The 58,524-nt window shown below is 42.7% G+C and overlaps 1 protein-coding gene and 1 pseudogene across 1 annotated transcript; one reads left to right on the top strand and one right to left on the bottom strand.

The window, feature by feature from the left end:
• Nucleotides 1–14,665: 14,665 nt before the first annotated feature.
• Nucleotides 14,666–35,964, bottom strand: LOC6503260 (annotated as a pseudogene).
• Nucleotides 35,965–47,308: 11,344 nt separating this feature from the next.
• Nucleotides 47,309–48,700, top strand: LOC123257061. Its single transcript, XM_044714487.1, has 3 exons — nucleotides 47,309–47,824; nucleotides 47,910–48,156; nucleotides 48,633–48,700. Exons 1-3 carry the CDS (start codon nucleotides 47,309–47,311, stop codon nucleotides 48,698–48,700), a joined length of 831 nt encoding a protein of 276 aa, XP_044570422.1.
• Nucleotides 48,701–58,524: the final 9,824 nt, after the last annotated feature.

The raw sequence follows: 58,524 nt of genomic DNA, 5'->3' as shown, positions 1-58,524 counted from the left end.
CTGTTGAGCAGCACCTGGTCTGTACAATGTGCGTACATTCCAAGTGCATACTCTCAAATCATTGTCCTTTTTACGTGTGCCATGGTCGTCAACTTTAGATTGGTTCCGTTCCGAGGCTTCATCTGCTACATTCACTGAAGATTTGTTTTCCGTGGGTGGATTTCAAGTCCTACGCCACAACCTAGTTTGAAGAGCTAGGACTCTCGTCGCGCGCTTTAGTTTGTCAGACAACGGGTGTTGAGTGACAATCCAGGGAGAACCACGTGGAGGTAGTGCGTCGGCTTGGGGAGAGCAGTGATAAGGATCATGCTGGCATTCACCAAGTTGAGTGCAATCAGACACTTTACCTTATATAATCTCCCCCATTCTCCCCAATATAATGAAGATAACTGAAACTAAAACTTGCTTGCATCAAACTTTACAATAAACTTTTCTTCTATTAGGCCGGTAGCTTCTGAAACACTGAGACGGTTGGTTTAATTCCTATTACGCCGCTTGTATTTATATATATATGCATTTTTACTTTAAATATATAACATTATATTTGTTTGGTCATTGATATTTTTCAATGCCGTTCCAAATAATAACACACAAAGAGATAAAGCAGATAAAGATCTGCTAAAGATAAAGCAGTCGTGGCCGAGCGGCTGAGAAGAGTCGGCTTTGTACCAACAATAGCGGTAAGATTAATGAAGCTAAGAGTAGTTATTCTATTTTAATGATAAATCTATTCAGTAGCTGCTGCCTGATTCGTCGCGTTATCACAGTAAACGATTTGCGTACATCCTCGGCGCCCAACGAAATGCCAATAAAAAGGAATCAGTTCAAAAATCAGACACTACTTCTAAATGAACTGCCTTGGACGCAAAACAAACAAAAAGGGCAATGTACCACTTGCAGGGTTGCCTACTACGAATTTTTAATATCGTCTCAATAGGGGCACAGAAATACATGCCACATATACAGAAAGAGCGTAGATCACGGTTTCGATCTAGGGGTAAATCTCCCATGATTTGAGCCATCAGATGAGGCTTGCATTTGAAACAGCGTATGCTTGTACTATCTGACTGCAGACTTACTGCAAGCTTTACTTACTGCTTTACTATCCAAACACGCTGTCGCAAGAGCCTACCAGTGCTCGTGGACCCACATGAAAATTCGACTCGTGCAAGTATCGGACTTAGCTCTAAACAAATTAATAGCGCTTCGTGAACAATACTGGAAGCTAGCTAGTCTCTCCCGACCCGCCACAAAGAAAAGGTAAGCCCAGCCTGAGAAGCTTCTAGGACCAATGGATTTAGCTTCTGTAGACTTGGGCTAACAAACATGACTTTTTGAAAATATGAGATTAAAAACTTCTTTTTAATTGAAAAAAATCATGTTTAACTAACTATAATAAATTCAATAAAATTATTTCGAGTTTTCCCTTAAATCCAAAATTAATACATCTTCTGATTTTAATAAGAAAAAATAAATATTCCATAGGAAAATGTTTGGGGAAGATTTGAAATTTGGATGAGTATTCCAAAGATATGGTAACTGCTAAATATCATTTTTTTACTTTACTGGGTATACATACATTTCCAAAATTATATGCACTAAAAACAATGAAGGTCAACGCAATTACATGGGCTTTCTAATTCAACATATGGTAATATTTGATCAATTTCTTCCCTTAGGTGTACCGCGGAAACTGTGGGTGATGGAACCTATTTGGTGCCAATAAACAAACCCCCTCAATGTCTCGCCTGGTAGTATATGTGGTCTTGGTGCCAAGCGCTGGTTCGGCTAACGGTTTCCTCAGTTTGAACTCACGGCTCCGGGGCCTACGCTGCTCTGTCTCTACTGCTGCTGTCACTGCCCCGGTTGTTATTGCCGCCGTCGATCTGCTGCCGCAGCGTCCTGGTTGTCGATGCTTCCCTTGCTCGTTTGATGCCGTCGTCGCTGCTCCTGGCTCACTGATTTTGCGCCCTTCGCTGTGGTCGGAACCTGATCCGTGTTGGTCGCCAATTGGCATACCTCCCAGGCTTCCAAGGGGCCTGGTAGCCGGATGAGAGCACGAAGGGCCTTCCTACCCCTCAGGACACACACCCGGTTGCGTACGCCACTAGTCGCCAAAAACCGGCATGCATACGACCTGCAGAATTTGTTGCCGACCAGAGGTTGGCCCCTTTATTACCCCAGGGCATCACAGCAAGCCTAGATCAGGAGTCTTCTGACTTGACCATGGTGTCCCTGTTTCTATTTGTGCCTGAGATCCCGTGCGCGGGGATATCCGAACAAAGTCCTGTGACCTGCACAATAACAATACGAATCGGAGGTCCAAGCGGGGCAAACGGGAGGGAGCAACAAAGAAATCCCGCCAATAGAAATGCAGTGGGGATTTGGGGAAAGTTAAGGGCGTGAACAGAGGAACGAAGGATTAACGGCAGGAAGAGAGATTTGCAAGGATTAACGGGTGCCTCAGGCACTATGTAAGGAGGGCCCCTGGAGCAAATCGGGACCGAGGGTTCTACGGAAGCCTGAAGAGTTGAGTGAAAGAGCCCCGTGAGTAAGTCTGACATTCAAGCGGGCAAGTTTCCTTGGAGGAATTAGGAGTATAGGCTGAAGGACCCCCGTAGGTAAGTCCGACAGTCTAAAGTGCGGGATTTAAAGCGAGTGCGCAAGGATCCGCGATCAGTAGCTTAAGGACCCCCTGTGGGTAAGTCCGGCGGCATTAAGCGTATCATCCAAGGAGTAGAAATCAAGAAGCAAGTGGGAAAAGGATCAAGGGTCCGCGTCGGAACTGAAGCCCAAGGGTAAATCGAGTCGGGTTGGGTTATTTTCGGACACGACAGGTGTCATACGACAGGAGAGCAGCGACGTCAGGATGCAGCGACGACAACAACAGCGACAGCACAGGCCCCGCCACTGCAGCATGTGAGTCCAAACGGAGGGAACCGTGAGCCGTTTCGGCGCCACCAAGACCACACGCCCTGCTGGGACTGCTGGGACCAACCCAGAACAGTGATCGGGGATCGACGGGAGGACGAGCGGTCGGTCGGCTGGGCCAAGCAGCCGGTGAGATTCACCCTTTGTAACTTTATCGAAATAAATATTTATAAAACGAAGCACCCTGTGTTATTTCTGGTATTACGTCGAATACATAAATTCGATGGAACGATCCCCCAAGCTCTGTGAGGTAGCCGCGGCATTTGTTGCGTGCAAAAGTTAGCAAAAACAGTTCGTTACACCTGGCACCCAAACTACGTCATTGCTTTAGAGTCTAGAAGTAACTCAGCATCAAGATGGGGAGAAAGAATTGGATATGCGCGCATCGCAAGGAGGAGTTGTGCGAAGTGTGCAGAGAGCTCGGTCTCCCAGCAAAAGGAACAGTAGAGAACATGAGCGCACTTGTTGCAAGGTGGGTCGATGAGAAAAAGGACGACGAAGTGATGGCGGTCACGCGTGGATTCGAGGAGAAATACACGCAGAGGTCCACGCCGAGACATAGAGCGGTGAGTGAGTCGGAGTAGCTCATTCAAAGTCTGGCGGTGCCAGAAATGAAATGCATAAGGAGCATGGAACCACAAGTGCGGAAGCCTGTCCCGGTGCAGGTTGACTGTTTCGACGAACAGGAGATCCTCTCGAATTCGTGGACTAAGTAGCATGATCCGCTAAAACTTACGGGTTGGAAATAAAGACAATCCTGCGGGCGATGCCAGAACTACTCCAGGGCAGAGCGCAAAGATGGTTCATAATGAACGATGAGGCATGGCCCACATGGAAGGAGTTTAGAAGGACCTTCGAGGATTTTTTTCTGCCGAAAGGGTATTTTCGGCATACGAGGAACATATGGTGGACCTCCAGCCCCTAATGAAGCCGTTAGGAAAGTCCACGAAGGAGGTGATTGAAAGGCTAGTGGAGAACTGCATGCCGCGTATGAAAATGTTTATGAGGCCATACGCATGCGCATCGCTCGAAGAGGTTGGCCGAAAGAGGAACTGCACCAGAAACCACCGGAGCAACAGAGCCCCCGAGGACAGTGTTGGGGGCAGAGATGGCAGCCAGAGGATCGACACCAAATGCGGCAGCAACAGCAGCCGAGTCAACAATGAACGGTAGGCCCAAGGCAGCAGCAGCCGAATCAACAATGGGCAGCAACCGAAAGTCAGAGACAGCCGAATCTGCAGTGGGCAGCGACGCCCAAACAGGGACAGATTGAGAACCCAGCGCAGGCATGCAACAAGTGCGGAGGCATGGGTCATTATGCCAGTGGGTGCAGGAAACCCAGAATTTTGTTCTGCAGGATGTGTGGCGCAATAGGGGTGAGGAGCACAGAATGCTGCCAAAGAGTGGGAAACGCCCAGCGATCTCAGCCGTAGAGAGGAAGGCAGAGATTGCGAGGTACTGCCTCTCAGAACTAGTTGGAGGTTGAAGGCATGATTGACACCGGGGCAACGGCTAGTTTCATCTCAGAAAAACTAGCGAAGAACCCGGGAATCGCCGGAGAGCGGAGAACAATAAGGAGACTGATAAAGTTGGCCAACGGGAGCCACACGAAGACACAAATGGTAATACAGACAACAGTAAGCTTTGGCAACAAGGAGAAAAATTTGAATATGTTAGTGTTGCTAGGCTTGGGAGACAGCGCGGTGCTTGGATGGGATTTCCTCGCAGAATTCGGAACAACAATAAACTGAACAGGCCACCAAGTCACGATCCCGAGAAGAGAAAGATGGAGCGGATGCCTGGAGGATAGGCTGTCCATAGGTATAACTGGATCCTGGAGGAGCTAGTGGCGTTCACAAACCAGAAGGGTTGTTCGATCATAACACAGCATTGGATCACGATGAAGGACGACATCCCAATAAAGCAAAGGTATTATCCAAAGAACCCCAAAATACAATGGGAGATCAATGAAAAGGTAGAAGAGCTGCTGGAAAAGGGATGCATCGAGCCTTCAAATAGCTCTTACACCTCACCCATCGTCATGGTAAAGAAAAAGACGGCCCAATGGAGAATGTGCGTGGACTTCCGACAAATACACGCAAAATCAATAAAGTAAAGCGATGCCACGGATAAACTTCATACTGGAACAATTGAGGGAAGCAAAATTTTTCAGCAACGTCGACTTTAAAGATGGCTATTGGCAAATCCCACTAAAGGAAGGGAAAGCAGCAGAAAGTACACGGCCTTTACGGTACCACGGAAAGGTCTGAAAGTGATGCCGTTCGGGTTACACTCAGCCTCGGCAACGTTTCAAAGGGCATTAGACCAGGTCATAGGCCAGGATATGGCTCCGCACGCATTTGCGTATCAGGATGACATCATCGTGATCGGACGCATAAGGGAGGAGCATATGGCGAATTTGAAGGAAGTATTCCGTACTAACTGGTTTAGCGATCTGGCTAGAGGATTTTGGTGCGTGGAGAGTTTCTTTTTGTATTTTTCCTGGAGTTGAGAAATTTCGACTTTGACGAGAGGTATACCTAGGTCTCTATGGATTTCTTTATTGCGAATATACCATGGAGCTCCTGTGATGGTTCTGAGCACTTTAGACTGTGCCCTTTGGATAAAGTCTATATTGCTACTACTTGCATTGCCCCAAAGTTCGGAGCCATACTTCCAGATAGGCTTTATGACTGAATTGTAGAATAGTACTTTATATTCCAGTCGAAGTGGGGAACGAGGGTTGATAAGCCTCTGCATTTATGTCTTAATTGGTCCCGTTTCGCTTCAATATGTTTTTTCCATGTAAGACGCCTGTCCAGGTGGACGCCGAGATATGTGACCTCATTCACAGAGGGGACTATGGTATTGTTTAGAGTTGGAGCGGGGCAGTTTTGTCTGTTGAGAGTAAAGGTAATGTGTTTAGATATTTCACCGTTTATCTTTATACGCCAGTCCGCCATCCACTTTTCTATTAGTGCAAGGTGAGGGGAGAGGCTTCTGGATGCCTCCAGCGGGCATTTAGATCTTTTTAGTATGGCTGTATCATCGGCAAATGTTGACATAGTTAGATGCTGGTCTGTTGGGATATCTGCTGTATATAGAAGATATAGGGTGGGGCCGAGGACGCTTCCTTGGGGTACGCCCGCCTTAATTTCGAACTCTTCTGTTGTAAAGTTTTTTTGTTTTACAGTGAACACTCGATTAAGCAGGTATGTATTTTCGCTGTTCATAGGCGGTTCAAATTTCAGATGTGATACGGTTCACCTGCTCGATGGTGCCATGCTTTTCTCGGAAGCCGAATTGATGTTCAGGGATTATATTATTCGAAGTCATATGAGGCGTGATACGGAGCAGTAGAAGTTTCTCAAAAAGCTTGGATATGCATGAAAGTAGACTTATTGGTCTATTTGAAGAGGCCAAAGCTTAATCCATAATCATTTTCGGCGCAATGAGGTCATACCCTGGAGACTAATTTGGCTTGAGGTGCTCTTTAATGACCTTAGTGATTTCAGTTGTTTGAAATTCTATAGCTGGAATTGGATCTGGAATTGGTAGCTCTGGAAGAATGAAAAGAGAGGCTGCTTGATTTGGAGTAAAAACTTTACAAAGGTGACTAGCGAAGATGCTTGCTTTTTCTTCATCGCTGCGCGCCCAAGATCCAGCTGGTTTTCAAATGAGCATATCTGCTTCTATGGGCGGCTTTAAGTTAGGATGGGCTTTCCATAGAGGACACCTGGTACTTTTTGGGGAAAGGTGTTCTATGTATGATTTTTGAGCAAGTTCTCTACTCCGTAGGACCTTTGTGAGCCTTCGTGTCGCTGTTTCTAGCCTTTCCTTTGAAGAAGGGGATCTGTGTGCCTGCTATTCACGGCGGAGCTGCCGCTTTTCCCGGACTAGATTTTCTATATAGGAATTTGTGGCGGAGTATGGAGGTTTTTCTGTGGTCACAGGAGTCGAGAGCTTTGCTGCGGTCATCATGTCTTCCAGGTGGTTGCTTATGTACTTTTTGTACCTAAGCCAGTTTGTCCTTTTTGATGTGAGATAAATTTGTTTATTTTGTAATTCGGCATGTTGAAATAGGTGATGAAGGACAACTAAATGGTCAGCCGATAAGTCATCCAAAGGTTCGGCTCGAATGATGCTTCGTGGAATTTTTCAAGTGATCGCAAAGTCAATTAGGTCTGGCTTCTTCCGTGGGTCCGCTGGCCAGTATGTAGGCTTTCCCGGTGATAGAAAGTCTAGTTTATTTCCTGGCTGTATCAAAGCGTTGTATAGTTGTCTACCCTTTGGGTTGGTTAGGCGGGAACCCCAGTGAGGGTGCTTGGCATTGTAGTCGCCGCCTGCTATAAAGCAATCGCCTAGTGTATCAAAGAATTGCATAAACTCCATATCAGATATGCAGAAACGTGGTGGGCAGTATATTGCAGATATATTTGTAGCAACTCGTTGGAGGGAATGGTGTTTTATGCGCTGCTTTATGAGGATCCCAGTTCCTCCATGAGCCTTCCCATCTGGATGATTTGTTGCATAAAATATATATCCCGTCAGATAGAAGTTGTTTTTGTTCGTTAGATGGGTTTCGGAGAGGAGCATAATATCGATATTATTATCATCAAGAAATGTCTTAAGTTCATTTTTGCGCTTTGAAATGCCGTTAGCATTCCATAGACAGATTCTCAAATAAGCCATCTAATTGGATTTTTGTTTGACTAAAAGCTCCATTTGTCGCTTTTGGTTTCGCATGAGCTCCTGCATATTATTTTGCATTGTGACCATTAGACTTATAAGTGTGGACAACATTCCTTCGACACCCTTTATTTCGGGGGTTGCAGATTCTTGGCCTCCTCTTTCCCTCGTAGTACCCGTAGGCGGAGGTGGATATCCTATAGATTCAGGTTCCAGTGGTGCTTAACCTACGCTATTTAATAGTCCTGGCCATAGTAGAGCGCTAGAGAAAGAATCTCCAGGTGTAGTCAAAAATGCCGTGGTGGTTTGGTGGTTAGTGTGAGTGGCAAACGGACGTTGTTGTAAGGGTTTTTTTTGTATTCATACGATTTTTTAGCTCTTTATAAACTGGGCATCCCCTGTAATTGGCAGTGTGATTTCCACCGCAGTTGCCACATTTCTTAGAGTTATGGTCGGTTTTATTTATGGCAATGTCATGGAGGCTGCCACAAGCCACACAGACTGCACGCAAGGTGTAGTACGACTTTGAGTCTCCATATTTTTGGCAGTTTGAACACTGTAGAGGTTGGTTGCGCTTATGAGGTTCCTCTACCGTGATTCTTCTATGCAGAAGATACTGTAGTTTGTATATGGGACGAATCATATTTTTAGGAGTTGTTTTCGTTTCAGGTTGCAGCTCAACTTTGAACATAGGCTGGGGGACTTTTTGTCTGTTGATAATATTAATGGCTCCCTTAACTTTAAAACCTGTGATTAAAAGGGCTTCGATGATTTCTTTTGTTGGTACCGACGATTCAATACCCTTTATGACCACTTTATGACCATTTTTTCTGGTTGTCGTATAGGTATTTCGTGGCTAAGCGATGATTTTCCTCCGTGTAGACTTGGAGCTTGGTCTCCCGTATATTGCCCTTTGTCAGTGGCATTATATGAAAATTGTTATTTCCAATTAGCTTAGCGAGACAGTTTACCATATCGCTGCAGTTTGCTTGGCTTTGCGAACTTCCGTATTCTCTTCATTATTACGGTCTTCGCTTAATATAGAATATTTGTTTTCAGACAGAGAATTAATCGGTTCGTCTTGATTGTTGACTTTCATTGCTTTTGCAGCGTTAGCATTTTTTTTCGGCTGGGGACTGAGCTTTTGTTTAACTTGGATATATCGGTCAATGCCCGTTTGGATTGTTGCTGAAAGACAGCTACCGATGTTGCTGTTGTGGTTGATGTACACGATGTGGTAATCGATGTAGTAGTGCTCGTTGTAGGCAAATATAACGGAGTTGATAGACCAGAGGGCGATAGTGCTGGGGAGGTGCAATGCGCACTCCAGGTTAATGCACTGCTTGTGCCTGGGAGAGCGGGAGAGCATGATCTTGCACGCGACGAATGAGAAATAGGCATTGGGAGATCGTCTACGCTCTGTTTCTGGGACAGAGAGCATACTTTCGTTCCTGTTGTTGTTGTTTATGTTAGGTACTGCAGGCAGAGGGGCCGCTCTTATTTCTTTAAATGAATGTGCACAAGCTGTTGGTTTAATTTGTCGTGATGGCATTTCAATTTTTGAATTTAATAAATTTTGTGTTAGTTATTGGACACGTCCACTCTCTCTGACGACTGGATTAACTGGATCAAGACACTTATGAGGGCGAGCGAGTGGTGGCCTACGCCAGTCGAACGCTGATAGGCGCAGAGAAAAAGTGCGAGACATGCATGCGGTTTAAACCAAGTCAGATGCAGGCCGCAGGGAAAATGCTGACACAGATCCCAGAGGAGCCATGGGCGACGGTTTGTGCGGACTTCGTGGGACTGTTGTTGAGGTTCAAGCATGGAAACACCATGCTGTTGGTGCGGAAAGCTACAACTGAGATGCTGCAGAAGGCAATTCGCGAAAGGAATTTCTCGAGATACGGGGTGCCAAAGGTGATGGTGACAGACAATGGTGTCCAGTTCGCCAGTGGGAGTTTCAAGAAATTTCTCGAGGAGCTCGAGTTAGTCATCAATTTACCGCACCGTACACGCCGCAGGAAAACCCTACAGAAAGGGCAAACAGGACGGTTAAGACGATGATCGCCCAGTTTGCAGGGAATGATCAAAGGACATGGGACGAACCCTGGCCAGAGTTAATGCTGGAAGTGAACTCAAGCGTGTCAGACTCCACGGAATACGCGCTATGCTTCGTAACCCAAGGCAGAGATCCAAGAATGCCAAAAGCATTGTGTAGCACTCCACGGAATACGCGCTATGCTTCGTAACCCAAGGCAGAGATCCAAGAATGCCAAAAGCATTGTATGATAAGGAGGCATTGGGGACGGGAGCATCACAAGTCACGCCCTCGGAGAATGCAGCGAAGCTACAAGAAGTGTTGGTGCGAGCTGGTGCAAAGAAACATGGAGCGCGCGGCGCTGGAGCAAGCTCGGCACTACAACCTGAGGAACCTGAGGAAAAATTGGCGATACAGTGTGGGCAAGGGAGCACCATTTGTCCAAAGCGCCCGAAGGTTTCGCGGCGAAGTTAGCGCCAAAGTACGACGGACCGTTCACAGTGGCGAACTTTGTGTCGCCAGTGATTCCTGTGCTACGTCACGCTGGTACACAAAAAAAAAAAAACAGTAAAAATGAAAACAAAGTATATATAAAAAAAAATTAATAATAATATATATAGTAGGGAAATATAGCTATTAGAAGGAAGAAGAATAAAAAATATATACAAGGAAAAAAAAATTAAAAAACATACAAACAAATTTTTAACAAGAAAAAAAAGAAAAAAAAAAAATGAAAACAGAAGTAAGGATAGATGTATACTAGGGAAATATAATTATTAGAAATGAAAAAATTTATACAAAGAAAAAATATAAAAAATTTAAAACACCAAAAAAATAGAAAAGGATAAGATGTATTTTACAAATACGACGAGTAGGCGGGGATATCCGAACAAAGTCTGGTGACCTGCACAATAACAATACGAATCGGAGGTCCAAGCGGAGCAAACGGGAGGGAGCAACAAAGAAAGCCCGCCAATAGAAATGCGGTGGGGATTTGGGGAAAGTTAACGGCGGGAACAAAGGAACGAAGGATTAACGGCAGGAAGAGAGATTTGCAAGGATTAACGGGCGCCTCAGGCACTATGTAAGGAGGGCCCCTGGAGCGAATCGGGACCGAGTCTTCTAGGGAATCTGGAGGAGTTGAGTGAAAGTTGACTTACCGTGGGTAAGTCTGACATTCAAGCGGGCAAGTTTCCTTGGAGGAATTAGGAGTATAGGCTGAAGGACCCCCGTGGGTAAGTCCGACAGTCTGAAGTGCGGGATTTAAAGCGAGTGCGCAAGGATTCGCGATCAGTAGCTTAAGGACCACCTGTGGGTAAGTCCGGCGGCAGTAAACGAATCAGCCAAGGAGTAGAAATCAAGAAGCAAGTGGGAAATGGATCAAGGATCCGCGGCGGAACTGAAGCCCAAAGGTAAATCGAGTCAGGTTGGGTTTTTCCCGGACACGACAGGTATCCTGGTGTCATAGCGATAGCGACGGACCGGCCTGGCGTACGGCTTGTCGATTCCTAACCGTTAAGACCAGGTGTGATCCTGTAAAGTGAGGGGCAGCCATCTCGGTAACTCAAGCCCAACAGTGAAACCAAATAGGGACATCCCGGTAAAGTCAATAGAATCCTGATCAAGGCTCTGGGACGTACGCACAGCGTATCACCTGGAGTTAAAGGAGACGGGACGCCAAAACGTCTGGTCTGCCATAGATCCGGCGGAGCTTAGGCACGCAGGTGTTTAGAGGCGAGTGGCGAACGCAACCGGGGGAGTGTCCTGTGGGGTAGGTAGGCCCTTCGTGCCCTGATCCGGCCAAGAAGCGCATCCTGTCCGACGTATGCCTGGGAGGTGAGCCTATCGGTCTGCTAACACGGATTAGGTGCTGGCCACGGCGAAAGGGCATTCCCAGTGAGCCAAGGATACCGAAGGTTTACGGCACCCGCAAAGGAGAAGGAACATCAGCGACAGGATCAGCGACAGATGCAGTAACAGAAGCAGCAAGAGGAGCAGCAATAGGATCAGCATCCGGAGCAGCGGGGACCACGGGAGCAGCAACAGGAGCGGCGCCAACGACAGGAGCAGCGGCGACGACAAGAGAGCAGCGACGAAGGAAGAGCAGCGACGACAACAACAGCGAAAGCACAGGCCCAGCAGCTGAACCACATGAGTCCAAACGGAGGGAACCGTGAGCCGTTCCGGCGCCAGGCACCAAGACCACACGACCTGCTGGGCGCAAGCTTTGGGAGGGCGTGTGTATTGGCACCAACCCTGAGCGGGGATCGGGGATCGACGGGAGGACGAGCGGTCGGTCGGCTAATAAAGGGGATATTTGTTAAACGAAGCACCCTGTGTTATTTCTGGGCTCGGGCAATCACGTCGAATACATAAATTCGGTGGAACGATCCCCCAAATCTGTGAGCTAGCCGCGGCATTTGTTGCGTGCAAAAGTTAGCAAAAACAGTTCGTTACAACATGTTATCATGAATTAATTCTTCGGGGAGAGTACCACGTGACAGGATGTCTGCCGGCTTCAAAGACATAGGAAAATATCGCCGTTCCATCGTTCTGATCAATTCCTGGATTGTCGAAACCCAATAAGCGACGAATACAGAACAGCGCCAGAGCAGAATCGCACCAGCAGAAATACTTCCCATCGTAAACCTTCAACTGAGTTACTTCCCACATAAACCGATCTAGTAACTCTGCTCCAGATAACTCCAGTTTCGGCACCATAACACTTTTTAAAGTTTCGACTCGGGACATTGCAGCAGTATTACTCTAGGTGGAGTTAATGACTCTCTGACCTTGCACCCTTTGATACGACATAAATGCAAGCACCATAAGTCTCGATGCTAGCGTCACAAAATCCATGAATCTCCAATTCAGGCTGTGATGATAGTGACCACCTAGAGTATTCAGCACGCTGCGCCATTGTGAAGCTGAAACAAGTCATCTCCTTATCGGGATATCTTCTGCGCTGTAGATAGCTGTCCTGAGGGAAATTCTGACCAGGTGATGGCCAGTTTGGAGGCATTATAGGACCGAGTCGCCTAGCCTCGCCAAGGCGTCTGTCAGGGGGCATTGACAGAAATCTGGGTCATGCAACACTTCATCCACCCACCGCAAAATATACATACTGAGGATAGTGAATTAGTGATGGAAATAGACGATCTACTGTTATTCGCAACTCTTCGGGATGAGGTCCGCAGCGCTGCCACCTTCCAATAGATTCAGGCCTAGATTCTCGTTCACATGAGCCTCCTTTCTAAAAAAGATGCAGCGTGACGTTATAATATTTCCTCGGAGGTTTCCAACGAACGAACTGCCTCTAAAGATCAGTCCCAAAGACAAGAACGAAACCACTGCAGCTTTTCCACCTGCAGCTTTTTCGCCTTTCGTTCGACTGTCGTCGCATGCAGACGTGTTTTTTTATTGTGCTCCGCGAAAAAATATTCAATAAAATCATAAAAGTGCAGTGACTGGTCTAAGAAATCTACAATAACGCGAAAAGACGCTTTTTGCGATGAAATCGCTAATGGTTATATCGATTAATTAATTAATTAATTAATATAAAACACAACTCTTAAAACTCAAACTAAATCAACCTCGACTGCAATGAGCTTAAACGACGTTTGCACACAACGTCAACGTGAGCAAGACGAGAGACGGCTCGACGAGAGATGGGAGGTGAGCCTATCGGTCTGCTAACACGGATTAGGTGCTGGCCACGGCGAAAGGGCATTCCCAGTGAGCCAAGGATACCGAAGGTTTACGGCACCCGCAAAGGAGAAGCAACATCAGCGACAGGATCAGCGACAGATGCAGTAACAGAAGCAGCAAGAGGAGCAGCAATAGGATCAGCATCCGGAGCAGCGGGGACCACGGGAGCAGCAACAGGAGCGGCGCCAACGACAGGAGCAGCGGCGACGACAAGAGAGCAGCGACGAAGGAAGAGCAGCGACGACAACAACAGCGACAGCACAGGCCCAGCAGCTGAACCACATGAGTCCAAACGGAGGGAACCGTGAGCCGTTTCGGCGCCAGGCACCAAGACCACACGACCTGCTGGGCGCAAGCTTTGGGAGGGCGTGTGTATTGGCACCAACCCTGAGCGGGGATCGGGGATCGACGGGAGGACGAGCGGTCGGTCGGCTAATAAAGGGGATATTTTTTAAACGAAGCACCCTGTGTTATTTCTGGGCTCGGGCAATCACGTCGAATACATAAATTCGGTGGAACGATCCCCCAAATCTGTGAGCTAGCCGCGGCATTTGTTGCGTGCAAAAGTTAGCAAAAACAGTTCGTTACAACATGTTATCATGAATTAATTCTTCGGGGAGAGTACCACGAGACAGGATGTCTGCCGGCTTCAAAGACATAGGAAAATATCGCCGTTCCATCGTTCTGATCAATTCCTGGATTGTCGAAACCCAATAAGCGACGAATACAGAACAGCGCCAGAGCAGAATCGCACCAGCAGAAATACTTCCCATCGTAAACCTTCAACTCAGTTACTTCCCACATAAACCGATCTAGTAACTCTGCTCCAGATAACTCCAGTTTCGGCACCATAACACTTTTTAAAGTTTCGACTCGGGACATTGCAGCAGTATTACTCTAGGTGGAGTTAATGACTCTCTGACCTTGCACCCTTTGATACGACATAAATGCAAGCACCATAAGTCTCGATGCTAGCGTCACAAAATCCATGAATCTCCAATTCAGGCTGTGATGATAGTGACCACCTAGAGTATTCAGCACGCTGCGCCATTGTGAAGCTGAAACAAGTCATCTCCTTATCGGGATATCTTCTGCGCTGTAGATAGCTGTCCTGAGGGAAATTCTGACCAGGTGATGGCCAGTTTGGAGGCATTATAGGACCGAGTCGCCTAGCCTCGCCAAGGCGTCTGTCAGGGGGCATTGACAGAAATCTGGGTCATGCAACACTTCATCCACCCACCGCAAAATATACATACTGAGGATAGTGAATTAGTGATGGAAATAGACGATCTACTGTTATTCGCAACTCTTCGGGATGAGGTCCGCAGCGCTGCCACCTTCCAATAGATTCAGGCCTAGATTCTCGTTCACATGAGCCTCCTTTCTAAAAAAGATGCAGCGTGACGTTATAATATTTCCTCGGAGGTTTCCAACGAACGAACTGCCTCTAAAGATCAGTCCCAAAGACAAGAACGAAACCACTGCAGCTTTTCCACCTGCAGCTTTTTCGCCTTTCGTTCGACTGTCGTCGCATGCAGACGTGTTTTTTTATTGTGCTCCGCGAAAAAATATTCAATAAAATCATAAAAGTGCAGTGACTGGTCTAAGAAATCTACTATAACGCGAAAAGACGCTTTTTGCGATGAAATCGCTAATGGTTATATCGATTAATTAATTAATTAATTAATATAAAACACAACTCTTAAAACTCAAACTAAATCAACCTCGACTGCAATGAGCTTAAACGACGTTTGCACACAACGTCAACGTGAGCAAGACGAGAGACGGCTCTCAGTACAAAGAAACAACGCGTACTTCTCTTTTAAGGGGGCATGCGCACTTGTAATTTTAAAAAAATCGAATTTTTTTTTTTTACATTTTCTTAAAGTATATACATTTAGAAATGTGTCCACAAAATTTTGAAATGATCCGGTGAAAATACACTGAGCTACACATGTTGAAAGGGAGGGGCCTCCGGTAAGTGTAATGGTGAGTTGAAACTTTAAACACGTTTTTCTCAAAACTACGTTTTTGAAGTCGGTGACCACTCTTACTCGAAAACTAGTGACCCGATTGTCTTGAAATTTAGCATGCTCTTTTATTACATAATAATCTAGTACTTAATCGAAGGATTTTTTTTTTTATGCAAAACTTTTTTTTTTACAGCTGAAAAACTACCGATTTTTTTGACGAAAAACGATTTTTCAACTTTGAAAGGTCGCCATTTTGTCAAATATTTTTTTTTTTTAATATCCTTCGATTAAGTACTAGATTTACTTTTAATAAATGTAAATCCGTTTCATTTTTTGATTTCAGACTATCCATTTTTTCACAGTGTTGGTCACCGCAACTCGCCTTTTTCGGATGGACCTCACTTCGACGGGGCATAACTTTGAAACCCCTAAATATTTTCTACTTTTTTTTTTTTCAAATTTAAGTTAAAATAATGTACTTTCACATAATAAAACGATATTTCAAAAAAATTCAATAGTTTACGAGAAAAAAATTCGGAAAAAATGCCAATTTTTTGGCCCTCCAAGTGCGCATGCCCCCTTAAAGCAACCGAAAACCATGCAAGCTCTGATCAAGCGCGGTCAATTACCCCCAACTTGACCGAATTCTTAAACGTAGAGAGCGAGAGAGCGCGTTCCTGCTCCCCCTCGATACCATCGATGTCTCTGCAGCCAAAGAGTGCAGTAACTAGCACCTCAATTTCTTTGACAACGTCAACAGTAACAACAACAACAACCGCAACTGTATCGACAGCGCGTTTAACGACGTCATCAGCTAGCAGCGCAAATAGTAATACGTCCGCGCTGCCCGAAAACCAAAACAAAAACAATGACTATATTAAGCCGGCTGTGCAGACTGGCATGGATCACTACATCCAAATCAAAAGGAAGCTGAGCCCCCTGAATTCCAAACGCAAAATAACCCGTAGCAATGCTAGCCTAGCAGCAAAAAAAACGCCTATTAACTCAAACCGATTTAAAATCTTGGCAGACGCCGATGAGGTTGAGGCGGTCGAATCCACTGAAGTTGAGAAAAGGAAGCCAAAACCTCCGCCTATCTATATACGCGAAAAAAGTTCCAATGTCCTTGTCAACAAAATTATTGAGCTTATTGGTAAGGATAACTTCCACATAATACCCCTTGTAAAGGGCAACATTCAAGAAACAAAAGTTCAAATGAAGTTTGAAGATAACTACAGAGTATTATCAAAATATCTTACCGAGAATAAAAAGAACTTTTACACGTATCAGCTAAAAAGCAGCAAGGGCCTGCAAGTCGTACTTAAGGGCATAGAGCCCGAAGTAACGCCTGCAGAGATAAAAAACAGGAGAAACAGGAGGAGGGTTTTAGCGCCAAGACAGTCTTTAATATCCTTAACAGGCAGTCACTCTTTAAGGTTGAGCTCGAACCAGAAACCAAGCTCCTGAAGAAATACGAAGTGCACCCAATATACAATCTTTAGTACCTGCTGCACCGCAGAATTACAGTTGAGGAACCGCACAAACGCAATGGCAGAGTACAATGTGCGAACTGCCAGGAATATGGCCATACAAGGTCATACTGTAAACTGCGCCCGGTGTGTGTGCGAGAGCTTCATGACTCCGCACACTGCCCAGCGAGCAAAGATGACAGCAACTCGAAAAAGTGCGGCAACTGCGGTGGCAATCAGACTGCTATGCGACAAGGATGCCCAGTCTGTAAGGAGCTGAAAAGTCGCATCCACCAGAAAGGAATAGCTGCCCGCACCCAAAATGGACAGTTCACGGCGTCCAGATCAAACCCTGAAGTCTTCTTCTCGACTGCAGCCAGATCCTCACTAGGACCCATTAACTCTGACAAAAATGTGACATACGCAAGCGCCTTAAAATCAGGACTGGCGACACCTGCCTCAAGAAGCTCATACCAAGAACCGAACACGGCTCAGCAACATCAACCAACAGAGCAGCCAAAAAGCAACTTTGAAGCTATGATATGCAGCCTACAACAAAGCCTGACGGAATTTATGTCGTTTATGCGCACAACTATGCAAGATTTAATGCGAAACCAAAATCTATTGATTCAAATGCTGGTTTCACAACAATCCAAATAATGGCTTTCCTACGGATATCTACGTGGAACGCTAACGGCGTTTCGCAACATAAACTTGAGTTAGCTCAATTCCTACTCGACAATCATATCGATGTAATGCTGCTTTCGGAAACACACCTTACAAACAAATACAATTTTCAACTACGAGGATATTCATTCTACGGAACAAATCATCCAGATGGTAAAGCACATGGGACTGGAATTCTAATCAGAAGCCGCATAAAGCACCATTATCAAAACAAATTTGCTAAAAACTACCTACAGGCCACATCTATAAATATACAACTAAATACTGGCAACCAACTTACACTAGCCGCCGTATACTGCCCCCCTCGCTTCAATATAGCTGAAGATGAGTTTATGCAGTTTTTCAACACACTTGGAGACCACTTCATAGCAGCAGGAGACTACAATGCCAAGCACACACACTGGGGATCCCGTCTCGTGACTCCAAAAGGGAAGCAGCTCTATAATGCAATTATCAAAGCCAAGAACAAGCTCGACTATGTTTCTTCTGGCACACCAACATACTGGCCGGCAGACCCAAGGAAACTACCATATTTAATAGACTTTGCGATTACCAAAAACATCCCTAAAAATCTGATAAGCGCCAATTGCCTATCGGATCATTCATCTGATCACTCGCCTGTCTTGTTTATTCTACTGCGACATCCAGGAACATTAGAACAACCATTAAAATTGACCACACAGAAAACCAATTGGGTTAAGTACAGAAAATATATCAGCTCACACATTGAGCTAAGTCCTCATCTCCACGATGAAGCCAACGTAGACAGCTTTGTTAATTCACTTGAGTCTGTACTCGTCTCTGCAGCTCGAGCCTCAACATCGCAAACTATAAATACACAAAGCAATAAAAAGACAAATCTACAAATCGAACAGCTCGTCCTCGAAAAGCGGCGTTTACGTCGCGAGTGGCAATTCCACAGATCGCCATCTGCCAAGCAAAGCTTTAGACATGCCTCACGTCAACTTACTAAAGCCCTACAGCAAGAAGAAGCTTATGTCCACCGCCGCTATATAGAGCAATTGTCAACTTCTAGTACAAAACACTCACTATGGAGAGCTCACCCAACTCTAAGCTCACCGAAAGAAACCGTGATGCCTATTAGAAATCCCACAGGCTGGGCTGGGCGCGCAGCGATGCAGACAGAGCCAGCACGTTTGCCAATCACCTTAAAAATATCTTCCAACCAAATCCGGCCACTAGTGCCTTTACTTTGCCGACTTTACCATATGAGCCTCAGCTTCAACATGAACCAATCGAGTTTCGCCCAAACGAAATCGCTAATATCATCAAAAAGAGAATTGAGAAAGGCATTCTGACTCGAATAAACACATACCTAAGGATCCAGGAAGGAATCCCGTCACATCAGTTTGGGTTTCGTGAAAAGCACGGAACAATTGAGCAGGTCAACCGGATAACAGCAGAAATTCGGAATGCATTCGAAAAACGCGAGTACTGTACCGCAATATTTCTAGATGTCTCTCAAGCATTTGATAGAGTCTGGCTAGAAGGTCTAATGTACAAGATCAAGACAATGCTCCCTTGCAAAACCCACAAGCTTCTAGAGTCTTACCCTTACGACAGAAAATTTGCTGTGAGGCGCAACACCGATATATCTGCGAATTCACTGTTGGAGCTGGAGTTCCTCAAGGAAGTGTACTCGGACCAACATTATATGTTCTCTACACAGCAGACATCCCGACAAGCACACGACTAACAACATCTACGTTTGCTGATGATACAGCTATTCTTAGCCGCTCAAAATGCCCGATGCAAGCAACTGCGCAGCTAGCTCTTCATCTGGTGGATGTTGAAAAATGGCTATCAGACTGGCGAATTAAAGTAAACGAACAAAAATGCAAGCACGTTACGTTCACCTTGAATAGGCAAAACTGCCCGCCCCTTACGCTAAACAACACCCTACTCCCGCAAGCAAACGAGGTAACATATCTAGGAGTACACCTCGATAGAAGACTCACATGGCGTCGGCACATAGAAGCTAAAAGAACCCACCTAAAGCTAAAAGCCAGCAGCCTTCATTGGCTTATCAACGCTCGGTCTCCCCTTTGCCTTGAATATAAAGTCCTGCTGTATAACTCGGTACTTAAACCTATATGGATGTACGGCTCCCAGCTATGGGGGAATACCAGCAACAGCAATATTGACATAGTCCAGCGAGCTCAGTCGAAGATCTTGAGAACAATCACCGGGGCACCGTGGTACGTTCGCAACGAAAACATACATCGCGACTTAAACATTCTTCCAGTCAAAGATGTGATCGCAGAACAGAAGGAAAAGTACTTTAGCAAGCTATTGTCGCACCCTAACCACCTGGCGAGAGGTCTAACAAGGTTGAGCAACCAATCACGACTTCGTCGCAATGACCTACCCACCCAGCGACCGTCTTGAGGAACGTGCAACCAGAATGCAGTCTTAGTCTACTGTTAGTTAAATGTTAATGTTAAGATTTGAAAACTTATTGTTAGTCTCAAAATTAAGAGAAGATCCAATAAATAAAAGCAAAGTTTAATAAAAAAAAAAAAAGCTTTTCCACCTTACTTTTATGAGGATTGTACCCCACGATTGTTAAGAAAACCGAGTGAAACTCAGCCCACTCCGAATAAACTCCGCTGAATGTAGGAAAAGGAAGATGAGGCAAGGCTTGAAAGCTCCGACTGAGCGCTGCGTCTGCTTGAATAGTGAAAACTCCGCTGGCACGGGTCTCCTGCTCGATTTCGGCATGCATCGTGGACGGTCTTAAAGTCCTCGTACATGGCGACCAACTGGCCATGACTCACGTCGAGCATGGCATCAAATCCTGGAGGATAACCTTTGCGTTGCATTTTAAAATAACACTCTGAGCTGAAGTGGGTGCTCCTGTCACGGTGCCGCTGAAGTGCAACGCCACTGTAATTGAACTACGATCCATCACAATAAGAAACCGCAAAAAATAATTTAGGCGTTAATTATAATTGCGCGTGTCGAACAAGATTTATCCCACTGTGCGCTCAGAACCGTACACCAAGTTGTGGAATGTATATATATATAAATGCTTATGAGTGGCGAATTCACTTGCAAGTGCAACGTATGTATGTATGTTATAAATAGCGGACCGGATACGAAAAGACGGTCATATTGTATGCTTATTTTATGTATTTAATTACATAAAAGTAAAACAACCTATTTATAAATACAAAATGCTTGTTTTTCAGACACGGATGCACATATGTATATGTTTGAACCCTGGGCAAAACTGAACCAAATATATTCGCACTGGTTCTATTTTATGTTCGTGAAATTGTTTATTTTATTAGTTATATTCCGTTGGGGTCATCAATGTTTGGTCATTGATATTTCTCAATGCCGTTCCAAAAATAACACACAAATTATTTAAAAACGTTATAATGTTATTTATTTTGAGTATTTATGAAAAAGGAGCTAAACTAATGCTAAACATAAAAAAGTCGTGGACGAGCGGCCGAGAAGAGTCGGCTTGCGACCAACAATGTCAATAAGATAAATGAAAATAAGAGTAGTTATTCTATTTCAATGATAAATCTATTCAGTAGCTGCTGCCTGACCCAACAATATTATAGTTATATTTATGCCCTTGCAGAAACTATTATAATTTTGTTCAAAAGTGTGCATCGCAGTGAAGGAGAAATCTCCGACCCCACAAAGTATATATATTCATGATCAGGATTGTCTGTTTCTACGCAAACTAAGTCTCTCAGTTTTAAAACTATCGAAACTTTGCACTCATCCTTTTTTATGTTTTTTATGTTTATAAGTAGGAACGGCAGGGATCGGATGACTATATCTTATAGCTGCCATATAGCAGATTAATCGGAAATGCCATAAGTTTCGAGATTTTTAAGTTTAAAACAATGTGACATGGTACAGATTTCATTTTGGGCAAAGTAATTCGATCTGTGAAATTTCATAAGGATCGGCCAAGTATATCCTATAGCTGCCATTCAACTGAAGGATCATATCCCATACACTACCTTACAAAAATTTTTATTAGACTATGATTTGATGGTGAAATTCTCGTAAGGATCGGCCAACTCGTATACAGTTGTATATATCAACTTCGGCTCCGCCCGGTTATATAATATTTATTATATTATTAGTTTGTTGTATTCAAATATTTTAAAGAATACTAAGGTCTTTTTTTTTTAATTTGACATACAAGTTCGAATTTAAGCTTTTAAATTAATTTCATTTTCAAAGCCAAAACGCATCGAAAAAGTACCAAAAATGGTTACAGAGATTAACTTTCGCGGTTCCCACTGCATACGTACAGCCCACCTCCCGTCCAACCGACCGAGGGACGCTGCCGCGTAACGTACGGCTCGAATCGCGGGAATAGATCCGAGATAGATAAGCGAGGATTTGGAGAAAGATATTACGAGGAAGAGTGTTGCACAGATAAGGCGGTTAATATAAACGATTTAAGATTGTTAGTAGGGCAAAGTGACAAGATGTGGTAGAGACCATTGTAGTCTGAACATAATACCCTGAACGGATCGTGTTGGGCATATGTCGAACTACAATGGCTGAGGAGCAGAGGACGAAAGTTTCTGGTCCTTCTACTAGGAATGTTAAAATTTAAGCGTGTTAGTAAATGCTGGCTGTCTATATTTCCATAAATAAGATTATATAAAAACATGACACCCAGCATCGTTCTACGATTTGTTAATGATGGTAAGTTGATTAGTAAAAGTCTACTATGATAAGAGGGGAGGTAAAGATTTGCATCCCAATTAAGTCCCCTAAGCGCAAAAGTAAGGACGTTTTTTTGTACAGATTCAATGTGATCTTGGTGTACTCCATATTGAGGACTCCAGACACACGATCCATACTCAAGAATCGGACGGACCAGTTGTGTATATAACGTTTTAGTTATGTACGGGTCATTAAATTCTTTTGACCATCTTTTAATAAAACCAAGCACACCCATAGCTTTATTAACCATGGTAGATACATGGTCGGTAAATTTAAGTTTCAAATCTAATAGGACACCTAGATCGTTAACCTGAGTTAATCGTTCTAAGGCGTTCCCATAGAGAAAGTACATAGCCTGGTGAGGACTAGATCGGTAAAAAGATATAAGTTTACATTTCGATCCATTAAGCTTTAGGTTATTTGCTAAGCACCAATTTTGAAGTTTATCCAAATCGGATTGAAGTCTAGACTGGGCGCTAGTGAATTTATACTGAAGGCATAGCTTAACGTCATCAGCGTACATAAGTACAAGTGAATTAGTTAAGGCAAGGGGCAAGTCGTTAATAAACAGAGTAAAAAGTAGGGGTCCAAGATGGCTTCCTTGGGGCACCCCCGATGTGGCGCGGACTATACGCGAGGTAACATCTTTAAAGAAAACACGTTGGGTTCTCCCTGATAAGTAGCTCGAAATCCACATAAGAAGATTAGATGGGAATCCCAAAAGACTGAGTTTACTTATAAGAAGCGAATGGTTAACAGAGTCAAATGCTTTACTGAAGTCAGTGTATATGACGTCTGTTTGTAAGCCATTCCGGAAGCCATCCGTGATAAAAGATGTTAGCTCCAATAAGTTGGTAGTGGTGGAGCGGCGCTTCATGAAGCCATGCTGGCACGGAGTTATTATTGAACTACATAGGTGTTGCAAATGTGGAGTGATAAGTTTTTCAAAAAGCTTTGGAATTGCTGACAATTTAGAGATGCCTCTATAATTAGCAGCGTCGGATTTTTTCCCTTTTTTATGCAGCGGAATAATGAAGGATTCCTTCCACATAAGGGGAAAGATCGAAGTTTCCAGCGATAGAATAAAGAGTTTAACAAGCGGTTTGCACAGTGCCTCGGCGCAGTACTTCAGAACACAGCCTGGTACTCCATCAGGGCCTGGCGAATATACGGGCTTAACCTTAAGAAGATCCGATAACACACCACTTTGATCGAAAGATGGGCAAAATATAAGGTTGGCTGATTGTGTAAGGCTGAGCTAAACTGCTGCTAGGTGAATAGGTAGTTTGAAAAAACTGTGCAAAGAGATCGGCCATTGCCTGATCGGTGTTCGCATAAGAGTTCTCAAACGTAAGCAGTGGGGGAAAAGATACATGTTTTCGCTTAGTGTTTACAAAGTTATAAAACTGCTTCGGATCCTCAGTAAACTGAATCCTGCAGCGGCGAATATAACTCCTATAACATTTTGCGTTATGCACGGTGAAATTGGACCGAGCTACTAAGTATCTTGAATAACTAACTGTACAGCCAGATAATCTATGTTTGTCTAAAAGTCTACTCATATTATTCTTTAAATGTATAAGGTGCCTTGTATACCAAGGCGGATTCGTTGAAGCGGACGGATATTTCCACGGCACGCAAGCGTCGAAGAATATGTTCAAAGTGTAATAAAATTTTTGTAATGCGATGTTTATATCCTCGCATGCCAGTAAATCAGACCAATTAAATTCCAAAATTAACTTTTTTAATTTCGTAAAGTCAGCTTTACGAAAGAAACGAACTTTCTGAGATTTAACTGTAGACTTAAGGTCAAAAAAGAAATTATTTTCGATTGAAACCTCAAGAGTGGGATGATATGGATCCTCAGGGTTAGAAAGGGGCAAAGTTCTGGAAAGAGTAATTCCATCAGGATCAGAAACGAAACATAAGTCCAACAGCCGACCTAAAGAATTTCTAACGTGGTTAATTTGCCCGAGTGACATGTCGAACATGCCCTTAGGGAAGTCATGGTGGGAGTTAAGCTGCAAAGACGGTGAATTATTAACATTTGACCACATAAGTTCTGGGATATTAAAGTCACCCAGAGCTATCAGCTGGTCACCATCAGTCAGACGATCGAAAACCAAACGAATAGCGGACAAATGTTGCCAGTATGTTGGCGGTTCGGACGAAGGTGGTATGTACGAACAGGTAACATACAAAGATTGATCGGACAAAGTGATTTTGATGCAAAGAAATTCAATGTCACCAAACTCTTGTGATTTTACCTCTTCAGAAGCGAATTTGGAGTCTACAGAAATTAGCACTCCTCCTCCCCTTCGCAAAGTTCTATCACATCTAAAAGTGGTGTACCTACTAGGAAAAACTTCGGAGCTTAAGATCTCCGGCTTTAACCAAGTTTCTGTAAATACTATAATGTGAGATGCAAAAAAAGAACTATCAGAATACAGTTTGGGAAGTTTACTACGTAACCCTCTTGTATTCTGATAGGTAAGTGTTAATGAAGACATTAGTTTTTTGAGATTGAGGAAGATGAGGTGGAAGATTGATCAGTGGCCTTAACATGTGGGAGTTTTACACCCACAGGTTTGGTTATCTTTTTTTTCACCGTACTTGGTTGATGTTCTTGGACGAAAATGTTCTCTGGCCAAAAGCTGGCGGAACAGATCGTCTTGAACATCTGCAAGGGTACACGTATTTTGAAAGATGACGTGTGCCTGGTGTAAGAATATTTGAATTTTGTAATATCCACCACCTTTATGTCGGCTTTTGCTTTGGCTTTGATGTAAGCCGAGATATCAATCTCCGAAGTATCAGGGGCAAGCCGGGAAACAAAAATGTGTTTCGATGGTGGGATCACCTGCAAGGGTTTTGGTGCCGCCGTAACTAATACTGCGGCATCAGTGCGTACCGGGGGTCCGGACGGTTTATTACCCTGTTTGGTGACTGTTACATGAGTTTCAATTATTGGGTCTGGGATCACTTGAAGCGATGCCACAGAGGACATATCGGACAATTGCTCATTGATTCCGAGACATTCGGAAGCCGAATTTTTCTCAGGTCCGGCCCTTGGGGTGGCCAGAGATATAAGCGGCTGCATAGTTGTCGGCTGAGCAGGCTGAAGATTATTCGACCCGAGCACATCACTAAAAGCGGATTTCTTACGCTTTGGACACTCATTTAGTAGTTGAAGGCTACTAAACTGTGTATCAAGCGCACAGAGTTGGTCATTGATTTTTCGAAAACCACTAATCAACTCCTTGAAACCGCTTTTAGTCTGCCTCATGAACGATCTCATTTCGTCCTGAACAGCACGACAACCATCACAGCAAAAGTGGAGACCAGACCTACGCGAGATTGCATCCGAAACTGAGGCCGTGAACCCGGCACACTTAGCGTGTAAAACGTTTTCACAGAGCCAGCAATGGAAGGTAGGCTGGGAAGACGAGATTGTCTTATTGCAAGACTTTAATGCACAGACCAATTTAAAATCCATAATTATTAAAAATTTAAATAATTAATTTATTAAAATTATTTAAAATTAAATAATTAATTTATTAAAAATTATTAAAAATTAAATAATTAATTTATTAAAAATTATTAAAAATTAAATAATTAATTTATTAAAAATTATTGAAAAAATTAATAATTAATTTAAAAATATTATTTGATTTTATTAATGAGGAACCTTGAACCACTGTACCAAGGAAACGAGAAGGGGAGATTAAAGAGAGCAGTTAGTGAAAGTTAGTAAGATTTAAAGAAATAGAGATAAGAATCTCTATTGAGCAAGAGTAGAAGCAAAAGAATAGCAACAACACCGTAGGAGATGAAGAAGCAGAGCAGGCCTATGTTTGGAAAGTAAATTAAATAAATAACACTAGTTTACACCAAAAATGAACCTCCATAAAAAAGTGTTTTTTATAGTAATTTGGGGTCGGAGAACACGAAAATGACATCCGTTTATTTTTCTTAAGAACCGTTTTTGAGATATTTTTGAAAATCGTGTTTTTGAGGTCCTTTTTCAGTTTTTTGGTAATATCTCATGAAAAAAACTGTTTACAAACAAAAAAAGGATATTGATTGACAGGTATTGAAGTAACGTTTACGTGGATATATAATATGTGCAGATTGAATCAAATCTCTGTAATGCACAAGCGAACAAAGTACAAAAATAGTGTCATTTTCGACCAATTTTGAAAATTTCAATTTTTCAATTGGTCGAAAATGACACTATTTTTGTACTTTGTTCGCTTGGATATATAATATGTGCAGATTGAATCAAATCTCTGTAATGCACAAGCGAACAAAGTACAAAAATAGTGTCATTTTCGACCAATTTTGAAAATTTCAATTTTTCAATTGGTCGAAAATGACACTATTTTTGTACTTTGTTCGCTTGTGCATTACAGAGATTTGATTCAATCTGCACATATTATATATCCACGTAAACGTTACTTCAATACCTGTCAATCAATATCCTTTTTTTGTTTGTAAACAGTTTTTTTCATGAGATATTACCAAAAAACCGAAAAAGGACCTCAAAAACACGATTTTCAAAAATATCTCAAAAACGGTTCTTAAGAAAAATAAACGGATGTCATTTTCGTGTTCTCCGACCCCAAATTACTATAAAACAATCATCAATTTTAAGGTTCACTCGATTACATTTAAATTTGTAAACTAGTGTAATTACACTGTGCGATAAAAAAAAAAAAACGAAATACACTTGTGAAACGAGATAGTGTAGGTTGTTAATCTGGTCGAAGAGAACTCAAAAATATTTTTTTTATATTTTTGGAACCCTCCAATTTTTATTTATTTAAAAAAAACCGTTTTTCGGGACTTTTTTGCGCTTAAAAATTCCTGAACGCGTTTTTTTTTCAACCGATTTCAAAATTTTCGGTGTTTTTCAATAGTTAAATGTTGTAGCTTTTGAAAATAAAATATATCTTCGATTTTGTTGAACAAAAAGGACAAAATTTTTACACCTGAAACTGAAGTTTTCGACTTTTATTCGTGTTTTTCGGATTTTGATGCCAGTTTTTCGGTACAACTTACAAAAATTTGGTCATTTTTGATACATATCAATGTTGTCTCATTTATTCTGAAAAAAACGAGACAAATTTCATCAAAAAATTATGAAAATTGGTGAAGTTATAACGCTTTTCCTAAAAAGAGCCAATTCAACCTAGCGTGCGCTCCGGAATACCTGTGTGTATAAGACAGGAATATGCTCTTCTTCTTATAGTGCTCCCATGGTTTTATTGACTTTTTTTGGGAAAAGCGTTATAACTTCAACAATTTTTATTATTTTTTAATGAAATTTGTATCGTTTTATTCAGTATTAAAGAGACAATATTAATATGTGGCAAAAATGACAGAATTTTTGTCAGAAGAAAGCAATATACTCTTATTTTTATACACATTGTTCCTCCGAAGCGCTCGCTAGGTGGAGTTGACTTTTTTTGGGAAAAGCGTTATAACTTCACCAATTTTCATAATTTTTTGATGAAATTTGTCTCGTTTTTTTCAGAATAAATGAGACAACATTGATATGTATCAAAAATGACCAAATTTTTGTAAGTTGTACCGAAAAACTGGCATCAAAATCCGAAAAAACACGAATAAAAGTCGAAAACTTCAGTTTCAGGTGTAAAAATTTTGTCCTTTTTGTTCAACAAAATCGAAGATATATTTTATTTTCAAAAGCTACAACATTTAACTATTGAAAAACACCGAAAATTTTGAAATCGGTTGAAAAAAACGCGTTCAGGAATTTTTAAGCGCAAAAAAGTCCCGAAAAACGGTTTTTTTTAAATAAATAAAAATTGGAGGGTTCCAAAAATATAAAAAAAATATTTTTGAGTTCTCTTCGACCAGATTAACAACCTACACTATCTCGTTTCACAAGTGTTTTTTCACTGTCGCACCGTGTTATTTTACCTCCAAATATATCACTGCACACGCGAAGCGATACGGATCTAAAAAATTGCAATTTGTTTTTATATCAGTAAAGAAATAAACACCGATTGTTTATAGAAAGCTTATTGCAAATTTTACAAAAACGTAGTGCGCACAAAAAAAAACACGTCCGTCCGCTTTAAGATAAAGAGTGGAAGCTTTTGTCTGCTAACAGATTCACATTTACAATTTTGCGGTTGTTTTGAATTTCTGTTACATTTCTTTCACATTACACATTATACACATTAACACGTTATACACATTCGTTCAGAAGATACTCAACAAATTCCATTATTGCAACTCTTCCCAATTGAATTGTGGGAGGTTATACTGCGGTAAGATATCTTTATTAGGATTCTCCTTTTTTCTATAACTTGTACTCCCACCAGAATAAAACATACATACACGCATATACACTGTTGGCTTGTGTACTAATGGCTGATCGCCCTATCGCCGCCGTATGTTAAAGGCAACTCTCACCCGAGTGACGACATCCTGGAAATTTAGAACAGCGGTACCAACTGCCCAATACAGGTGGTGATTTGACGTCTTTGGTTCCCACGGGCCGCCAAAACCGGGAGAGCGTGGAGGAATAAGCCGCTGCTCGATAGTTCAATAACTCGATCAGTTCGTTTTTGCCACCAAAAAAAATTGGTATGTCTTCCTCAAAACTCAGTACGCTGGACGACGTGCAACAGCAGATGGGTTCCTTCTTGGAGCTTCTGGACAAAAATTCCAGATCCGTTGGCATACTTCGACAATAATGTGGTGTCCCTGGGCGCAGCCACAGCCAATAAGGTTCTCGCGCGGAGTTTGATCATTTCCCTTCCGGGCACAATAGTAATAGGCCAATCTGGATTGCAATAACTCAGTGGGAAGAGGACACTCGGATTGTAGATCGGATGGATTGAATGCCATGGGAACGTACCGCCATTTCATTGCCTTAGTGAGCTCCTGTATGGAAGAGAACAAAAACGTTTAGAGCAGGTGCGACTTGAATCCAGAAATAGGTAACCGAGGACTAATACTAGCAAAAATAACCTCATTATATGTCTTAAGATCAGTAACTCACCACCAAATAGTTTTAGCTTCGGTATAGTTAGGGATTTTCTATGCGCCACTCGATATTTTAAGCATAACAGTCAACAGTCATACCCAGACTAAACGTAAACGCAAGCTCTATACGCATCCAAGCTGACGTCGCAATCTGTGGACTTCACACCTTCCTTGACGGGGGATGGCGAGGCTTAGGCGAGGAAACCTTATTTTCTTAGTTTGACTAAAACTGGAACTGGAAAACTGAATTAGGGAGGGCTTTTATTCTATGATAAATTGTTCCTGCACAGCTTCTGCAATAAAATCTTTGACCTGGTGATGTAAGGACCTATTAAGCCCATCGGGTTATAAAACTGAGCTACAAAAAAAAGGATAGATCTCATGGGGGCTTAAACCAGGCTAGGTCAAAGAGTCTTCTTGAACGGATTGCCATCATCGAATTTCTTGTATGACTCTGTTGCCACCTAGTGCCAAGACCTACTACCCTATATGCACACTTAGTAATTTGATTCAATCAATATGCATCAGCATGTCGCAATATACAAACCCACTAACCGATTTTCTCACCTATAAATAATTAGTAATAAGCTTAAAACTATATCCAACCTATTAACCCAGCAGAATCAGCATGTCTGCGGGAAGAATGCCCGACTGACCGATGCAAGCAAAAACCAGCCAGCTAAGCGGAAATGCGTATGCAAGCAGTACATGAACAAACAATCTGAGTCAGCAGACTCAGAGGTGGGTGACCCTGGCATTAACATTAGTTTAAGCACGTCCATAACATTGACCTTTTAATTTAGCATCAGAGTTTCAGAAGAGTTGTTCTTCTGAAATAAAGATAGTTCCGAAATCAGAGTCAATCGTCTCGTTACTCAGTGTCTGAACCACGGCACTTAAAACCAACCTACTTTAAGTAATCCTGTGTAAAACGGTTCACAAGTAGGACTCTCTGAAAGCTATCTACTTCGCGTGGCTCCAGTGTAAACGGACTACCAATAGAACTTTCATCATCGAATCTACTTCGAGTGGCTCCTGTGTAAACGGACCACAAGTAAAATCCGCGGCATACCAGTCTACTTCAAGTGTTGCTCCCGTGAAACGGACCACAAGTAGACCCCACATTACCTAACTACTTCGAGTGTTGCTCCCGTGAAACGGACCACGAGGAGATCCCGCGCCATACCAGTCTATTTCGAGTGGTCCTCCCGTGAAACTGACCACCGGTAGACCCCGAGTTACCTAACCTACTTTGAGTGTTTCTACCAACACCGCCTACCGCCAGTAGGACCGGCCGATAAGGAATCAGCCGAACCACCATACCACCGGTACTTGAGGAAAACCAGCCCAGGACTTCAAGCACCCCACACGAACTCCAGCCTGATCATAGCAAGCGCCTGGTCAACCCGAGCAGTCCTTGCAGAATCCAGGTAAACTTAGTCAGACTATGTACGTGCTTTGACTACGACTCTGGGACCTACCGCTACTCCCGAGTTCAAGTTTGACGTAGTTGCCGCATAAAGCTCTACGGACGAACGTTTGGTGACCCCGACGCGCTACTTTAGGATCACAACTTGAACACAAGCCTTAACGCAATTTAACTCAACGAGAAAAAAAAAGGGAGAGATACATCGCAACCATGGGATCAGAATCAGACCCCGTAATCCAAATGCTCATTGATGAGCAAATTGAAAGCAACATAGCCATCCAAAGGCTGATAAAAAACTTCACTAAGGACTCCGCAGAGCGGAAACTCAAGGAAGGATACTTCGAGGAGAGACTCAGACAGCTTACTCACTCATGGACCCAGTTTAAAAAAAATGATGTCAAGCTCCATGGGCTAGGACTAAGTCCTGAGAATGAGTATTTCCCAAAGGCCAAAGCGCTAGAAGAGCTTGTGAAAAAATATGAAGCAATATTTTCGGATGGAATCCGAGGCCCGTCACAAAGGCCCCGGAAAACAGGCGAAAATCTCGAGCCAAAGGCACAATCATCACGAGGAAACGAAGGAGAAGACCTTCGATTAATATCATTAACACGAAGACATGAAGGACGATTAGACGATATGGAAGACTTTCTGTGCAACCGCACCGAAGGACGGGAAGTGTCCACACACGTCAGACAACACATGAAGGACCTATGGAAGGAAATCGTCACGGGATACCATGATCTCATCGACCTGGAACCAGCCATAAAAAATGATAGACACACCAATGACAGATTTCAGGTGGTACGAGCAGAATACTTTTCGTTTCTGAGCGAAGGATCGCAATCGACTTCAGCATCAACACAAAAACCCGCGAACGCACCTCCATTTGTAATACCACCAGTAGAAATTCCAAAGTTTGACGGAGGCTACCGACATTGGCTACGATTCTACGAAATTTTTACGGAATACATCCACGATCAAGACTACAGCGATGCAGTAAAATTCCATCATTTGGAGAATCATGTAACAGGTGAAGCACAAAACCTAATCGCAACCTCGATTGGCGGACAGACCAGTTACCAGGAGGCATGGCAACGACTAAAGAATCGATACCACAATGAACGGCTGTTGATTAAATCCGCGATCCAAGAGCTTTTCGGACACCCCAGAACAAATGGATCAGCGGACCAGCTGCGCAGCCTAAATGATACCGTGCTCCGAACGGTCGCAGACAACTGGGACCCAATCTTAATACACATCATTGAGGAAAGATTGGATCCACACACGCTGTCATCTCTAGAACTAGCCATCACCGATCCAACCAATCGACAATCTCTGAAGGAGATGTTAGAAAACCTTGAGCGTCAGGCAACCAGTCAAGTAACAATGCAGAAAAATATGTCGACCGCTCCACTTCAATCCAGTTCATTACGATTGGTGTGTTCAGCCACAGCCCTGCTTATAGATAAGCCCACCGTTCTGGTACCAACCGCCCAAGTGGCATTGCATGGACCAGCCGGACCCCCGGAGCTATGCCGCACACTCCTAGATTCTGGATCATAGATTAACATAATCACCAGAAGGATGGCTGACACACTTGGACTACAATTGGAGCCATCAACCCTGAACATCGCTGCACTGGGAGGAACAACTAAAAGATCACGAAAAAGGGCTGTGGTGACCCTATCATCATTAACCACTGACTTCGAAGATCAAATCAACGTCGTGGAACTACCAGAAATAATGCCCAATCAACCATCCCACCCTATACAAGCGCCAACAAATATCTCACCTCAGTTGCGCTTAGCCGATCCTGAATTTACGCAGCCCCAAAAAAATTAATCTGTTGTTGGGCGCCGAAATCATCTCCCAGCTTATGAGGCCACAACAGGCATTTGGAAGAAGGACAGCCACTACTAAAAAATACCGCTCTTGGATGGGTTGTGATGGGGCCAGTGCGACCGGAATCAGCTCCGAATATCAAGGCAGAACAAGTCGTCGGTAATACGGCGGCTTGGACCCCGGAAACAAACGAGCTACTAAAGGGTATCGGTGAAATCGTATCGGAACAAGGTTTGATTGCATGCATCGGCAAGGAGCAAATAGTAAAATCTAGAAGATTACATAGTTCCCCACTCATGGCGGATCAACGAGGAGAGCCGCAAACGGATCCTGAACCACAAGCCCAAGGTTGTCAACTCACAACTGAGGAGCACCGAGGGCAAGGGCCAGTAAACAAGAGAAGTCAGGAAGTTAAAGTCACCTCCAATTCTAAAGGATGTAGGAAGGAGACATATCACCCGGCATGGGTAACAGGCATCTTCAAAAGGGAGCAAGAAGCAAGGCCAAGAAAGGACCAAGAGTCCTGTATGCGCACTGAACAACCAGAACAAACGCCTAATACTACATGGGATGCCCAAGGAGAATGGTTACGAGGGCGCGCAACAAGGCGAAGGAGACAACAGGCCGGATAGAATTATCGTTAGTATCTTATCAATGTTGGAGATCTCACCCACATGATGCAAAATTTTTTTTGTTATTAACATAAGATTTTTAGTAACTAGTTTTAAGATCCACAATATGTTCTAGTGCAAGGGTACACATCGGTTCACTTGGGCGGTCCAACAACAACGCACAGCCGCATTGGATTTAGTCTCTCAATAGGGGGGGAGAATGTTGCCACCTAGTGCCAAGACCTACTACCCTATATGCACACTTAGTAATTTGATTCAATCAATATGCATGTCGCAATATACAAACCCACTAACCGATTTTCTCACCTATAAATAATTAGTAATAAGCTTAAAACTATATCCAACCTATTAACCCAGCAGAATCAGCATATCTGCGGGAAGAATGACCGACTGACCGATGCAAGCAAAAACCAGCCAGCTAAGCCGAAATGCGTATGCAAGCAGTACATGAACAAACAATCTGAGTCAGCAGACTCAGAGGTGGGTGACCCTGGCATTAACATTAGTTTAAGTACGTCCATAACATTGACCTTTTAATTTAGCATCAGAGTTTCAGAAGAGTTGTTCTTCTGAAATAAAGATAGTTCCGAAATCAGAGTCAATCGTCTCGTTACTCAGTGTCTGAACCACGGCACTTAAAACCAACCTACTTTAAGTAATCCTGTGTAAAACGGTTCACAAGTACGACTCTCTGAAAGCTATCTACTTTGCGTGGCTGCAATGTAAACGGACCACCAGTAGAACTTTCATCATCGAAACTACTTCGAGTGGCTCCTGTGTAAACGGACCACAAGTAGAATCCGTGGCATACCAGTCTACTTCAACTGTTGCTCCCGTGAAACGGACCACGAGGAGATCCCGCTCCATACCAGTCTATTTCGAGTGTAGCCCCCTTGAAACGGATCACCGGTAGACCCCGCGTTACCTAACCTACTTTGAGTGTTGCTCCCGTGAAACGGACCGCCAGTAGGACCGGCCGATAAGGAATCAGCCGAACCACCATACCACCGGTACTTGAGGAAAACCAGCCCAGGACTTCAAGGACCCCACATCAACTCCAGCCTGATCACAGTAAGCGCCTGGTCAACCCGAGCAGTCCTTGCAGAATCCAGGTAAACTTGGTCAGACTATGTACGTGCTTTGACTACGACTCCGGGACCTACCGCTACTCCCGCGAGTTCAAGTTTTACGTAGTTGCCGCATAACGGACGAACAGACTCCTTGTTGTTTACAAGCGGTCCTTCCAAAGCCTTTGGGATATGAGATCACAACTTCCTCAATTAAAACCGACTGTTGAGCTATTAGCGTTTTGATAGCGGCCGAATTAATAAAACGAGATTCAAATTATATTCCAATTTATTATGGGTCAATTTAACCCCAAAACAAATTCCGTCGTCGATCCAAACAAAGCCGAATATACAAGTGCATAAAACCTAAGAGCTTGCGCAGAAGCTCCACCAAAGCTCCCAAAGTGCATGCGCTACAAAAGAACAACAAAGCGCATTCGAATCTGGGAGAAACAAAGAATATGGAACAGCTGTTAACGGGCAATTAGTGGACCGCTGCGGCTAGTTACACTGAGAGAATTAAATAGAAATAATTATGATATTTGATGCTGGCACAAGTCCCAACACCGACCTTTGTTCATAAGGCTCGATGTCTAGGCTATTATCTCAATAGCTTCTTTGTCGGAGCTTCCAAGCAAATCTTGGAGGATTATTGTTCGCCCTACGTCGGCAGCCCTGATTCTCTGGATCCTTGAATCGGTCGGACAACTCCCGAAGAGTTGCACCGATTCCTGGCTCGACCACCGTAAGCTGCAGGATCTCGTTGATGTGAGCATGGAATATAAATCGTCGATTACCAAAGCGGTTGCGAAAAACATCAAGGGTTGCATCATAGTTAGCGTCAGTGATATCTAGTGCTCTCACTGCCTCCAAGGGTGACTCCCGCAAACATGAAATTTTTGGTATTTATTTTCGTTTACAAACGTAAAACAAAAAATTTATAAAGTGAAAAATGATTGATAGCACCATTAAATCAGAATATAATATAGCCGATTACACAATTTACGAATAATCATGTTGTAAAAATATCTGATATATATATACATAGATGTATAAATTACTAAATACAAAATGTCATAACGAAAATTAGTTTTCCTGCTGCGCATAAATAAGGTAATCGCCTGGTAAGTCTTTTGCTTAATCTGGCATGTGCGATGTGCAAGAAGTTTTCCGGGATTTGTGGTAAGATCACCAGATAGAAGCTATTAGATCTCATCATTCAGGTTAAATTCTTTCTTCTTGGAAGCAGAAATGCTTCCATTATTTTTCCCAAAAGGTTCATTGTATTCTACTCCAATCAATACCCCAACCTTACTCTCCAGCTGTCCACTATAACGAATGGTTCCATGACATCATGGATTCCCAGGAACTGTGACCTCGCATCTTGCATCCACGATACTTTTCCACCCACTTTTGCATTTCCTTGGCCTGCTGCCGGCTCCTCTCCTCGGCCTAAGCCATCTCCTCTTCGTTTTACTTGCTCAGCTTGATCTGCTTGAGGTAGATTCTCGCGGAATTGGTTCGCTGCACATACTGACACTTCCTCAAGTCGAAGGACAATCGTGAATGTGCCTCCCTTGTAGAGGTCCACTTTCAAAGTTCCTGCACAGCCTCTCCAGTTTGCTCTTAAGTTCAGCCACTGTTAGATCCTTAGCAAGCTTCATCTCAAAAGCCATTGCATCATTGTGGAAGTTGCACACATTCACATTGATGAAATCCGATTTACTCGACTTAATTATTTGTGCCATCTTGCAGTTCTGGAGTTTTTTTGGTACTATACAATCTAACATCACGTACTACTCAAAAAATGCCTAACTAGTAAGCCCCTTTAAGCATGTTTTTCTGAGCCCACATATAAGCCCATAATGCCCATAATGCTCGATCTATGGGCTCATTTAAAAGATAATTGGCCCTACGACATGCAAGATGAAAGGGAGCAAAAGTGTCCTCCAGTACAGATGTGGAGGAGACGGCATCGACTATGGTTAGAGGGTAGAGGATCCAAATACCTTAATAGGAGAAGTGCAAATTTTAAAAATGTATTCTGCGGGGCTCCAAGGCTGGAAAATTTTAATTTTTTGTCAAAATGGACACCAAGATCAACCACCTCCTTTTTTAGTTGCATGTTGTGGTTGCCGATCGCATAGGCAGTAAAAATATCAAGCGCCTTCTCACTGTAGCGCATAAAATGACATTTTTATAATTTAAGACGAAGAAGATTGAGGGTGGACCAAGAGGATACTCGGAAACCCTCCCGCAGCAGATAGCTATCTCTAATGCAACTAATGGCCTTATAAACTTTGAGGTCATCCGCGTACCAAGGACCGATCCCAAAAAGCTACCTTGCTACCTAAGCTACCCTAAGGCCAGACGAGGCAATGAAGGGACTAGAGGTGGAATCTCCAATAGGAACATGACATGTTCGGTCTGCCAAATAAGCTTCCAACCAGTTTAACAATTAGAAATAGGTGAAGGGGAAGCCAAAAAACTATAAAATTCGATATGTATTAACAGTGGCTTATGGTGCATAACACACCGACTTAGTGGTATATTGCGAATTTCTACTTTACTATTTACGACATTGTTTAAAAATATAAGATGCAGAATATACTGTTAAAAATATACTCGGGTCCCCCCTTCTGGCATAGACACTGGCGATAATTTCCATATGCGCATGATAGGTACTGAATGCGCTATTTGGTGGATGCATCGTAATGCAATGATGGTGAAAGGGCCCTGAATTGCCTTGATTGAAAAGGCTAGTTGATTCAGTAGAGAGTCGCCACCCGGAAGGCTAACCAACGTGGCCTGCAAGGATCGGCGGATAGCGATGATCACAACACCTCCCCACTCACAATGGGTGCTGGATGCATCATGCATTTCCAAAATACTTTAAAAAAGTTGGGCTCAAAGAAGTCGGAGGAACTAAAGTTGCTATTAAGACACGTTTCAATGAGAACGATTACATTAAAATCACAGACTAAAGAATTCAAGAACACCAGGCGGCACTTGGGCCTCATTCCTGATATATTTTGGAATATAACTTTTGGGCTCTTATTAGAGCTCAAGGCAGCAAGATCTCTGCGATCCACTGTAGAAATTGGGCGGCTGGGTGGTAAGTATGATGGCCCCGGCAGGGTCCTGATATAAGTGGCCGCATAGCCAAACGCATAGCTTCTAAGATAGCCAACAAGGACACAAGTAAATTTTCCTTAATCTCCAAATTGGACCTATGAATGTCCAGTTGCCGTGCGAATCCAGTGACAAGTAAGTAAGCTTATAGTCTGGAGCGTCCACGCGCAGCGATGCTCCAAGCTCCAGTCCAAAATGTAAACAAAAGCTCCCTAAACTTTAATTTGATAGTCTTTCTTTTGCATTCCATTTCATTGTTCATTGTTCACAGGCCAGAGTTCCTTAGCTTCGAAGTTTTTTCAGGCAGGTACAGCACTTTTAGATTTGACGGACCTCTTCGAATAGGCGGAAGACTCTTAATCTTTATTGACTCCAATTCCAGTTCAGAAGAGGTTAAGTTACTAGAGCTTGCTGAGATTTAATTCACTCAGGATTCAAAGCGGTTTTAAAACTTTTTAAACACTAAGCGTAAACATTTATCTATCATCTCTATCATTTATCCTCTTCTACTTACGTTTAAAAAGGCATCTGCGACCTCAGATCAGGCCATTGCCGATTTATTCGCAATACTTTTACAAACAACTTATTCACCTTCTATAATCTCAAGACATAAGCAGAGGCATTTCAAAATTTTCAGCTATTCCAAAGTTATTCAAAAAATTAATTTGCTCATTTGCAACACCTTTAAAGTTCAATCATTTCTCCATGTCAACATGGTGAAATTAGGCGTCGCTCTACAACCACTAATTTATTGGAGTTCACATCCTTTGTCATAGATGGTTTCCGAAAGGGACTTTAAGCTGATTTTATTTACACAATCTTCAGTAAAGCATTTGATTCAGTCAATCACCCATTCCTGTTGAGCAAACTGAATCTTTTGGGATTTCATACAGTCTCCTTACGTGGATATGCAGCTACTTAGATGAAAGACGATGTTAAGCTGCAATACTTATTCTTTGCTCTTAGTGAACTTAACTGGGATGCAAACTTTCACCTTATTTAAAACTTATTTTAGTTCGACATATGCACAACATGATCCTCTTAAAGGGGGAAAGATCCGAGATAGAGTAAGAGTAGAGTAGGATAAAGTCAGATATCAAGAGGAAGAGTGTTGCACAGATTTAAGGTTGTAAGTAGATCAAAGCGACAGTATGTGATGGAGACCATTGTAGTTCGAACATTATACGTTAAAGGGATGATGAGGGGCTTGAAATACCTTAAAGGGATGATGAGCCTGGTGAGGACTAGATCGATAAAAGGACATGAATTTACATTTCGATCCATTAAGCTTTAGGTTATTTGCTAAACACCAATTTTGAAATTTATCCAAATCGGATTGAAGTCGGATTGGGCGCTAGTAAATGTTAGTATACATACAGACAAAGCCTAACATCATAAGCGTACTTAAGTACAAGTGAATCAGTTTAGGCAAAGGGCAAGTCGTTAATAAAAAGTGTGAAAAATAAAAGTCCAAGATGGCTTCCTTGGTGCACCCCTGATGTGGTGCGGACTAAACGCGAGGTAACATCTTTAAAGAAGACACGTTGGGTTCTCCCAAATAAGTAGCTCGAAATCTAGATAAGGAGATCAGTTCGCAATCCCAAAAGACTGAGTTTGCTTATAAAAGCGAATGAGAGTCAAATGCTTTACTGAAGTCAGTGTAAATGACGTCTGTTTGTATTCTGGAACCATTCCGGAGCCATGTTAAGATAAAAGATATAGCTCCAATAAGTTGGTAGTGGTGGGCCGGTGCTTTATGAAGCCATGCAGGCACGGAGATATTATTGAACTACATAGGTTTTGCAAATGTGGAGTGATTAGTTTTTCAAAAAGATTTGAAATTGCTGACAATTTAAAATGCCTCTATAATTTGCAGCGTCGGATTTGTTCCCTTTTTTTTGTAAGATTCTTTCCAGCGATAGATATAAGACTTTAAGAAGCTGTTTGCATAGAGCCTCATAGCAGTTCTTCAGAACACAGCCTGGTATTCTATCGGGGCCTGGCGAATAAATGGTCTTGACCTTAAGAAGATCCGATAACACACCACTTTGATCAAAAGATGGGCAAAATATAAGCTTGGCTGATCGGATCGTCCGTTGCCTGATCGGTGTTGAGAACTTATATCTCAAACGTAAGCAGAGGAGAAAAAGATACATGTATGCACTTAGTGTTTACATAGTTAGAAAACTGCTTCGGATCCTGTGTAAACTGAATCAGGCAGCGACGAATATAACTCCTATAATATTTTGCGTTATGCACAGTGAAATTGGACCGAGCTGCTAAGTATCTTGTACAGTCAATTATTTGATGTTTATTTATGAGTCTTTTCTTAATGTGCTTTAATTTTAAAAGGTGCCTTGAATACCATTTCGGTATTCAACAGTCGGATTTGTATAAGAAGCGGACGCAAAGAATTGAACTTTATGAGATTTAAGTGGAGACTTAATTAAAGCAATTAAAGTCTTGGTTTCAGTTAAAACCTCAAGAGTGTGATATAGCCGAAGAATTATCTGTATGCGTCCAATATAAATAAATGATACACCAATCATAGAGTAGTTTTAATTAGAATATTTTTACCAGAAAATTTTCCAAAAGTTATTTAAGTTGGAAGAAATTTGGCGACAGTAGTCGGAACATTAGAGTCACCAAAAAAAAAAAAGTTTTCTCTCTTTTCTAATCACATTTTTGAATCTAATTCAATTTTTATATCGGTAATTCAATCAATTTTGCTTAGGAAAATATGCAATATAGGTGTAGAAAATTACACTTTAAAAATATTTTATTGCAAGTAAACAATAAAATCCATAGTGGAAAACTAACTTTAGGCGGATCCGAATTAGATATACACTTACAGCGAAGGCTGTCCTTACTACCTACATAAAAAGGCAAAGTTTGTATTTTTGTTTTAGCTCAATAAAAAGGCTCACGAACTTTTTGTTTTGATATTCATATTAATTTATTATCAGAGAATTTAAAAAAGTTTAAAAAATTCCTAATGGCGGCTAAAAGTGGCACATTTCTGTGGGCATGGTTTTAAAGGTAGAAGGATGGGACTTTTTAAAGATTTTATTTTAAGTGATAAAAGGAGCCCATTGTAATATCTAGGTGTTACTCCAATGAGTTTCGTTTTAAAACTGTTTTAATTTTATACAATTCTCATACAAGAAAGATACATAAAAATCTTAAATCTATTCAAAAATACTTATCAACGGACTGCACGCTGACATGCTATGTGACCCTTTCATAAGTGCTTTAAGTGCACCACATAAGTATTTGTTTAGACTGCAGGAAATCGTTTTTAAACCATGCTAATAATCACTTATTCCCATGGGTCCGATCTCTTGAAATTCTATCTTCGGAATTTTTATCGTGTTCGATGCTTGAACATTAAGAAATTAATGTTATAAAATTATTATTACAAGGATTAACTACAACTTATTTGTCTTTAGGCGATATTTAGAAAATATATCTTAGGATATAACCTAACCTATTAAACTGCATCAGTATATCAGTTTCGGCTCCGCTCGAAGTTAGCTTACTTTTCTTGTCCGACCATAGGATGTTATTTGGTATAAAACAGATTTCAAAACGAATACACATTTTTTTGGTGAGGTGTGTTAAAATGTATTGCTTCTTCTTCAGCCATAAGCCAACTTTGAGCACCTATAAGCTATAAGAGATAAAGCTACCTGATTTGGCAAATAGTCTCCTATTACATAGATCCACGCAGATCAAGTATGTCAAACTATTCCAATTCGTAATTTATACCAACAAAACTCAAAATTATTTTTAAAATCTGTTTAAACTACTTGTCGGGTCAAGCAGCTTTCTTTTCTTTATCTTTGCATTTGCGCCATCATGCGCTATCGATGGCGATGAAACCGGAGGCGATGATAAATGAGCGGCTTAGCGAATTGGAAGGTATCGTCGCGGATTCACAAGTAGCTGTCCGAGATGGATGTTGCAGAACTTTGAAGCGATCTACGCGTCAACTTTAATGCTAGTTTTAAAGATGCTTCGTGCTGTTTCAAATATTTTTATAGTTTTAACTAGTTTTTTAGTTTTGAAGCTATCGGGTTTAAACTTGGCACACATCCTTTTTCATGCAGATAAATTGAAATTGATAAATTTAAATAGCTGATAGAAACTTGGGACTTTTCCATTTTTTTTAAATTAATTTCATTTCGAAGTTCTCATAAGGATCGGCATATTATATTTGAACTGATGTATAGCTTACAATATAAACTCCTACTTAACTGCAAAGGTATATGAACTTTGGCTTAGATCAAATTCAGCTATCTCTTTCTTTGCAAAAAAGGTTGGTTTTTCTTTGAGGTGCTTGTGTATTTCGAAGGTAAAAATATTAACGTAATGTAAAATTATGTTAGAGCTGTATTCACTAACATCACAGGCCAACAGAAAAAAAGATCCATTCCTTTCTCCCCTTCTTTTTTTTGCTGGTAGGTACTCGGAAACTAGTGCATTATTCATTTTTTAAATATTTCTAGTTTTTAATAATATATATTTATTGAAAGACACAACACAATTCGATGATATTCAACATTCTATTTTTCGGTCAAGGTTTTACCATTTTCTGGAAATGCTAAAATTTAATCAATTTCTGTGAATGATAAACCTATGTTTGTTCTAGACTTTGGTTCAAGAGAGCCTAACGGTTATGGAGAAAGTGAAATTATGAGTGCAAATTTTATGTTGTTTGCCTGTGAAATTAGTATTTAGTAAGAGAATTTACAATTTAAAACGTTTAAATCAAATGTCAATCAAAGTTGGACAGCGTCACTAAAATTCAGACATTGCCAAATAACAGATTCAGCACCCTCAACGATCTCAACGGCATGAAGCCGCGTGAATATTAATATTAAACGGCAGACAAAATCGGTTGTTATCAAAAAACTAAATTGGCATAATTGGCGGATCAAATGGGCATGAACCAGTTCTATATCAAATTAATAAAACAAAGCAACATTAATGAAACGAAAATCACAATTTTTACAATTTTACCGTATTGCTAAGCGTTTGTACAGTTCCATATTTGGGTAAACATTTTATGGATTTGAAAAAATTGCTAATTTGCACATTACAATTGTTTTTTTTTAGAAAAATCAATCCAGTAAACATAATGGAATATAATATTGTTTGCTCGTTAAAATCGTGCAATAAGCCTATTTCATCATCCCAGCCCAGCATCTATTGTTGGCTGTGTGAAAGTGTTTCACATGCCAATTGTGCTGACCATACGGCATATGGTGTGGATGCCATTTCCCGCCATGTTGGCCTCCATTATTATATATTATTATATATATTATTATATTATATATTATTAAAAAAATATATTAAAAATTTATCTTATTTATCCAAAAGTTCAAGGATATAAAGTCACCTAGAGTTTCCAGCTGATCGCAATCGGACATAAGATAACATAATAAACGGATTGAAGAGCGGACAAAGGAAATCAGGACTCCTCATCGTCAGCCTGTAACCAAGTTTCTGTTAAAAGTATAATGTGGGAAACAAAGAAAGAACTATCAGAACAGAGTTTCCGCCGAATTCATTAAGTATTCTTTTAGGTAGGAGTTTATGATGAAATTGTTTGCTTTTAGAAGGATGTAGGAGGTACGAGGATAGTCAGTGGCTTTTACATGTAATGGTTTGACTCCTATAGGTTTGCAATTTTTTCTTCACCTTACTAGGCTGATGTTTTTAAATAAAAAATTTGAATGGCGGAATGACTAGTAAGGGTTTTGGTGTCGCAGGTACTAATACTGTAACATCAGTCAGTACGGGTGGTCCGAATGGTGGTGCTGCGATATTCGGAAGCAGCATACCGCATGCTTTTCTTACCGCCTAATCAGAATGCATTCTGTCAGCTAAGCAGGCTAAAGATCTTACGCTTTGGAGAATCATTTAGTGTGAATCAAGCTCACAGAGTTGATTTTACGAAAACCACTAATCAACTCTTTAAATCTGTTAGTCTGTATTGGTATGAACGTCCTAATAAGCACGACCACTATCACAACAGTAGTGGAAACCCAACCTGTGGCCAATGGCATCTAAAGCCGTGTCAAAAAATGTCAAAATCATCTTATTACAAGACTTAACAAAACAGACGAACTATAATTTAATTTTAACTAATTTTAACACTTTAACAAAAAAAAAGAAAGCTTCAAAGAGAGCGATTGGTTGAAGTGGTAAAGAATGTAGGTAATAGAGATAAGAATCTCTATTGCACGAAAATAGAAGCAACACCAAAAAGAACAAGCAAAGCCGAGCTATGATTCGAATAAAATTTACAAATTTTTATTCAAATACATCACTGCATTCGATTTTAAAATCTGTGAAAATAATATGCTTTATTAATTTTAAATAAGAAACGACGAATTTTTTACAAAACAAATTAAATAAAAACGCAGTTTTAAAATAAGATGAGGATGTCTCCCAGAGCGGCAAACAAATAGAAAACTAATGTCAGTAAATCTGACTTTCACAAACTTTAGTAATCGCAGGCTCATTTTTCAAGCTCATGTTAATGAGATAATGAATCTGAGGGCCGTAGAGTCCGCATCTGCGTCGAGGCTTCGCGAGCTTTTGGACAAATTTAAGCATGGGAACGACGAAGCAGATTGCTAGCTGCATCATTATCCAGGTGCTGTTGCAGAAGGTTGATGATGCCACGCAGTCTAAGTGGAAGGAAATGCAAGCTGAGTCGGATTCCTTGGATTGCATTCCAACGTGGGAGTCCATCGCCAGTTTTCTAGAGCAGAGATGGCGGACTTTGGAGAGCATGGATTTGCCGACGACATTGTATGCACCAATCCTTGCGGTAGGCCGGCGTAGGTCCTTTCATTCAGGTAACTCTGCATTTGTGATTACCAACTCGTCCGCATGCATGATTTGTGAGGGCCATTCTCACATAATAAACTCCTGCCCAAGGTTTTTAAGCTTGTCGCCTGAGGATCGTTTAGGCGAAGTTAGGCGATTGGATTTATGCCGGAAGTGCCTTGGAGCTGGGCACCTATCTCGGCATTGCAATTGGATTATTTTACGAGCTGCTTTGGGCAAATTCATTTGTCCCTGCACCGATCCTGTCACAAACCTGCACCGATCCAATTGTGAAGGCGTCAAAGGAAGAATTGGATTGCTCGGCATTGCAATTCGTCAAGCTGCCGTGCTTGTGGACGCAGGCATCATAGTTTGCTGCATTTTGGTGGAAATTCGCCATCTCAAGGCCAACACTCCTCTCCCGAGGTTTCTGCATCTTGCGACGCTGTTTCTCGGTCGGCGTCCGCTCACGTCAATTCTCTTGTAGCCAAGGATCGTTTTGGCGATGTGGTGCTGCTAGCCACTGCCAATATTTTGGTCAGGAACCGCTCCGGAGTTCTACTGCCCTGCCGAGCGCTGCTAGATTCTGGTTCGCAGGTCCATCTAGTCACCTCAAGGCTGGCGAACCAGCTGCAGCTGCGGATAAGGTCTCCGGTTTTCCACTGATGGGTTTTCTGTGCAAGTCAGCTTGCAATCCCAATGCTCTGACTACTCGGCGCAAGTAACTGCGATCGTAGCCTCCAACATCACTGACCTTCAGCCCAATTTTGCATTAGACGTCAGCTCTTGGAAAATTCCTGCCAATGTAAAGCTAGCAGATCCTCAGTTTCACCAGGCGCAGCGAGTTGACTTGCTAATTGGAGCTGGATTATTTTACGAGCTGCTTTGTGTCGGGCAAATTCATTTGTCCCTGCACCGATCCTGTCACAAACCTGCACCAATCCAATTGTGAAGTCGACAAAGAAAGAACTGGATTGCCAGAGTCACTTTGTTAAAAACTTCGTGCGGTTAGAAGGTGGTGCCTATACAGTCAGGTTACCAATTAAACACAACTCCGGTTTATTGGGTGATTCGTACTCACAGGCTCTACGTCGCTTCCAGTCGTTAGAGAGGAAACTGTCTCATCAGCCCGAACTGCGCACTCAGTATTCGGCCTTCATAAAGGAGTATCTTAACCTAGGTCATATGTCCCTGGTTCCGCCGGAGTTGCATCGAGACTGCAAATATTTTCTGCCACATCACTGTGTGCTAAAGAAGGGCAGCACCACGACGAAACATAGAGTGGTGTTCGACGGTTCCGCTGTTACCACCTCCGGCTATTCTTTGAATGACATATTAATGGCTGGGCCGGTCATCCAATCTAAGCTTTTTCACATCCTGCTGAGGTTTCGTTCGCATCCGGTAGCGCTGACTGGCGACATTTGTTAGGTGTACCGATGTGTGAGGATGGCGTCGTCTGACAGCTTCTTGAGGTGCATTCTGTGGCGAGATTCCCCTCTGGAGGAGCTACAAACATATAAATTGGACACTGATACTAATGGAACAAAGCCTGCGTCCTATCTATCCGTTCGAGCGATGCACCAATTGGCTAGGGACGAGGTGGAAGACTTTCCAGTGGGATCCGAAATCTTGCTTCGAGATGATCTCATTTCTGGTGGCAGCTCCAAGGAGGAGGTTATTGGCATTTTTGGGCAGATATCAGCGCTTTTGTCCAAGGGCGAATTTCAGCTGCGGAAATGGTGCTCCAATATCCCTAGCGTGTTGGACGGCGTGCCTAAAGAGGATCGGAAGGTTATCTAACTTTTGATGACGGCAGCAACTTCACGAAATCGTTAGGATTGGCTTGGGATCATTCCACAGATCAGCTGCTGCTTTCGTTTTCTTCTCTTCAGTCCACTTCGAAGCCGTCTCGACGTTCTGTCCTGTCATCAATAGCGCGGTTATACGATCCGCTGGGCCTTGTTGGTCCAGTGGTTTCAAAGCAAAAATATTCTTGCAGAAGCTGTGCCGAGAGCATCTTTCTTGGGATGAAAGCTTACCTCAGGGTTTTTACACCGAGTGGCAAGAGATCTGCCGGAGCTTCAGTCACACAAAACGTGCAGAATTTCCTCGGCTGGCACTTACGTCTGGAGCACTTGTGGAGATTTATGGATTTTGTGACGCCAGCATTGAAGCCTACGGAGCATGCTACATAGTTTCCAGGTCGCCAGGGACTGAGAGCCGCTTTCTATGTGCGAAATCTCGAGTATCGCCTCTTAAGACGTTAACTGTACCGAAGTTGGAGCTGGCTGGAGCTGAGTTGTTGGCGAGAATGATGGCAGAGGTTCATAGTCTAGGCGCTTACAGAGGAAAGTATTTTTGTTGGTGCGACTCTTCAACCGTGTTATCGTGGATTCGAGAGGAGCCTGCCACGATATGTGCTTACGTTGGAAAATCCAGCAGATATCTTGTCTCGTGGAGCCCTTCCTACTGAGTTGATCGGATCCAGACTATGGTGTCAGGGTCCGCCCTATCTGTTAAAGACACAGGAGCACTGGCCAGTGACGGTAGTAGTCGAGAAGCCAGCGTTAGAGCTTCGTCCTTCAGTTTTATTGCTGAAGTCGCCATATACAGACATCGTGGCGACATGCAAGTACGTTAACTCCTTTCCAGCTCTTCAGCGAGTGTTTGCTTACGTCTATAAGCTTGGCAGACGGGTTCGGCATAAAGAAATTACCGTTCATGATCTCAAGGCGGGTACTCGCAAGCTTTTGTGGGCAGTTCAGCGCGCTCATTTTGGTGATTAAATAAGGTCGTTGCCGACAAAGGGAATGGTTGCCTCCTCCAGTTCGCTGGCTTCGTTATCCCCCTTTTTGGATCAGTTTGGATTGCTTCGAGTAGACGGGCGTCTCAAGAATTCATCCTTGGATTACGATGGTCGTCACCCAGTAATTTTGCCCAGGAGCCATCCGGTAACGCGAAGCATAGTCCTTAGCTTTCATGAGCGCAACCTGCACGCTGGACCTCGATCGTTATTGGCGTTCTCAGTATTGGCCGATTGGGGGGAGAAAAACTGTGCTCAAGGCGACAAATACATGTGTGAGATGCTTTCGGATGAAACCTCGTTTGTTGGAGCATGTAATGGGCGATCTTCCAAAGGAGAGAGTGGAAGGTTATCAAGTCTTCGATGTAACCGGCATCGATTTTTGCGGTCCTTTCTTCTATAAGTCGGAGGTTCGCAACAAGGCTCCCATAAAATGTTACATTAGCGTCTTCATTTGTTTCACGACAAAGGCCGTCCATTTAGAGCTGGTGAGGGATCGGTCCACCGCCGCCTTTCTGCTTGCACTGAGGAGATTTATTTTTATCAGGAAGAAGCCTCGACAGATCTGGTCCGACAACGCCACCAATTTCGTTGGAGCCAAAAATCAGTTGAGCGAATTAAAGAGACTATTTCTTGGCGACGAGCACCAGAGAGCTGTCTTGGATTTTTGCCTTCCAGAATCAATCGAGTGGAAGTTTATCCCTCCCCGTTCTCCCCACTTTGGCGGCTTGTGGGAAGCTGCTGTATCCGCCAAGTATCATTTTTATAGAGTCGTGGGCTCGGCTGTACTAAAGGCCGACGATTTGCAGACGCTGGTGTACAATATTGCTGCAGTGATTAATTCGAGGCCATTAGTCCCTCTCTCTGAAAATCCTGCTGATCTGGATGTCCTGACTCCTAATCATTTTCTGCACGGAGGGCCTCGTCTTTCTTCAGCAGTGTTTCTGGTCCAGATGGAAGGAAGAGTATTTAACCCTGTTGCAGCAACGGTCCAAATGGCGCATCCCTGGTCAAGGCATAGCAGTAAATGACATCCTGCTGGTGAAGGACGAAAACTTGCCTCCAATAAAGTGGCCCCTGGCGAGGGTGTCGGAAATGGTCGTCGGAGATGACGGAGTGTGTCGAGTGGCGCTGCTGAGCTACGGAGACGGGCAGTCAACAAATTGTATCTGCTGCCCCTTCATGATGCTGTTGAAAGCCCATCTTCCAACGGGGGGAGTATGTCGGGTCAAGCAGCCGCCGGAAAGAAGTTTGGACGGCAATAATTTATTGAGTTTGTGACGTCACTCTCTTTTGTACTTATGTTCGCGTCGCCCGCTCTCGTGCATTCGATCGGCCACCTGCATCTGCCGTTATGCACTAGCGTTTATCTCGCTCTCTCCCGGGCTCTCTCGATCGCTCCGCAGCATCAAGCGTTGAGCCGCGCTCCCGTTTTGTATTCTAATTCGGTATTCACCCCCTCGCAGTCGCATCTATCCATAAACAACTTTGTATAAAGACAAAACATTCTAAATAAATTATATGAAATTGAACTGTGCTTGTTTTTACTAAAGTAATTTTTCGAAAGGTCTGCACGCTTCCGCGGCGTAGATGACTTCCTCGCGTGAGCTGAATTTTTTTATTAATAATCCATCTTTTCAGGTTCGGGAAGAGATAATAGTCCGAGGGAGCCAAACCGGGTGAATAAGTTGGATGCCGAAGAATTTTGAGCCCTAAGAAACTTATTTTAGCCGTGGTTGCTACGCTCTTGTGCGCCGGTGCATTTTCTTGCAAAAACAAAATTTTTTTTCGCTTCATGTGAAGCCATTTTGCGGCGATTTCGGCCTTCAATCGCTCCAATAATTCACAGAAATACTCGCTATTGATGGGTTTTCCTTATTCGAGGTGGTTCACGAAGAGTTTGCCATGACAATCCCAAAAAACTTAAGCCTTAACATATGACGCTCAAAATATGACGAGTGCGCTCAGTACTGATCTTTGTGACATCTGGTAACGCCAATACCATTTCATGCATTTTTTGACATTGTCCTCTGTAACCGCATCGGAAGCCCTGCCGCTGCGGACTTTATCGGTAGTGGAGTTGCGGCCACCACGAAACTCTCGAAACTAATATGGTGTAATCTGACGGTAATCTGAAGTTGGTGTAATCCATAATATTTGTTCAATTTTTTTTTGTTTCCTTCGCCGTTTTGCCTCTCAAAAAATAATTTTTTATGAGAGAACGAAAATCATTTTTGTCCATATTCAACATGATGCCAAACACGTCAACAACAATCAGCGGCCAAAACAAAACTAAGGGCAGTATCGCACTGAAATTTGGTATACTTGCATAAACATGTACGCACCGTAAGGAACCAAAACCTTCTTTGCAGTAGTAGCGCTTTATGGCGGTCATGGAGTTTACTTTTCACCCCACCTAGTAGTTTTGTTTGGGAGAAACTTCCAAAAATGTGAAACACTTTTAAAAAATTAAAAATATCTTTAAATTTAAAAAACTCATAACTTTACAACAAATGAAGCTAACTTTAGCTTCAAGCTCACGAAATATAGCATCGTTAGAAAGGTTTTTACCTATGTTTTTCCCTTTTTTTTAAGATCAAATTTCTAAATCGTAAGAAAAAAAGTTGTTTTTTTCAAATTGGCTCAAGAGGATTCTATTCACATTGCATGTGGAGATAGCCCTTGAATTAACGCCACTTTTTTCGTTCGATTTTTTGTTTTTTTTTCGATATCGTGCATATCTGGGAAAAGTTGCTTACTCAAGATATAGTCCGATAAGCTACCCATGGTGCTGGCTGTGAAGCTAAGGTACAATTTTATCGGGGACCAAAGACGGTTCAAGATATATGTATCAGCCAAAATATTCAAATTAGTCAAATTAGCGCAAAAAGTTGGTGGCCTGATAAAAGCTAAATGATTTGTAGTCGATAGCACAGGCCGAAAATTTCCAACTTTTCTTTTCCTCCACGCATAATTTTACCTGCTTCATAACCTTTATGCTCCCCTGAACCAAAGTCCAGAATAAACATACATAGGTTGTATCACGCACAGTTTCCGCGGTACACCTAAGAGAAGAAATTGATCAAATTTTACCATATATTAAATTATGTAGTCCGTGTTATTGCGTTGACCGTCATTGTTTTTAGTGCATATCATTTTTGAAATGTATGTGTACCAACTAAAATTAAACAAGAAAGGAAAGCTAACTTCGGGCGGAGCTGAAGTTGATATACCCTTGCAGTTCAGTCGCAGTCCGCTAGGTGGCGCCACGCATCTTATATTATTAGATATATAGAAGATCGTATATAGTCGGCCGATCCTTATGAAAATTGGCAGATCAGATTGTTTTTTTCCCAAAATAGAATCTGTACTAAATCCCATCTTTCTAACTTAAAAAACACCAAAGTTATGCCAATTTCGATCGTTCTATGACAGTGTTGAGCTATTAATAGTTTTTAATAGCAACCGAATAACTATACGCGTTTCAAATTATAGTTTCAATATATTTATTTTGGGCTCAATTTAACCCTAATACAAGCAGCTCCAATAAACTCAAATCACAACAAACGCCAAAACAAGAGCTTGCGCAGAAGCTCAACTAAAGCTCCCCAAAGCGCATACGCTACAAATGCCAATAAAGCGCATGCGAAACTGGGGACAAAACAGAGACGAAACATGCTGATAACAACAGCTGCAGCTTAGCATATTATAATTATTTTAGATGAATTCTTTGGTGGCTGCTTGGCCCAACATCCTCCCCCCATTGAAGGGTTAGCCTTCAATAACAATGTCGGAAGGGGCAGCAGTCACATTATTGCAGAGGTTGTTCCATGGGTTGTCCTCCCTACCACAGAGCGCCGACACATCCCGTGATAGTCCACCGTGGCCAGAAAACACCCAGCCAAATCGAGTGTTCTGAGCAATTGGGAGCCCGTGACCTAACTGGATTTGGCCAGCCGACAACAGGTCAAAGAATAAGCCGGCTCCAATCAGCAGGTCCACTCGCTGCGTTTTGTGGAAGTTGGGGTCAGCTAGGTCCATATTACCAGGAATCTTCCAGCCCGAAGCATCTATGTCCTGGCTGGGCTGATAGTCCGTTATATGTGAAGCCACAACAGCCTCAATTTCCACTGAATATGTGCTAAGGCGGGACTTCAAGCACACATTAACCGATGCTCCATCTGTTTCAAATCCAGCGCCGCCGAAACCGGCCACCGTTGTGGAGCATTTGGAGCGGCCAAGCTGAAGTTCATTCGCCAGCCGCGACGAGATGAGATGTACTTGTGAACCGGAATCCAGTAACGCTCGGCAAGGCAGGAAGTCTCCAGATCGACCACGAACGAGTACATTTGCTGTTGGCAGGAGCACTAGCTCAGCATTGCGATCCTGGTTCATAACAGGGTTGATTGAGCGGGATGGGTTCGCACCAGCAACTGCACCGATGGGACGTGAGACTCGTGCGGGTGAAACCTGCCCGCGAGGGTGCAACAGAATATGATGACGGTGATTGCACGTCGAGCAGCGGGAAGCTGAGCATCCGCGAGCGAGATGGCCATCCTCCAGACAAACAAAACAGCGAGCCAGACGCCGCACTTCGTCGTATCGTTCCTCAATTGGCAAAGCACTGAACTTTGGACAAGCTGGAAGCTCGTGCGCCGAAACACCACACAGGGCGCATAGAACAGGACTGGCGTTAATAACCATGCACGAGGATCGGTTATTGGACGATCTACCTCGGCCTACTTGGTTAACTGGTGAATACGCCAAAGAAAAGTCAACGCTTTCGAGAGTCCGGCACCTTTGCTCTAAGAATCGTGCCATAGACTCCCAAGATGGAAGGCTGTCATCAGTGCTTCCTGCCAGAGAGTCTTCCCATTTGGCCTTTGTAGCGGGGTCCAGCTTTTGGAAGAGGATCTGGATGAGGAGGCACCCTTGAATTTCGGCCGACGTCCCGGAACTAATGAGGGCCCGCATATGTCCATTGAATCGGTCGGATAACTCCCGAAGAGTAGCAACGGATCCCGGCTCAACCACCCTTAGCTGCAGGATCTCGTTGATGTGAGCCTGGAAGATTAACCGACGGTTGCTGAAACGGTTGCGCAAAAGGACAAGGGCAACATCATAGTTAGCGTCGGTAATCTCTAGCGCCCTCACAGTCTCCAGGGCTGAGTCCCGCAGGCAGGAAATGAGCCACCTGAGCTTCTCCATCTTGGTCAAGTGCGGGTGACTGTCGATGGTTGTCCTAAATAGGGCGCAGAAATCCGGCCACTCGGCATAGCCGCCGCTGAATGTTGGCATCGGCAACGGTGGCAAGGAGGGGGCTGGTTTGTATGGCATTGGCGATACACTGGCACCGTCGAGAAGTGTGGAGTGGGCAGCGATTCTCATGGAGCGCTTGGCAACCTCCACCTGAATTTCCACTTCCACATCAGTCGCCAGCTGCGAGAATCTCCAATACAAATCACTCCCGATCTCGCTAAAATTAAGCTCCTCCATCTCCTGGCAGGTGACCTCTGCTCTTCTCCGCAGCATCCTTTCCCGGTTCGCGGCAGCAGCTCCAATAGTCTCAGCTCTAGACTCCATTATTTGATTAAAATGCAACTTGTAACAACAACAAGGGCGTTTTCTTGGCACTTTTAATGTTGATCACAATAATCAACCGGGATGAGATCACGTCGGGGTCACCAAATGTTGAGCTATTAATAGTTTTTAATAGCAACCGAATAACTATACGCGTTTCAAATTATAGTTTCAATATATTTATTTTGGGCTCAATTTAACCCTAATACAAGCGGCTCCAATAAACTCAAATCACAACAAACGCCAAAACAAGAGCTTGCGCAGAAGCTCAACTAAAGCTCCCCAAAGCGCATACGCTACAAATGCCAATAAAGCGCATGCGAAACTGGGGACAAAACAGAGACGAAACATGCTGATAACAACAGCTGCAGCTTAGCATATTATAATTATTTTAGATGAATTCTTTGGTGGCTGCTTGGCCCAACAGACAGCTATAGGATATAGTCGGCCGATCCTTATGAAATTTTGTACATAAGATATTTTGGTCAAACATAATATGTGTGGAAAGTCCCAACCCTCTAACTTAAAAAACACCAAAGTTATGGCATTTCCGATCAATCAGTTATATGGCAGCTATAGGATATAGTCGACCGATCCCGGCCGTTCCGACTTATGTACTGCCTGCAACAGAAAGAAGGGTGTGTGCAAAGTTTCAACTCGATAGCTTTAAAACTAAGAGACTAGTTTGCGTAGAAACAGACAGACAGACAGACGGACAGACGGACATGCTCATATCGACTCAGGAGGTGATCCTGATCAAGAATATATATACTTTATAGGGTCGGAGATGTCTCCTTCACTGCGTTGCACACTTTTGACCAAAATTATAATACCCTCTGCAAGGGTATAAAAATGGTATCTAGCAGTTACCATATCTTTGGAATACTCATCCTATGATTTTTCCCCAAACATTTTCCTATTAGAATAGTAGTAGAATTTCGGATTTAAGGGAAAACTCGAAAATATTTTATTAAACAATATTTTCGTCAATTAAATTGGAGTTTTGATTCTCATATTTTCAAAAAGTCATTGATCTAGTGATTTCAATAAGAAAATAAAAATCTTTCATAGGAAAAAGTTTTTTTGGAAATTTTTTGCTGTTGGCCTGTATAGTTAACAAAGCTTACGTAAAGCTTACGATTTGAAATTTACATGAAATAGTGTTGGTAAGCGTGGGTGCAAGATCAGCTGATCAATTCCAAGTTTTTCTCGTTCGCAGGTACACATTTTTTGGTTTCCGGATTTCCAAATTCTTTACGAATTGGAACAAGGAACCAGAAGGACGTGCATATTCGGTGGAGTCATACTCAGAGGATATAACCGCAACCACGGGAGCCAATTATACGGACGGGCGACGAAAGATTTTGAGAGCCTAAATTTGACAAGTCCGTGCTGTTGCAGTTTGCACGTAAGTTAGATAAATCTTTGCAAAGTGGCTTGTAGTGAAAGGATTATTGTGTTTTATTTAGATCGAGGAAGGAAAGTCTGCGAGTTGTTCAGACTGTTCGTGTATAACCCAACAAATCTCCTTTGCCGAATTTCTGGTGGGGAAAATTAAAGTGAGGGAAAGTTGCGAGCAGCAACAGAAGGCCCTAAGGGTGCAACAACCCCCACATCAACACACACACAAACCCACACCCACACCTATTCCTGCGCGGGAAATAAATCGCCGATCCTCAGCCGCAAGTGAAATAAATTGTTGAAAGTTCTGTAAAATCAGCCGCTAAGCATGTGTTAGGGTAGGTCAGTGATCCGAGAACGGATTTAACCTCATATTTGTGTGTCTCTCAGCTCACAGCTGTAAATTTTCTTTTGTTTGCATAGTTTATTAACAAAGTTAACTATTATTAATTCAACTAAAATAATAACATCATGAGTTGAAATAACTGCGCATCAAACTCATGCATCTCATATTAACCAACTGGAATAAAATCATGAATAGCTAAAATTTTCTTCTTTGACTGAACTCAGCTGGTGTTGGCCCAAATGTAGGGTGTATTAGGGATCACAAGAGCGATGTTCTAGCGGCCGAGATCGTAGGTAGGGTGGGCAATTCGCAAGCACAGCAACATCAGCGTCTTGGATGGGTTGTGGATTCGCTTTTGGTAGTTTGCAAACATAAAAAAAACAATAAAAATAGTGCATTTAGTGTATTTTATTTTAATAAGATGTTTTTTGTTAAAAACTGGCCGCTGGCCGCGAACGCACTTCAAAAAAATAATCCCAAAAATCCAAAGCCCCATCAGCTGTTAGTAAATTGTTTGCACTTCAAAATGAAAATCGCAAGAAATTCGGCACGTGGAACAATAACAATAAACCATATAAACCGGGCAAGAATATTTTTCATATGTAATTTTTTTATGCATATATTGTATATTTTCGTCACCAAAATGGATATCAGATATTTTGAGCGTGGCATGCCGCCGTTATTTTACCAGTTTTTTATTTGATTATATTAAATCAGCCAATAATTTTTATAGTCGATCAGTCTCAGAAAGTAGATTGTTATCGGATTTTCAAATTCCTAAAACGTAAAATGCCTAGATTTAAGTTATCTCTGGAAACTCTGGGATCTTTCCTTTTTTTGAAAAAAAAAAAACATGGAAGGAAAGCTATCTTCGGGCGGAGCCGAAGTTTATATACCCTTGCTGTTAGGTAGCAGCTTTTATTATTATATAAATATCGAATCGTATATAGATGGCAGATACTTATGAAAATTTTATTGATTCAATAATCTATTTTCGAATAAAAATGTTGGAAATGTTAACAGCCCCAAGCATCTTTAAAAATAGCAAGATTGTGCCATTTCCGATCGTTCAGGTTTATGGCAGCTATAGGATATAGTCAAACGATCCTGGCCGTTACTTATATACTACCTGCAAGGAAAAGAAGTATGTGTGCCAAGATTTAATTCGATAACCGAAACCGACAGACAGACGGTCAGATAAATCACTCCTTATTTTCATCAACTTTGTAATTACCACCATGGCTGTATGAAGCCCCACTCCACCATAACCAACTTATTGGACCAAACATCTTTTCTTACTCTTGACTTTCGAAATGGTTTTCAAAGACTTACTTACACTAACTCGGAAGAAGGATGTTGGCCTTGGATACCAGCTGGCGAGTTGTCACCAAAATGCATATGATGCCTGCGTCCACACGCCCGGCCGCTTGAAGCATTGCCATGCCGAGATAGGCGACTAAATCCAAGACACTTACGGCATAAATCCAGCCATCATTAACTTCTGCAACAACACTGGGAATATGATGCAGCTAGCAACATGCTTCGTCGAGACCAAGGTTCCTGGGCTCGCATATGCGAATTAAATTTATAGGAAAGATCACGAAGCCTCGTCGCCGATGCGCATTCTACGGGCCTCAGATGCAGTACCTCATGAACATGAGTTTTAAAAATAAGTTAAACCTTTTGTTTAGCATCTGCAAAGCAACGTCATTGTTTTTGCCCGTCAGCTCCAACGAGCAGAATGGCGGACCGTAGCCGCTAAAGCTTCTCCACCCGACTTATAAATGAGTCTCTTATAAATGAAATGCACGAGGAAATGAAATAATAACCATGCACGAGGATCGGTTATTGGACGATCTACCTCGGCCTACTTGGTTAACTGGTGAATACGCCAAAGAAAAGTCAACGCTTTCGAGAGTCCGGCACCTTTGCTCTAAGAATCGTGCCATAGACTCCCAAGATGGAAGGCTGTCATCAGTGCTTCCTGCCAGAGAGTCTTCCCATTTGGCCTTTGTAGCGGGGTCCAGCTTTTGGAAGAGGATCTGGATGAGGAGGCACCCTTGAATTTCGGCCGACGTCCCGGAACTCATGAGGGCCCGCATATGTCCATTGAATCGGTCGGATAACTCCCGAAGAGTAGCAACGGATCCCGGCTCAACCACCCTTAGCTGCAGGATCTCGTTGATGTGAGCCTGGAAGATTAACCGACGGTTGCTGAAACGGTTGCGCAAAAGGACAAGGGCAACATCATAGTTAGCGTCGGTAATCTCTAGCGCCCTCACAGTCTCCAGGGCTGAGTCCCGCAGGCAGGAAATGAGCCACCTGAGCTTCTCCATCTTGGTCAAGTGCGGGTGACTGTCGATGGTTGTCCTAAATAGGGCGCAGAAATCCGGCCACTCGGCATAGCCGCCGCTGAATGTTGGCATCGGCAACGGTGGCAAGGAGGGGGCTGGTTTGTATGGCATTGGCGATACACTGGCACCGTCGAGAAGTGTGGAGTGGGCAGCGATTCTCATGGAGCGCTTGGCAACCTCCACCTGAATTTCCACTTCCACATCAGTCGCCAGCTGCGAGAATCTCCAATACAAATCACTCCCGATCTCGCTAAAATTAAGCTCCTCCATCTCCTGGCAGGTGACCTCTGCTCTTCTCCGCAGCATCCTTTCCCGGTTCGCGGCAGCAGCTCCAATAGTCTCAGCTCCAGACTCCATTATTTGATTAAAATGCAACTTGTAACAACAACAAGGGCGTTTTCTTGGCACTTTTAATGTTGATCACAATAATCAACCGGGATGAGATCACGTCGGGGTCACCAAATGTTGAGCTATTAATAGTTTTTAATAGCAACCGAATAACTATACGCGTTTCAAATTATAGTTTCAATATATTTATTTTGGGCTCAATTTAACCCTAATACAAGCGGCTCCAATAAACTCAAATCACAACAAACGCCAAAACAAGAGCTTGCGCAGAAGCTCAACTAAAGCTCCCCAAAGCGCATACGCTACAAATGCCAATAAAGCGCATGCGAAACTGGGGACAAAACAGAGACGAAACATGCTGATAACAACAGCTGCAGCTTAGCATATTATAATTATTTTAGATGAATTCTTTGGTGGCTGCTTGGCCCAACAGACAGCTATAGGATATAGTCGGCCGATCCTTATGAAATTTTGTACATAAGATATTTTGGTCAAACATAATATGTGTGGAAAGTCCCAACCCTCTAACTTAAAAAACACCAAAGTTATGGCATTTCCGATCAATCAGTTATATGGCAGCTATAGGATATAGTCGACCGATCCCGGCCGTTCCGACTTATGTACTGCCTGCAACAGAAAGAAGGGTGTGTGCAAAGTTTCAACTCGATAGCTTTAAAACTAAGAGACTAGTTTGCGTAGAAACAGACAGACAGACAGACGGACAGACGGACATGCTCATATCGACTCAGGAGGTGATCCTGATCAAGAATATATATACTTTATAGGGTCGGAGATGTCTCCTTCACTGCGTTGCACACTTTTGACCAAAATTATAATACCCTCTGCAAGGGTATAAAAATGGTATCTAGCAGTTACCATATCTTTGGAATACTCATCCTATGATTTTTCCCCAAACATTTTCCTATTAGAATAGTAGTAGAATTTCGGATTTAAGGGAAAACTCGAAAATATTTTATTAAACAATATTTTCGTCAATTAAATTGGAGTTTTGATTCTCATATTTTCAAAAAGTCATTGATCTAGTGATTTCAATAAGAAAATAAAAATCTTTCATAGGAAAAAGTTTTTTTGGAAATTTTTTGCTGTTGGCCTGTATAGTTAACAAAGCTTACGTAAAGCTTACGATTTGAAATTTACATGAAATAGTGTTGGTAAGCGTGGGTGCAAGATCAGCTGATCAATTCCAAGTTTTTCTCGTTCGCAGGTACACATTTTTTGGTTTCCGGATTTCCAAATTCTTTACGAATTGGAACAAGGAACCAGAAGGACGTGCATATTCGGTGGAGTCATACTCAGAGGATATAACCGCAACCACGGGAGCCAATTATACGGACGGGCGACGAAAGATTTTGAGAGCCTAAATTTGACAAGTCCGTGCTGTTGCAGTTTGCACGTAAGTTAGATAAATCTTTGCAAAGTGGCTTGTAGTGAAAGGATTATTGTGTTTTATTTAGATCGAGGAAGGAAAGTCTGCGAGTTGTTC

Source organism: Drosophila ananassae, chromosome 2R, assembly GCF_017639315.1.
Source record: "Drosophila ananassae strain 14024-0371.13 chromosome 2R, ASM1763931v2, whole genome shotgun sequence".
NCBI lineage: Eukaryota > Metazoa > Arthropoda > Insecta > Diptera > Drosophilidae > Drosophila > Drosophila ananassae.
Note: the sequence above shows the minus strand (reverse complement) of the source record. Positions and strands in the feature narration are given on the sequence as shown.

Coding starts and splice junctions, on each gene's coding strand:
- LOC123257061 (XM_044714487.1), top strand. CDS start 47,309: ATGGGCGATCTTCCAAAGGAGAGAGTGGAAGGTTATCAAGTCTTCGAT. Junction 47,825..47,909: donor TGGTGTACAATATTGCTGCA/GTGATTAATTCG, acceptor TTCTGCACGGAG/GGCCTCGTCTTTCTTCAGCA. Junction 48,157..48,632: donor AGACGGGCAGTCAACAAATT/GTATCTGCTGCC, acceptor CCATCTTTTCAG/GTTCGGGAAGAGATAATAGT.